This window comes from Manihot esculenta, chromosome 4, assembly GCF_001659605.2.
Source record: "Manihot esculenta cultivar AM560-2 chromosome 4, M.esculenta_v8, whole genome shotgun sequence".
Taxonomy (NCBI): domain Eukaryota; kingdom Viridiplantae; phylum Streptophyta; class Magnoliopsida; order Malpighiales; family Euphorbiaceae; genus Manihot; species Manihot esculenta.
In genome coordinates this window covers 25,401,382-25,473,066 of record NC_035164.2, presented here as the reverse complement: position 1 = coordinate 25,473,066, position 71,685 = coordinate 25,401,382, and the positions used below count along the sequence as shown (strand labels likewise).

General features: G+C 34.4%; 4 protein-coding genes and 1 long non-coding RNA gene across 9 annotated transcripts; 3 read left to right on the top strand and 2 right to left on the bottom strand.

Moving 5' to 3' along the window:
• Nucleotides 1-3,020: 3,020 nt before the first annotated feature.
• Nucleotides 3,021-8,091, top strand: LOC110613499. Its single transcript, XR_002487625.2, has 2 exons — nt 3,021-3,438; nt 6,688-8,091. It is a non-coding gene; the product is annotated as an uncharacterized LOC110613499 (long non-coding RNA).
• Nucleotides 8,092-9,501: 1,410 nt separating this feature from the next.
• LOC110613881 lies at nt 9,502-15,868 on the bottom strand. Of its 2 annotated transcripts, none has more exons than XM_021755259.2 (4): nt 15,547-15,868; nt 13,881-14,583; nt 13,691-13,774; nt 9,502-9,760 (listed from the first exon to the last, which is right to left on the bottom strand). In XM_021755259.2, exons 2-4 carry the CDS (start codon nt 14,581-14,583, stop codon nt 9,669-9,671), a joined length of 879 nt encoding a protein of 292 aa, XP_021610951.1. In that variant the 5' UTR covers nt 15,547-15,868; the 3' UTR covers nt 9,502-9,668. The 2 variants fall into 2 exon arrangements, with proteins under 2 accessions (XP_021610951.1, XP_021610950.1); XM_021755258.2 differs by having other exon boundaries at nt 13,881-14,588; nt 15,547-15,865.
• A 4,576-nt stretch (nt 15,869-20,444) lies between these two features.
• Nucleotides 20,445-32,865, top strand: LOC110613307 (probable galacturonosyltransferase 3). Of its 4 annotated transcripts, none has more exons than XM_021754362.2 (14): nt 20,445-20,860; nt 21,541-21,585; nt 21,674-21,763; nt 21,970-22,058; nt 24,862-24,924; nt 27,395-27,660; nt 27,747-27,799; nt 28,179-28,236; nt 30,004-30,054; nt 30,200-30,337; nt 30,572-30,682; nt 30,769-31,103; nt 31,188-32,133; nt 32,502-32,865. In XM_021754362.2, exons 6-14 carry the CDS (start codon nt 27,604-27,606, stop codon nt 32,775-32,777), a joined length of 2,025 nt encoding a protein of 674 aa, XP_021610054.1. In that variant the 5' UTR covers nt 20,445-20,860; nt 21,541-21,585; nt 21,674-21,763; nt 21,970-22,058; nt 24,862-24,924; nt 27,395-27,603; the 3' UTR covers nt 32,778-32,865. The 4 variants fall into 4 exon arrangements, with proteins under 4 accessions (XP_021610054.1, XP_043811765.1, XP_021610055.1 ...); XM_043955830.1 differs by having other exon boundaries at nt 21,970-23,852; nt 23,914-24,924; XM_021754363.2 differs by lacking the exon at nt 21,541-21,585.
• A 1,576-nt stretch (nt 32,866-34,441) lies between these two features.
• LOC122723462 (MAP7 domain-containing protein 1-like) lies at nt 34,442-39,422 on the top strand. Its single transcript, XM_043955613.1, has 9 exons — nt 34,442-34,647; nt 35,240-35,244; nt 36,048-36,110; nt 36,850-36,857; nt 36,981-37,083; nt 37,201-37,760; nt 37,838-38,332; nt 38,873-39,091; nt 39,399-39,422. The coding sequence occupies exons 1-9, from the start codon at nt 34,442-34,444 to the stop codon at nt 39,420-39,422; spliced, it is 1,683 nt and encodes a 560-aa protein (XP_043811548.1).
• A 9,246-nt stretch (nt 39,423-48,668) lies between these two features.
• Nucleotides 48,669-55,618, bottom strand: LOC110613953 (probable serine/threonine-protein kinase PIX13). Its single transcript, XM_021755387.2, has 6 exons — nt 55,168-55,618; nt 54,370-54,740; nt 50,387-50,522; nt 50,134-50,276; nt 49,796-49,919; nt 48,669-49,641 (listed from the first exon to the last, which is right to left on the bottom strand). Exons 1-6 carry the CDS (start codon nt 55,232-55,234, stop codon nt 49,205-49,207), a joined length of 1,278 nt encoding a protein of 425 aa, XP_021611079.1. The 5' UTR covers nt 55,235-55,618; the 3' UTR covers nt 48,669-49,204.
• Nucleotides 55,619-71,685: the final 16,067 nt, after the last annotated feature.

Genomic DNA, 71,685 nt, shown 5'->3' with positions numbered 1-71,685 from the left:
TATTAGGTTATATGGTTACCTTCCTTATTGTTAAAACTTTACATTTAAAAGAAATAGCTAAAAAATAGTAACAATATCTCTAGAGTTATAAATAATAACTTAAATTTTATTTTTATAATTGGTTAAAATTTAAAAATTTATAGTTTAATTAATAAAATTTTAAAATTTATAATGTAATTTTAAATAATTTTAAAAATTAAGATTTTTTATCATTTCTTAAAATTTATAATATTATAAAATAATTTATATTATTATTATTATAAATTTTTAATTTTATCGATAATTTAATATATCATTATTTTAATTTAATCTCAAATTAACTTATCTTATAAATTATTTTTTTAAATCCATACTGATTATTATTCTAGTTTTAAAAAAGTGCATAACTAATAATATAGTTAAAAATTTTTAAAAAAATGCTATTTAAAAAACATATTAAAAAATAGTTATAATTATTTTATCCTTTTATATTTTCAAAAATAAAATATGTAAAATATAATTTTAAATCAATTTTATATTTCAAATTATAAAATATAATTCATATATATATATATGATCTATCATACACTTTTAAAATTATAATGATAATTATTATGAATTTAAAAAAAATTAGGAGATGGATTAATTTAAAATTAAATTAAATTAAATTGATATATTAAATTATTGACAAAATTAAAAAATATATAATAATTATTATTATTATTATTTTCTAATTTTATAAATTCTAATTTTAAAAAAATGACAAAAAAATTTTAATATTTTTTAAAAAAATTGTAATTACGCTTTTAACTTTAAAATTTTATTAATTAAATTAAATTTTATTGCTTGAAGGATTTTTTGTCATTTAACTTTAAAAAAAAATAAAGAAAAACTATATACCTAACAAACTTAGTTGTGCTATCAATGTGTTTGGTTGCCCTTTTTTTTTGTTAAAATTTTTCATATTTATTTAAATATATTTATTATTAAATTAAATTTAAAAATACTGTTTGCCTGATTTTATTTATTTATTTTTTCAGAAATAGCCAAAATAAATGAAATTCTAAAGTTTAAACAGACCTAATTTCATCATTTAAATTAAATAAACCTTCAATTTTTTTAATTAAGTTTAAAGGCCAAGTAAAATATTATTTTTTATTATTAAAATATTAATTTTTTTTATATTTTTTAATATTTAATCAAAATAAAATTGATAAAAATGTAAATATTTAACAAATTTAATCCAATCTAGAATCCCCTATATATAATCTTAAAAATTTATTCTTCCCTCGTCCCATTATCATCTTTTTTCTCAATTCTTCTGCTCCTTTTTATCCTCTATCATCTTTTTCTCAAATTTTCTTCTTCTCCGGGCGGGGCAACGATGCAAACACAGGGGATCGGACACCTCACTTTTCTTAACGTGCACCATCCCAGTTCAAAGCAATATCACCATCACCTCAATTAAGCTTAATTAACATTAGCTCCAATTAAGCCAAATTTCCTTTCAAAACTGGGCAAACCTTTCCAATATTATATAAGCTGGTAATAAAAATTTCCCAAAATTAAGCATATTAATCAACTTAAATAAATCATATAATTGAACAATTATATCATTCGTTATTTAAAAAAAATATCAAATATAAAATTATAATAATTGTTATTGCAAATTTATATTAGCTACTAATAAAAATTATACTAAATATAAACTATATCGTTTGCAAATTACATAAAGTTATATATTCTGCTATAAAAATCATAATATAACACATTAACTTAAAAAATTGCAGCCGCTGCTATTAGAAAATTATTTGTTGACACTTAGACTAAAGAAAAAATTAAAAAAATAATTTATGATTTTATTAATTTTTTATTTTTATAATATATAATTTAATTGAAAATATTTAATTTAATTTTATATTTAAATAGTATTTTATAATATTGTATCACTTAAATAACGACAATTTTAAAATTTCAATTTTCATATAAAGCTTATATTAGGCGTATTGTTTTAATGTAAAATTAAATATTTTAAATAAATTATATATTTAAAATGAAAAATTAATTAAAGTGCACAATATTTTTTATAATTTTTTTAAATTAAATTATTCAATGTAGATTACATGTTTTAATATTCATTATAATACTACGAATTATATATATATACATAATTATAGTTATCTAATAATTTTATAGTCATTTTTATTTTTTAATATTATTTAATATTTAAATTTATTATTTTAATAATTTTATGCAATAAATTTAACTTTTTATTATTTATGTATAATTCAATATTTGAATTTTTGTTAATGATAAATTAACTGTTTTAAAAGTTAATTTTAATTATAAAATTATCATCCACTGATAAATTTAAATATGTATAAATTTTAAATTTGATTAACTTTTAATTAATTTAAATGGCAAAATTATTATTTATTTAAATTTAAATTATATATTTATAACTAATTAAATAAACATAGATTATATAATATATAAAATTTTTAAATGTTAACATTTATTATATTAATAAATTATTTTTAATTTATTGATAAAAAATATTTTTAATCGATATAATATAAAAAAATTTTAAATAAAAATTAAAAATATTATTTCTTTTGATTCAACCATATCATATTATTACTTTTCAGATAAAAAATTTCTTTTAATACTAAAAAAATTGAATTTTCATGTAAATTTCAATAAAATTATAAAATAAAGGAAAACCATTTATCATAAATAAAAATATTATATTTATATACATACACTTAATAATATAATTTTTTTAATAATAAAAAAATAAAATAAGTGTACAGATAAAAATAGAGAATCAATTTATCCTGTTTAATGCTTACAAACAATACTCTAAACTTACAACCTTAAAAGTTTTTAAAGAATTTATTTTAAAATTTTCATTATAACACATTGCTTTTTATAAAAATAAAAAATAATTCAATACACTTAAACTACAATTAAATTATCACTAATTACTCATTATCATAATAAATCTAAATATTTTTAAATTTAAACTATCAAAGTCCAGAATCAAAAGTCAAAGGAGAAAATAATGACGGAAGAGCTGAATAGAGAACCAGTGATTGATCGAGATGAGTTGAAAGAGCTGGATCTGGATGTCCAAAAGCTGGAAGGAGAGTCTGGAATCATTACTCGAAAATCAAAGGTGCATATTGGAGGACTAGAGGAGAGAATGGAGGAGGAAACACGGGCAGAAGGGAAAGAGGATTAGGCGGGATTATTCAAAGGAAATCGATCCTGTAACTCGAAATGCGAACTTTCCTTCATTCTGTCAACGTTGTCAGATGGGAAATGAATTGTAAAATTTAGAGTTGTAGATTTGGAACCAGAGGCTGTAAAGTGGAAGAATGCATTGATTAGTAGTGTCTACGGGTTGAGTCCCAAATTTAGAGGAATGAAGAGTTAGGCGATAAGTAAATGGAAAAGGTATGGATTGATTTATGTTCATTTTATTAAGGAGAATATATTCCTATTCAATTTTAATTTTGATGAAAGGCAAATTGAGAGTATTAGAGGAAAGGCCTTGTACTTTTAATAAAAGGTCATTAATCCCAGTTCAATGGAAGCCTAAGATGAGATTGGATTTGGATGCTATCCAAAGGTTGCTAGTTCGGATACAATTGCTAGGATTACCATAAGAGTTCTGGACTATAGAAATTTTGAGCAAAATAGGAAGTGTACTAGGGAGGCCTTTATTTTGTGATCAGTGTAATAGCAACAAAACCAAATTGGGATATGCTAGGACTTGTAGAAATGAAATTAAATGGAGAGTTTGTGGAATCTGTAACTTTGGAGGATGATGATGGATAAAAATTTAGGCAGCAGCTTATATATGAATGGCGACCTATAAAGTGCAAGCTTTGTAGTAAATATGGTCATGAAAAGAAAGCATGCTAAGGGAAGAAGATTGATTGGCGACATAAACAGAATGGAGAAGGGGAGGTTGTACATGAGATTGGAAAGGAAGAAAGTAAAGGAGAAGGGAGGGATTGATATGTAGGAGATGGTGATAGGAACTTAATTAAGAAGCTAAAGGTGAGGGGAATTAAGGAAAGTAATAATATTGATAGTCCTTGGGAGGCTATAAGCAGGGTAAAAGGGAAGGGAAAAGAGAACTTAAAGGGATAGACTAGCAGGGGAGATATAGGGAGTAAGGGGGAAATAGAAGTACCTTGATCCTCAAATAAGAAAATAGCGGTGATAGGTGATGGAAAGAGGCCAAAGAGAGTAATTAAGCCTCTTGATAGGGGCAAATAATTTGCACTTGAAATGTAAGGGGTCTTAATGACCCCAAGAAGCAATCAGATTTATCTTTGCTGATTGCCAAACAAAGAATAATGACTATGAGTATCATTGAAACTAGAGTTAGACAGGAAAGGAGTAAAAAGATGCAAGAGATACTTGAATGGTTGGCAGTTTTGCGATAATTATCAGTATGCAAGATTAGAGAGGATTTGGGTTGTGTTTGATCCATAAGTTATGTTAGCTCAAATAGAAGTATACAATGATCAATTTATCCATTATAGAGTACAGTACAGTACAGCAGGAGGAGAGGAGTTTCTTATAGGCAATAGTCTATGGTAGTAATTCCTGAATTAATAGGAGAAGTTTATGAGAATCAATAAAGGTGTTAACTAGTAATAATAATTGCCATAGATAATTCAGGGAGATTTTAATGCTATCCTTAATGTGCAGGAAGGGGTTAGAGGGATTCACGATGAGGGGTGTGTCTCAGGATTTCATGGAGTGTGTGGTGGATTGTAGCTTGGTAGAATTGAGATCTACAGAGTGCTATTTCACATGGACCAATAATCAAAGCAGTGATAGTAGAGTAGAATTTGGAGGAAGTTGGATAGGTGCTTGGTTAATATGGAATGGCTGGTAAAATTTGATTTGACCGAATATAAAGCTCTGTCTGCGGTTATTTCTGATTATTCACCGCTAATTGTATCTATTGGGAGGGATAAGGGAGAAAGAAGAGTGTCTTTCAGATTTTATAATATGTTGGGAACTCACTCGAGCTTTGAGAAAATAGTAGAGAAAGGTTGACGGAAAAACTGGGAAAGAACAAAATGTTTAAGCTTTGGCTTAAGCTACTAGGCACTAGCAGCGTGAAGTGAGTTGAAGAAGCTGAATGTTCAAAAGCATCTACAAAATGATCCTCTAAACCAATATCTATAGATGAAGAAAAAAAATAATGTAGAATTATAGAAGATTATTAGGGCAAGAAGAGGATTTCTATAGGTAAAAGTCCAGAATAAGCTGGATTAAACTAGGGGATGCTAACACTAAATACTTCCACAACTTAATGAAGGTCCAAAATTCCAGGAACAAGATCACTAGCTTATGCCTACTGGATGGAGAAACTAGTGATCAAGAGGAAATTAAAGCGGCAACAGTGGACTTCTACAAAAACTTAATTGGTTCTAATGATCAGGATAGGCACATGGCTATAACGGAGGTTATTCAAATTGGCCTTGTTATTACTAAGGAAGAAGCAGAAGAGTTATGACCTGATATTACAGATGATGTGGTTAAGGAAGCTATTTAGTATGTTAGAGTAGATAAAGCCCCGGGGGTGGATGGTTTCAACAGTTATTTTCTCAAAAGAGCTTGGAATATTATTGGAAAAGATCTGATTGATGCAGTGAAAGAATTTTTGAGACAGGAAGAATTCTAAAACAATTTAACTCTACCACTCTTACTGTGGTTCCAAAAGTACAACAGCCTACTGAATTCTCATATTTTAGAGCTATGCCTATTACACTGTTGTGTATAAGGTAATCACTAAGATTGTAGCAGCTAGATTGGGAAGAGTGCTAAGGAGAATTGTAAATAAAGCTCAATCAGCTTCATACCAGGCAAGAAAAATTGTAGATAATGTACTTATTGCACATGAACTTGTGAGGAATTATTGTAAAAGAATAGGTCTTGCTTATTGTGCTATGAAGGTGGATCTCAAGAAAGCTTATGACTCAGTGCAGTGGGATCTATTGAGGAGACGATGTTGGGTTTGGAGTTCCTTAATAGATTTGTAGGATGGGTTATGAAGTGTATTAGAACTACATGTTTTTCAATAATGGTTAATGGAAGTTTAGAGGGCTATTTTCCAAGGAAAAGAGATTTAAGGTAAGGAGACTGTGCCCCCTCCCCTGTTTGTAATTGCAATGGAGTACTTATTACCTGGAGGTGAGATTGTCAACAGGCTTTAAGTATCATAAAGGATGCAGAGGAATCAAATTAAATCATTTGTATTTTGCAGATTTTTTTTTTCTCTAATGGTGACATGAGGTCTATCTGTGTTTTAGTAGATGCAATTAGGCATTTTGAGCAAGTCTCCATGATGCAGGTAAATGAATCAAAGAGCTTAGTGTGTATTACAAGAGTCCCAACTCAGAATAAAGAACAGATACTAAGGATGCTTAATTTTAGAAAGGGCTCATTGCCTGTAACATACTTAAGTATGCTCCTGGTGTCTTCAGTTATAAATATATTTCATTACAATTACTTGATGGAGAGAATTACAGCAAGGCCTAATGGATGAGTCTCTAAGTCACTTTCATATTCTAGGAGCGTTCAATTAATCAATTCTATTCTCAAGAGTATACATGTTTATTGATGTTGTATCTTTATTCTCCCTAAGATAATAATGAATGAAATTGATCGGAAATGCAGGAACTTCCTATGGAGAGGAACTGGAGATAATAGTAAGAAGGGTCCTGTGGCTTAGGAAAAGATTTGTAGAGCAAAAAAAGAGGAAGGATAGGGATGAAAGAGATAATGCCATGGAATGCTGCTACTATTGGAAAGCAGATTGAGAATTGTTAACTGATAAAACATCCTTCTGGGCATTTGGGTAAATCAAAATAAATTAAAGTGCATGAGCTTCTAGGGGATCACCAAGTCGCTTGATGCAAGTTGAGCATGGGGCATGTTATTGGCTTGAGAGATCTATTTAAGAGGCACTATGTCTATACTGTGAGTAGGGGGAGACTTTTCATTTTAGATTGATCCTTGGATGGAAGGATTTAGTTTAGTGGAGAAGTACCTAGGTATAAGAATTAAAGACTCTGATGTATCAAAGAAAGCAAAAATTAAATACTTGTGGAAATAGGCAATGGAGTCTACCATGTCCAATAAATGCCCAAATTGAGATTGCTTGGGCAGAAGTAAGGAATTATACAGTTAGAAAGGGACATGAAGATGTAATAAAGTGGAATAATTCTGGGGTCTATACTAATAAAAGTGCCTAGGAGGCAATAATAGGGGCTATTGGCAAAGTAAGTTGATGAAACTGGTCTGGAGATGAAGCTGTGTCTCTAGATACAGCTTCATAGTTCGGATGGCAATCCATAACAAGTTAGCAGTAAAAACAAGGTTGAATAAGTGGAGTATGGTGGGGGATGCATGTATTGTTTATGTGGAAATCATGAAGAGAATGTGAAATATTTATTCTTTGATTGTATTGTATCTAGTAGGGTTTAGAGGGAGGTTTTAATCAAATCCATAATCAGAAGGCATTTCTCACTTGGAGGAGGTAAGCTAGTTCTCCAGAAAACAGGTGGAAAAACTTTGCTTGCTGCAGTAAGGAAAGTTGTATTTGCAGGAAAGGAATCAGGTTGCTTTTCACTAGATTACTGCTTGTGCTGATAGAGTTTTGAAAAAAGTAGAGACGGTTGTTAAGCTGAAATTTATGACTGAAAGGGTAATGAATGGTCCAGGAATTGATTGGAGTGTATGGAATTAAGTTGGCTTGGGTAGTGGATACCTACAGTTCTAGTTATCTGATGCAATGTTATATTTTGTTGCAGATTGTGGTATCTGCAGATATGTTCTTGGCTTTGTGATTAGGTGGGAAGGAGTGAAATGAATTTAGACTTGAGGTTGTTGGGATTTGAGTCCAAACCGTGGGTCATGCAAGTGTTTTGGTTGAGGCTAGAATGGAGGAGATGGTTGAAAGACTTTGTTTTTTAGCTATTGGGATGACCTGTATAGTTTTCTTTGTTTTACTGTTTTCTTGAGTTGTATAATGGCTCTACTTTTTGGCAATAAAAAATAATTTTTTGTTGACAAAAAAAACTATTCCTTTAAAATATTTTTAACACAATTAATTATAATTAACTAAATTTTATAATATATTTTAAAAATATTAAATATTAAAATAAATATTATATTATATAAGTAAAAATAAAATAATAAAAATATAACTCGCGCAATATATAGATAAAATAGCTAGTCTGTTCTTTAATTACCGGATTTGTAGTAGTGTTCTTGTAATGGTAGAATCTTATATTCTTGTTGATTGCTACATATATAATAGTGTTTATTGCTTTGAGATTTGAGTTATCAAATTTGGTTGAATTGTTTTTGTTGAATTTTTAGTTGTTTAATTTAATTAAAAATATTAACTTTATAAATTACAAATTAGAAAAAATAATATTTTATTATTAATAGTATATTATTTTATTAGCATCAAATTAATCTAAACTTAATTGAAAAGATTGTAGGTTTATTTGACTTAAAAATAAAATTATACTTTGAACTTTGATAAAATATTGAGGGATATATTTGAGCTTTTTTTTTTTTTTTTTTTTTTACTTTTTACTTTTGGACATATTGCTTTCCGCTGACTTTAACATAAATTTGCTTAGCCACAAGTTGTACTCTATTAACTCTTCTTCTCGTGATTTTTAGAGAAAAATTTATATACACCATATCTATATAAATGTTTAGTGTAAAAACATGAAATTTTATATAAATTTTATCCTCATTTTACACGAGTAAATATATATTCAATATAAGCAAAATTTTTTCCTAATTTCTATAGTTCAAGGGAGACCAGTCTTCCACCTCTTCTCTTGTGCCCACATCCACTCCCCACTTAGTTTAGGCTCATCTCCCTCCGCTAGTAACAACATGATGGACGTAAACCTCAAATTTTATTATGAATGGTTTTTCCTTGGTTTAGCTCCTCGGCTTTTTTCTTTGGTATGAATGAAAGGGCAACGGAATAAGGGAGGCATCGGTTATCGTGGTAAGAGATCATCGAGAGTCTATTAACTGATGATAGACCCTCACCTTTAGAAGCACTGCATGTCCCAAAGTTCTTGCCACATACAAGAGTCTCTCTAAGATTATTATGAAGGTTGATTCTTCCACAATCATTCTTTCGCGTCAAGGTCATTTTGCTTCTCTTCAGATTCAAGACATTACTTATGAATTATGATTGTATTCAGCTGATATTTTTTCTCAAAGGTCAGTTTGCAACTTCTTTACCTCGTTGAAGTTTCCCTGTTTCATTTACGAATATATATATATTCTCACTAGGCTCAACCTCTCAATTGTCGCATTTTCCTATCACAATTTTCAGTTTTTGCAATTTCTTCTACTGCCTAGTTGTATCAATCCCTTGAAATAGCATCGACTCTCAACATATTACAATGCTAAAAATTACTACGAAATTACAGATTGAACCTGCTTGAAACCCAATTAAGAAGAAAGAAAAGAAAACAACTATTCATAGAACTTCATAATAACACATCGGAGCACATAATCTGAAGCAAATACTCAAGTGGCTGTAGCAGTAGCTATAGTTACATTTCCCTCATCAGCTAAAGGACTATACAACAGTAACTTGATATTCAATCCTATCATTTCTATGGTTGGCCTTGACAAGTTGCAGATGCTTTAATGTTCTTCATGGACTTTCCCAGTACATTCAGAACCCCAACCCTTTGCATCTCTTTTGCTGCAACAATGGATAAATATCTATTAGCTTCAGGCTATCTCAAATATCGAAGTTGAGAGTTTTCAAGCAAACACAAACACCATCACAGCCAGCAATATGTACAAACTACAGGTTATCTAATTATTATTATTGTTGTCGTAGTTGTTATTTTCTAAAGAAAACCAAAGTTTCATTATTTAAATTAAGATATGATTGCAGTCTAAACAAGATTTCAATGACTCAATCAAAGAGTGGGTAGCATTCGGTTCAAACCAAAAAAACCGACCAAACCGAATTAAGTCAAAAATTCGATTTGATTTTTTATTCATTTCGGTTCAGTTTGATTCGATTTTTAATTTCAAAATTTTTGATTATTTCAGTTCGATTTTAATAAAAAAAAAATCAAATCGAACTGATTAGTGATAATAGTATATTATTTTTAATAATATAGAGAGATTAAATCATAATCAAGGTTAAAATATTTCAATTAAATTTTAAAATACTAAAAATAAAGTGTAAAAAAATAAAAAGTTTATTAAAAATCCAAACCAAATCGAATCAGACCAGTTCAATTCGATTCAGTCTAATCAAAATCAATTCGGTTCGGTCTAACCAAAATCAGTTCGATTTAATTTTCATAAATACTAAAATTTCAATTTTCAGTTTATTCGGTTCAGTTCGATTTTGAACCGAACAGACCGAATGCTCACTCCTTCTCTATATAGGTCTCTATGGCCAAACTAAAAACACCTGATGGTTGTACAACAATAATCCAATGGTTTCTCATCCAACCATACTGAACTCCCATGAAAAAGAAAGCAGAGATGATACAATCACGATGGTGTTATTGTAACTTCTTTAGCAACTGTTAAAAGATACGACTGCCAAATATGAAACATGGATGCCCCAGATTATTGTGCTCAAGTCATGCTAAACTAAAAGAAAGGCCTTATACCAGCTCAGCGAAAATCTAATCTAAAATGTGCAAAAAGGCTCCAAAGTCTGCTCAGCGTTAAACAAGAATAGAAGTTTTTTAAGTTCACAAATGCTTTGAAGCAACATATAAATCTAGGAGTACATATCAAGGACAATTAGGAGATATCATTACTTGAAGATTCTCTATCTCTCTCTCTCTCTCTCTCCTCACACACACACATTTCCAGAAAAGCACACAAACACCTGCATATGCAGAGGCAACAGCTATGCACACATCACACTGTCTACAAAGGCCAATATTGAGTACGTATAAAAAGCATTTGAAACCAACAGTGAGAAAGAAAAAGGTGAAAGGTAATATCCCATAGTTTTAAACATTCTATTTCCAGTGAGTCCTCCATCATATGGCAATGTGCATAAGCAGATACCTATATTCAAGTATATTGTCTGCTCAAAATGTTGCAGTACTGCAGCACAGAGTAGGCAAATTTTGATGTGTACCCATAATGGTTTTAAATCGCAATCGTGGCCACGTTTGTGGTCGCGGGTAATAGAAACAAGCCTGTAACGTAACGGTAATAGCCTGATGCTACGCAAATTTTTCAAAAAAATTTGTAAATTTCATAAATGAAATGATATTGATTAGATTTAATTCAGATCAATGTATACAAATGCATAATAAACATAAATATATAAAATATAGATTATTTAACTTAAGTTAAATATCATATAGTTTAAAATATAAAAAAAATCAACATAAACTATATAGATCGAGTAAACTAATAGCTCAAAGTACAATTTTAACTCAAAACTAACACTTTAATTCACAAAAACTTTAAAAAAAAAAGTGGGGGAAAATAACAATTAAAAATTAAAATAGATAAAATTTAACTAACTTTTTAGAAGAAATAAGCTTGAAAATAGAGTAGTTTATGATGGATCTAAACTTATATGAGAAATATGCAAGGAAGATTGAAATTTGAAAGAGAAAGGAAAGAGAAAGAAAAGAGAAAACTTAAAAAATATAGCCTTTGAAACTGCTGAAAGGTGTAGAAACTAATGAAAATGAGAATAGGGAGCAAAAGAGGAAGGATATAAAAGAATTTTAATTATTGGTAATGGCCGTTATGCCTGCAAATCAAAGAGGCCATTGTATAACGGGGCAACATGTAATGGCCTTACATAAGGGCCGTTATTTAAAACCATGGTACCCATTTACCCACTATAAAGAGAATGAATCATAAAAGGGCACTTAGATTTTAAATGGGTGTAATCGATCAAAATAATCCTATTATACAACGATTAGATTTGTATACTCATTCCAATTCATTAATTAAAGTTCATAAGGTATGGCCAACTCCCTACCATATGGGCTTTAGCCACCATCAATAACCACCACTATCCATCAGAACATAGACACTCCGTTGACTCCACCATCCTAACACTGAGATGAGACACAACCACTGAGCTTGCTAATTCTTAAAAAACAATAATAAACTCCCTTCTCCCTCTTATTTCCTCCATTTTTTCTTGAAAAGGGCTTTCATCAAATAACATCAATGCTCGAAATGATATATTAATTGAATTTTACAATGATCCTTAATCTCACCACCAATAAATGTTTGAATAAAAATTCTTCACGACATCATCCTATTTCGAGGACTCATAGAGATCCCCCAGGCAAGGCTTTTTTCGAATAAGCCAATTCATATGGGATCCTTCAGATCCACTCTTTTTCATATTTAAAGATCAACCCTTTGTCTCTGCGAAACAACTATTGGATAATAAATCATGTAATTTCACCATTTTTAATCTCACCCTGTACATTAGGCCAATTGGTAAGATGATTTGGAATGGTGTACTATAATAACTTCTTGCACTTGTTAATTGTTTTCCATATCAAACTATATTACAAATTGCATAGCAGGACTTAAATCTTTCCCTCTTTATTGAAGGCGTACTACACACAAAGGCCTCCTACAACCAAGTTCACCAATCTTCAGAAATTAAAATACTAACCTCTCAATTTTTTATGACAAAATAATGGATAAAAGTAACTTCTTATTACAAAAAAAAAATATATTAGCTACTTAGAGAGGGTATTTTGACCGTTAAAAACATATAACCTCTAGTTAATAGTCAACTCATGGCAACATGTACCTTTTATTCACGGGAGGACCATTTTGTTAGACAGAAATTAAACTTAGAAACTAATTTGTTACCGAAAAATTTAATGACTACCATGTGGGTTTTGTCAAATCTCAAGGACGTTCTGTAAATTAATAAATAGATAGACCAACATATAAAAATGCAAATATAAAGATAAGCATTTGAATAGACATTACATAATTATATTTGTTATTTGTAAGTAGTTATAGTTCTTACATAATTATTAGTTATCCTATCATATCCATTTTTTTAATGCATTTAACTTAATAATAGGATTAATAACTATTGAAGAGACTATTATCAAATTACATAATTGCCAAAGTTGAAATTAATATCTAAGTTTGAGGATCAAATTAAGAGCTCTGCCTAAAATTGAGAATATATGTAAAGTTTTGGATTTTTATCATATGGCCTTACATTGACAATGATAATATAGTATACATTGCGCTCAAAAAAAAAAAGTTCTCAGATATACTTGTTAGATGTATAACTATTGTAAGGAAAAAAAAATATTTGATAGGAAGAAAAATAAAGTAAAAAAAAAAAGGTAGAAATTAAAGTTGCCTTAGTCCTTAACGAGAAAAAACCTAGAACTAGAAAGAGAAGAATAATGAAGATAAGAAAAGGCATTCTAAATAAAAATAAGGAGGAATGTATGTAAAAAAGAAAAAAGTCGCACACACAAGATGCATGTGAATGCACATTCTTCAAAAACTAGTTGGTTAAAAGATAACAGTGTTAAAATTTCTGCCATGGCTTAGGTTGCATTTGATAATCTCTTCATACCTATAGCATCTTATAAGGAGGGACAAAAGAAGAGGATTCAAAGCAGAGATTTCAGGTTACCTTCTTCTAGAGACAGTTGAATGGACCTCTTCTCCAATTCAACGGCATGCCTGCTAAGCTCAACTGAGGAAAGTGAACGCAGCACTAATAGAAACAAAAATGATATGTGAATGAGTGCAATAGAAGAAAAAAATCCCAAAGTGATAAATTAGATTACTCATGGTTGCATATTTGTAACACAAGCACATACTCTGAACATAATCCTCTTGATCTGATTCATCTAATTTCTTTAGTAAAACTTGCAACTGATGATACCGCTCTTCCCATTGCAGGTTTCTCATTCCCTTCAAATTATTTGACAAAGGGACAGCAGAAGCAACATGATTATAGTTGGACTCTGTTGGTGTGAACCTCATATTAGAGCTGCCAACAGGATGAGGAACTGAAGGTTTTCCAGATGAACTTGTCAAGGAAGCCACAGGCAAAGGTGCAAATGCTGGAAAACAAGAAACCTTTGACTCCTTAATATGTGGTTTTGGTTGCATGTTCTCCTCTGCAAGGTCAAGTTGCCTTGAATTGGTGCAATCAGCATTAATACTTCTGCCATCACAAATACTACTCTTGCCTGTTTCTGCTTCAGATTTTCTACGAACATAGACAAGTTGAGCATTTGCAGCATTACTACTAGCAGATTGGTGATGTGGTGAGCTCACTGGGCTTTTAGGAGAGGGTCTCTTGATGCCAGAAACCTTAACTGCATCCATAGCTTGTCCACTATCCATGGGTAATGGAGAAGTCCCAATAGGATTGGGAATTCTATTATCATTCTGCACATCTCGCAATGCTGTTTTCTTTACTGCAACAGGAAATTGCTTATCACAACTGGATGAGTTGCTTTCAGTGTCACCACGCCTATACTCATTGAAATTTGAGTCTGCTGTTTGCTGAACCATCTGAACTATATTAAACAAAGGAGAAATACAGAAGACCTTAGCTTACACATTTTAAGTCAAAAGAACAAGTTATACTATCATAAAACAAATAGACTATAGCTTCAATGAAAGCTATTTCATATATGTTAAAGCACTGCCTTTATTTGTGCTGCTTGAAAATGCAGCAAGCTTTATACCCAAGAGGTGCAGAGGTCAAAGGAATGAAAAGCAGGTAGGTTACCTCCAAAATTTCTATATGCACCCAAGCCATTAACATCCACGCAAACTGTACCCATTACCAATAATCAGTTATTCACACCTTGCTACCCATGTCCACACCAAATCTGAATCCTTGTTACCTGCATACTACCTTAAATCTACACAAATCTCTTTATCAAATCCATTTGTTTTCTCCTTTTTTTGATGGAAATTCTAATAAAGGGGAAAGAGTTGGGTACTTGATCAGAAGAACTAGTGTGTATGCGTGTGTATCCAAGTCTAGGAAATCAAATAAATCATGAATAAATTCGAACTAACATACATAGCGTTTCTAAATTATACTTGCACTATAACTCCAAGTTCATTAAATAAATCATGTATTTTACAGAAATAAATAATACAAATAGATACCAGAGGCAAATCTCTCCTACATACAGGTATAAAACAAACCAAAACGTCTGACATGATAATATGATGGTGATTTTGGTACTAGATAGGAACTAGGTAAAAGTAGATCCATCAAACTGAAGCAGACAACAACGACTATGAACAAGTAACAGCATTATTAACTTATTGGCCTAGGACGACGCAGCGCCAATCAACAAAACGCTAGTCAGAAAATCCATTAAGGAAAGCATAATTCTAGCAGATATTCAAGCAACAGAGAAAGAATCACAATCAAAGGTTTCAATCATCTTCGCAGCATTCTACGAAATTAAAAGTATAGTCGACGAATAAATTTCAAGTTTTAATTAGAAAGCTCACCTCACTTCACTCCTCACTGAAAAGTACTGACGACGAGGGCAAGGGCCCTTACCTCCTGTGCAATTACAGCAGCCACAGTGAGGACCTGGAAGAGGTGAACGACGGAGAAGACGCCAATCAGGAAGACGACAATGCCAAGCGAAAAAGACAGATAGATTCAAAGGGAGCAAAAAACGACGCCCATTGGACGAACGGAAATGGCTATGGCGGTTTCAACGGGGTGTTGCAGCCATTGAAGGGTTAGGGTTCGCAAGAGCAATTGAGAAACAGATTTTAGGATGCTTTCTGAGAACGTTCAATTTCACCGTCTAATTAAGATAGGAAAATTACAAAAGATACACTGTTTCCCTAATTTTCAGTCGAGCACTTACCTCTATTTCTTCAAAATTTTAAATTTTGTAAGAATTAGTTTAATTAAACTTTTACTTCACAAAATTTTTATTTAAAATGAAAGGATTTAAAATTTTTTAATTTAAATTTTTTTTATTATGTATAAAGAACAAATCATGATTAAAAGTAATTTATAATAAATATCATCCCTTATATTTGATAATAAAAATATAAACGACTCACTTTTTTTAATATAAAGACCCATAAATGAATATTGGATCTAAGCCGATTATAATAAATATTGGATCTAAGCCCATTATAATAATTATATAAAATAAATAAATTATAAGTTTTAAACTCAATATATAACAAACTCTATAATCTAGAATCATTATTCACTTGAAAATTTTTGCTGCACTCCTCTTTAGAACTAACAAATACTATTATTGCTAAAATCAAAATGACAAAAAACTCTATATACAGCATTCCAAGACTTAGCCTGGTGGAAAGTGCATCATGTAGCCTTGAAAGATCTAAGGTTCGACTCCCCCAACCCCTATTTCAAAAAAAAAAAAAAAAAAACTCTATATACAAATATTGAGCATACTATGAAAGTAAAAATTGAAGCATATGGAAGATATAACTAATCTAAGCAGTCCCGATGACCTAAATTTAAGAGAGATAAAGTTAAAAAAACGCCTTAAAAAATACATGCAATCTTAAATTAGAACAAATATAGTGAAAGACCATCAAAAGCCAAAACTAAATATATACATCTCCACTATCAATCACCGGAAAGAGAGATTTTCTCTTCATTTAAAGAGATAGAGAAAAGCTTCCAAATCGAGACATAGAAAATCGGCTACTCTAAAAAAGAAAAGAGGCAAACTCTCTAGAGAAAAACTCTCTTTGAAAAAAGAGAGTAAGAGAAAGTTACTTAAGTTGTGCATTGTAAAAATATTTTTTATATATATAATTTATAAATATAAGAATGTACAAGAATGATATTATAAGTATATATAAAGTCTAAACAAATAAATTGTTCTAAATATTAAATAAATTATTCTTGTATTTATGCACTAAAAGATTATTCATACCTTTATTGTGGTATATGTATTAATTCTTTTCTTCCTTCATTTTATTTTGTATATAATTAGAGAAAATAATCCACATAAAAGTATAATAATAGAAAAGAACAAAATGGAGGACTTTTAAACACACATTATACTTGAGATTTTGTGTTTATGGATTCTATCTAGCCCAAAGTCAAAGTCTCACCAGTTTCTTGCACTTCAACTAATATAATGTCATTTTGAAAAGCAAAAAATAGGGTATGTAACATTGCAAGTCTATCTGAAGGAACACGTGCCAATATGTCCCACGAGGGCTTTGAAGAAGATGACATCATTTTAATAAGAGATCTATGCTACTATGATCAAATATCTCAACTACACACATATCAAAGATGAGTGGGGAAAATAGGACCAATCTAGTACTTTTGACAATATAGTAGGGCACCCAAAAAGATTAACATAAAGAGCAATACCCCAACACATTTGAAGGGCAAGAGCATATGACATCATTTGATAAACGATCTCAGCTAGTATAAATAAGAACCTTGGGTAGAAGTGTGATGTAAATTGAACATCGAGTCCACTCATTTCCTTCCTGCAACACAACAAAACACTCAAAAGGCAATGGGGCAATGCATCTAAAAAGTATCTTGGAACATACAATGCCATTTTGGTTAAAGATTCCCGTTGGTATGAATAACAAGCTTGGGTAGACGCGTGATGTAAATAGCATGCATTTTATTTTATTCACATGTAGATAGCTATATAACATGTAGAAAAAAAAGGCACATTTATAGAAATATATTTTATCAAATGTTATCTAAATTTACTAACATTACATCAAGTAATACTAAAAAATATTTAGAAAATAAGTTTTTAACAATTAAAAATTGAGGTTTCTTTTTCACCTCGTCCTCCCTCTCTATTCACCTTCATCTCCACCTTTTTCCATATGGTGAAATATGTGAGATGTAACTAGATCATTAATCAATTGAGAGTCACATGCATATATTATAGTTGTTAGAGGAAAGTATTATAATATGATTCTTGTATACAGAGTATATACTTAAATAGGTATAGTTTACTTTCTTTCTAATATTTGCCTCTTTTTCTTTATTATATATTAACTTATATAAACAAACAAGAAGAATAAATAAAATCATATTAATTGAAATCTTGTCAGTTTTTACATTTTAAATATGGGAACAAAGCTAGACCAATTTTAACCATAAATTAACAAACTCTTGTGTTTCATTTGAGGTCTAAAGCCGGAAAAGAAAATATAACAAGAAATGGCTCCTCCAAGAAATATCCTTATTGAAACAAAAGCGAAAGCAACAGAGCTCTTAGTCTTCTGCCAGGATTGAGCATGTTAAAATTTATCTCTTCTTTTAGTTTTTGTTTGTCTGTGTGGGAGCATGCATTTTTCTGCTCTTTATGATAAACAACTCCTTATATTGTAGATTTAACCAACTCTTTATGATAAACAACTCCTTATATTGTAGGTTTAACCACGCGCTTAAGTTCTTTTGTCTTTATGTAATTATTGCATATAACATAATAACAATAACAATGATAATGGTAATAATAATAATACTCTTCATATAATGAATCAATTCATTTAAAGAATATAGTCGAATATGACATACTATGTGCAATGTTTTCAAGGTGAGAGGCAACACTAAGGCGATAAGATCCCCTATCGTCTTAGGCAAGAGACGAGAGGCGACAAAGTTAAAAATCTTAAATATATTAAATATATATACAAACACATCAATGAGCACCCATATTCATAGGAAAATATTATAAGTCATTATACACTTCAAACAGTCATGATTTTAAATATAAAGCTATTCAAATCATCATCATTAATATTAAGATTGCACAATTCATCATTTTCATTCTTAATAATAGTTATCATAAATTTTTCTTCTCCAAGTTTAATTAGAGTTGATGTTGCACATTTTTTGCTCTTCAAAGAAAATAAATTAATTGAACCAAACTAATCAATATATATATATATCTAAATGTGTGTTTATGTGCGAAGAAAAGTGTCACAAATATTGCCTTTGGTTTAATAATAATAGCCCCTTATAAAACATAAAAACCCTCTTGTTAATATCGAGCTAGTCCTTTAATCTTCCATCTTATTTCTTTTTTCCCTTGATTTGCTGAATAATATTGCCTACTATCTCTTAAATTTGAAAATCTAATAGCCAACACTAAATTCACCTTCTCATCCCTTCTTTTTCACTTTTTTTTTAAGTTTTATATTTATTGTTTCTCCAACTCCTGCTCAAGTTTGATTGCTGATAAGCTGAGATCCAATAGAGAGTAGGATTAGGGTATGTGTGTGAGCTTGGTCTCGTTTGCTTCCTCTTCTCCCCTTTATCCCTTTCCTTTTTTGTCTTTTTATGACACATAACTGTTATCCTATACTTCTACAACCTTTTATTTCCGTGCAAGGCAGTATGTACGGACATACTGTCCTTCCTTTTCCATCGCCAGATAACCATTTAATACCCTTCAGCATTACGCAGATACGATTTCGGACGTTCAAGGGTCCGTTGCTTCGCATATCCATCACCCATAGTGGGATGACCCTCTTTCTCATGGGCCTATTCCTTGTTGAGTTCGACCTACCCGAATCAAACCTAAGCTGCATACTAGTAGTCCGGCCTGCACATTGGACTTGGATGGGTTATGACTTGGCCTTTTATTGTGGGCCTGACTGCAGTCCAGATATGAGAGTCCAACGGTTATCAAATGCAATTAGAAGACAAAACATTGATGCAACACATTAAAGAAGTTTGCTTACAATTGAATGTCGTCCACCTCCAAACATCACTTAATGTAAAAAAAACCTTCACCTCCAACTATTGGCCCTTTCTAGTTCAAAATCAACACAATGTTCCACTCCTCATTGCTTTTGTAGGGTATAATAATTTATGATATTAAATTTTGGGGCTTCTCTAATTTATAATTTCAATATGTAGTTTGATTTTATTTGAGTATTTTTTTAGACCGAAAGTAGTTGTAATAATAAGTTTAAAATCAAAATTTTCTATTCAATTTAATTTACTTTACTTATTAAATCAGTTCATTTTAATCCTTAAAAGTTTTTATTTCAATTCAAAATTAAACTTTGCATATCTCTAGTTACAATTAAATATTTTTAGGAATTAAATTTTAATATCGACAAAGTGCATGTTGCTATTTATCATGATACATAATCTTTAACGTTTTAAAAAATCAACACATAATTAATATACTGCATTTGTAATGTTAATATTAAAATTTGTTTATTAATTATTCATAATTAACGACTAATTATTATTTTATCATTATTATATATATTTATAATGATCATCATAAAATTTTATCGTTAAAAATCAAAATAATGGTAGTTAAATATAAATTTTTATTTTTTTATATTTTTAAAATTTTATTATTTATTTTACTTATTAAAAAACTATTTTGTTAGGAATTTCTTTTCCCTCTCGCGGCAGATTTGCTTATTTAGGGTTATCTATTTAATATCTTTCCCATTCTTGAGAGTTATAGCCTTCGATCATCAACGGCATACCAAGAACTAATAAATCTATTGAGAAGCGTGAACCTGCTGAACATCCAGGATTGAGCTCCATTACGGCGCGCTTTGGGTTTCGTGATTCGGATTCAATTACCAAATTGTTGCTATCGATTAACGACATGATCTGTATCCAACTTGCTGCTATTGTGACTGGAGTTCAAGCCATTGCTGCCAAGATTGACAGTGTGCCGAGATTGCAATCTTAATTGTTGCCGAAATTGGAAGATTGAACCAGCTGTTGGGATTGGCAGCCTCCATTACTGTCGAGACTGAAAGTTCCAATTAACTTTGAGATTGAAAGCCTCAGTTGCAATCTGTTGTAAGTGAAACTTAATTAGTTAAAACAAATAAAATCTTAATATCCTTGATTACTCTCAATTACACAGTGATTGTTGTTTTAATTGTGTTGATGATAGACGAGGACTGGCCATTATGTCTTGGTTGTGGGTTATTTTGGTAAATAGTTGGGGTGTTACTGTGTAAAGCATTGGTTTGTTGGTGCTGTTGAGAGATGAGGATGGATTTTGTTCTGGCTGTGGGTTGTGGGACTGGCGGAAGCGTTGGATTTATTCACCTTGTGTTTGCTAGCTCTCTGTGTTCATGATATGGGTTTGAATTTGGGTTTGGTAGTTCATTTTAGCAATTTACTATATTCAAGTATGATAGTCAACCAGGTGCCTGCTGGTGGCGCAAAGCAGCAGTAGCAGGGGCTTCTTTTGCAGCAGAAGCAGCCTGCTGCTGCTGCTTGCAGCAGCAGCACATGCTGGTGGTGCAAAATGCAGGGGGCTACTGCTGCAAAATTGCAATTTTGATCTCAAGATTGAGTTTCAATCTACATAACACATTAGAAAAATGAATTTTATTGAAATTAATTGAAAATAAAAAGAGCTTTTACCTCCTATGGCATTACCATCCTTTTTGTTACGTGTTCAATATCTCTTCTTGAATCTATCACATATTGGCATTTTATTTTAATAGCCCAATTTGTGATGCTTTTAGGTGGGATACAGAGTTGTGATTGTAGGCCGATGATACATAGGGAAGGTGGGTTAATGTTCAATGCATCAAGCCCTGATAATATTTCTATCATTATTGCAGTCTTATATATTATGTATATGTAATTTTGTTTTAGGTGCATGGATTCTCTTTTAATGTTAATTCAGGGGTTGTGGAATTGCTTGAGCTTAATTCATTCAGGATTTCTATCAGTCCATCTAGATTGGTTGGTACACTAATCTTTTGTCTCTTTGATAGAATATTGCAGTTATGTATATATATATATGTATGTATGTATGTATGTATGTTTTTTTACCTTTTAATTATATAATACTTGCGACAAAGTTGGTCTGCTATAGATATATGACTAAGAATTTTTTTTTTTCAAAAGGGTCTACCAACTCAAAATTTATCTCTTTTTCTTAAATTCAGTTGAGTACCTATGCTTTATGCACTGAAGATTCCTTGAAGTTTTATCAGACGGTTATTTTGCATGAAGCAGCAGCCTCACAGATATAAAGGTACCTTTTGGTGAAAAATAAAGATGTTAATTATGCATTTTGGATTGACTTTACAGGTTTTTTGGTTGCTAAAACATCTCATTTTTCATGTAAGTACATCTTTTAATGTTATTTTATCATGCTGGACATTTATGGGTTAATTCAAGTGGTGAAAATATTCTAGGCAGACTGCCATTTTTAAGATGTGATCCAAAACGTGCATGAGCACACACATGCACAGGAAGACTGCACTATAAAAGCACATGAGTAGATTATTTACTAAGAGACTTCTACATATAAAATTCATGGCCATGGTACCCATTCTTTACTAATTTGGGATTAAGGCTTCATTGTTGTTTAAAGACTTAAAAAGTTATAAATATGGCTATTACAGGGCTGGAGGATGATTCTTTGGATTCTCATTGATTTTTTCAGCAACTTAGGTTTTATTTGCTTGAGTTTTCGGATTGCTGATGCAAGCATTGGTGTTCTCATATTTTTCTTTTATCAATTTCATTTTAAAGTTTTCCTTATGTTCTATTTTCTGGTTTTGAATGATGAATGTGTCCACTACTTAGTTTTTGAAGATGCAAAGTTGATAAAACATTTCTATTGTTTGCTATGTTTTTATGGTAGTTTCTTTGATTATGTTATATTTTCTGCTATCAATTGCATCATAAAGAAGTGTGTACTTGAGTTAGTTCAAATGATTTCAGATTAGGATAATTTTCTAATAGCAAGTTTTATTCTACTGATTAGAAATAAAATCTGCCAAAATTATAGACGTTTAATATGGGAGCTCAAAAAATTGCACCACAGCAGCAGCATACCTTCTGCTCTGGTGCATAGCTCCTATGCTTCGTAGCTGTTATGGTGCACAGCAGCTATGGTCCATAGTTGCTGTGGTGCACAGCAGTAGCAGGTCTGCTGCTGTGGTAGCAGCAGACACCACAACAGTAGCAGGTCTGCTGCTGTGGAAGCAGCAGGCACCACAACAGTAGCAAGTCTGCTACTGTAAGAAGCAGGTGCTTGCTGTGTTAGCATCAGGCACCTGCTGCTGTGCAGCACTTGCTGTTGTGGTGCACGGCAGCAGGCACTTGCTGCTGTTTGTGGCTGTGCACCACAGCAGCAGGTCTGCCTTTGGATTGATAACCTATCAAACTTGTGCTTTTGGATTGTTGCAATAGGCACCTTTTGCCTTTGGATTGTTGCTGCTGTGGTACAAAATTGATTGATAACATATTAAACTTCTGCCTTTGGATGAACAAAATAAATTAGCTAAAAGAATCTTTCAAAAATCAGTGCATGAAACAAAGTTTACACCATCAAGTTATAGGATAGTAGAAGGGAGAATGAAATGATTCAAAGGCCTAAACCAATTTCTATTGAGATCCTATTGAATTTCTGCTTTTGGATTAACAAAATAAATTTGGTGAAGGAATCATTGAAGACAAACAGCTGGACATGTTTAACAAATATTTCACTCAATATTGCAGAACAAGCAATGGGGTTTCACATAAAAAGAATAATCCGAGTGACCATATTTATCTCATATTTCGAAGGATAAATTTTAATTTAGTATCTATGTTTATTCTTATTTCATGACTTTCATATAATCTTATACATGAGTTTAAATGTAGTTTAGAGCAGTATGATGGAATCTATCCTCAGTATTCAATTTTGATCCATTACTACAATTCTTATATAATTAGTAATTTTATATTTTTTATTAATAGTAAACAAAATAAATTTATTTGAATTTCAATATATAAGTTTCTTTTTCTAATTTTAATTAAAAATATCTTGTACAAGCAGGTGCGTGGTTCACCTGCTGGTGTGCACCTGCTGGTGCACACCAGCAGGTGCACACCAGCAGGTGCAGCAGAAGTGCACTAGCAGGTGCACCTGCTGGTGCACTTTTGGAATTACAAATACTCTCAAGCTTTTACAAATACTTCATTAGCCTATTTGTTTATTTAATTCCTAAGGATCTTGTTGACAGTGCATCTATTTGTTTATTTAATTCCTAAGTTTTTACAAATACTCTTAAGCTTTTACAAATACTTCGTTAGTCTATTTGCACCTATTTGTTTATTTAATTCCTATGCTAATGTCTTGTAGAAGCTCAATCTTTTATGTCTTCTCTCTTTGCAAATAAAAGATGATTTCGCACTAACTCTTTCTGGTTTTCTTTTACTAATTTTTTTTTATGTCTCCTATAGAGAGAGCTGAGAGTTATTTTGAGTAACTCACTAAGCACACAACATAGATTTGAAAAGGTCTACTATAGTTGTCGTGCCAAATATTGCTATTTAATTTGTTTTATATTTGATCTTAATGATTCTATATGAAAGAAAGCAAAATTGTTGATTTTTAAAGGGTCCATTTACATTTACTAAATTTAATTAGATTAGTTACAAGTAACAAGTGAAATTATCCCATTAATATCTGCACCACCCTTATTTTGGATTAGCAGTTTATGGTTGAGGTGGTAAATGTTTTGTTTTTTATGAAGTTTAAAGCCACTTATCATTTTTTTAGCTTGTTGTTGAACCATTCATGTATTATTAAAAATGCCTGACTGGAAGACCCTATTTCTCTGTATATCTTATTTGTCTGACTTTTTGTATTCTCAATACAACAGTATCTCACTAGAGTAGAGTGGCTTATAAGGAATCAAGATCTATTTAGTTTCTTCAGGATTTTGACTACTAGCGCGAATGCAGATAATAAAGTATTGGATAGATAATAAACTATTGGATATTGTTACGATGTCATGTGCCCACTAGAAGATTTCTAATTCCTCTGCTAACATTCATGTCAGGTTTATGCCTCTACTGTACAAGTACACAACTATCCTGTGACTGCTTTCCAATGGCATCCAGAGGTTAGCCACCACCTAACTATGATCTTTTGAAGTATAGATACTTGATAGTAGTGACTTTTATGATTTTTTCAATAAATATTTAATTTCACACTCATTCATACTTAAAAGCTATTTTTTTGTTAAAATAAAATTATTTTCTCCGTTTGAGATGTTATAAACTTTAGGGAAAAAGTACAAAATAGTGCTTTGTGGTTTCAGGTATTTACATTTGATAGTGTAATTTAATTTGTGTCAAAATAGTATATGTGGTATTGTGCCGTTTTCGACACCGTCAAGAAATGCTAGTCAAGAAATGCTAATTTGGAAAGTAAAATATAATTGTTAATTAAAGAGTGAAAATAAAAAAAGTACCATGTAGTTTTACTCATTTTCATTTTAAATCTATGGTTCAATTTGTGTTAAATTCGTATATTATGATATGATTTTTAATTTCAACATTCTTGACGGCGTCTAAAATTTACCACTATTCGCTACCAGCGCGATATCATAGGTACTATTTTGCCACAAATTAAACTATAGACCTTAAAATGAAAAATCAAAAATTTTACATGTACTTTTTTATACTTTTTCTTGAACTTTATGTGTCATTGTTTATTATAGATGTAAAAATAAAGTCAATTACTCATATATTAACTATTCATTTTGGATATAAAGTTCATGTACGACTTTTTTATAATAAACTTTACCTAAATTGCTTTTAGATATAATTAAATATCTATTACATTTTGTTTTATCTAGAGGTTAACATTACATTTTGTAATTTTGTATGGGTTGATTAATAAATATTGTTGAACAATTATTTTGTATATATCTATGAAAATACTTTTATTGTGCTCCATATTTTTTTTTATTTTTTGCTTTATATTATATTCAATTAATAATAATATATTTGAAATTTGTGAATAATCAGGTTTAAATAAATCTAGTATATGTTAAGCTTGTTATTTAATAAAAAAAAAGTGACCAAAATAATAGTCATAAAAGTATAAGTTATTTATTTATAACGATGGGATTTTCTGATCATAATTAATTAAAATATAACTTTGTATTTATAATTGTGAAAATATTTCTGGTTACCATTACCTTCAAAAAGCCATCAGTATATAAATTCATAATTTTTAATTGTGAAGGTATTTCTAATTGTAATTAATTTTTTTGCGACCAACCATTCATACTTTCCTTCTTTAAAATGTATTTAGTGCTAAGTCATTTTTATAGGTCAATAGGGTGATCATTCGGTTGATTTGATTTAAAATTAAATCGAATCGAATAAATTGAAAATTAAAATTTTAATATTTATGAAAATTAAATCGATTTGATTTTATTTAGAAACTGAATCGAATTGAATCAGTTTGATTTGATTTGATTTAATTTAGTTTGATCGGTTTCGATTTTTAATAAATTTTTTATTTTTTACACTTTATTTTTAATATTTTAAAATTTAATTAAAATATTTTAATTTTAATATGATTTAATTTTTTTATATTATTAAAAATAATATATTATTATCACTAATCGGTTTAATTTGATTTTTTTGATTTTTTTTTCTGATCAAAATTGAATCGAATTAAAATAATTAAAATTTTTGAAATTAAAAATTAAATTGAATTGAATTAAATAAAAAATTGAATTAAAATTTTAAATTAATTCGATTTGATTGATTTTTTCAATTTAAATCGAATACTATTCGCTTAACGGAGAACCTTGAGTTTGGTGAGAGTTTCTTTAGCAGAAAAAAATGTTTTCCTTATAGTGCAAGCATATTCAAGAGCCCGACCCGGAAGCTAAGCTATTTACGAATAAATTTTTGAGACTTAACAAATTAAATATCTGTAAAATTTGAGTTTATTCATTTAATTATTATATTTAATTTTAATTGAGTTAAATTGAATTTTTATCTAATCGAATTTTGAATAATTCGGAATTAACTTAATTTGTTTTACAATCAAATTTACAATTATTAATTTCTTTTTCAAAAATTTTGTATTTGAGTCCTAATTTATTTTATAAAATAAAAATACATCTAGTAAACATCTTATAATACATAAAAACTAATATGCTTAAATTTTTAAAACTTTCAAATTGAATTAAAATAAAAATAAAACTATATCAAACCGTTTTGTCTTTAAACCGCTTCAAACTGAAACTATTTTTAAATTTGAATTATTTTAACTTGAAAATTAATCATAATTCTCTTAAATTGAAGGTCCCTCTATTAAAATAATATAATTTTTTTGTTTAGTAAAGTTACAATATATGTACTAAATATTTTTGAGAAATTTATAGACATAAATATTAGTTGGATATGATTCAATAATTAAATAATATTATATATTTAAAGTTATTTTGATCATTTTAAAAATAATTAACGAAAAATTAGACTAAACACCTTCAATTTGATAGAATTAAAATACAAGGCTATTAGATTTTAAAAATGTAAAACATATTTATTAATTTTGACATATTTCAGGGATATAAACGTAATTTTACCTATTTCAATCGTTGAGGATGGCCTGTGCTGATTTTAGCAGTGTGAACGCTGAAGAACGGCCATGGAAAGATCACAAAACAGACCAAACCAAACCAAACTAAACTAAACCCGATTCCTCTCATACAAATGTAAAAGCTTTGCCTTTCGGTTCTCCTCCTGTTTCTATCTCTTTCTCCTTGTCCGTTTCTATGGAATCTCCTACTTTTTCATTCTGGACCTCGGCTTCTCTGCTGCCCTTCTCACTGGTACGTATTCTTCTCATCTTCCTTCTAATCGCTTGTATTTTTCAAAATTTTTTTTCATATTCTTTGTTCTAATTTCTTGAATACAGGTTCTTTTTCATGTTGTTCTGATCGGTGCAGAGTCTTCAGTTAATCCTCCCGTGTAAGATCTCTCTGTAAATGTTCATGTTTCTGTTTCCTAATCTTTGATATCTGAAATTGGGTAAAATAATGATTGAAACTGGATTTTCAATCTTTAACGGTTCATGGGATTGGGGAATTCTACCCAACAAAAAAAAAAGGAAATTGGAGTAATGATACTAGACCAATACTTTTATACCAACTACTTGATCCACTTGTGCCGTCAAAATGTGGCTTGGATCGTCTGAAGGAATGAGTGGACCAATAAAATTCTGTATCATTGCAGGAGTTTCAAGTGGCTGATACACTAGTCTTGGTTCAAGAACGATTTATCTGTTAATTGCAAACTAATTTCTTAGTGTTGACTCCATTGCCTATACTTTTATTTTCCTTTATTGCAGTCAAGTAGAGCCAAAAGCATATCAGCCATTGTTTGATTGTGAAGGACATGATGGAAAGGTTTGAATTTTAACTTTGTTTTCTTATCATTACTAAAGATGCCTTTTGGCTTTCAATTGTAATATTCTATTTGTTAGATTTTATGGCTTTCTTGCTTGGAACTACAATTGTAGTCTTTAATAAGGTAAAATAATATACGGGCCAAAAAGCTTAAAGTAGGATTTTTTTTATTTGTTTTTCCTTTGCTGTTGAATTTTCAGTTTTGGTCTCTGCATAACACACCTTGGCTATAATTCCAATATAATTTTCCCTTGATGTAGATGATGTGCTTGTAATTACCTCTTCTTTTCCTTTATCAGGGCTTTGGTTCAAGTGTATGTGTTATTATTTTTAGAAGGTGCACGGCTTATAAGGGTTGGATATAAGCACTTTATTAAAGTTTATAATTGGTGCATTGTGTTGTATGCGTAGTGAGTCTCACCCTCACTTGTTTTTACATTGTGAGGCAGAGTCTCATATTTGGTCCATTTGCGTAGAATTGGGTTTGTTTACAGTCGTTGGAGACTGTCTTAGGTGTAAAATAGAGAGGTTTTAGTGGATAAATTGATGTTGAAGTGCTCTGGGATTTACTTTTTTATTTGGTGGTTTTATGGAGTATTTGGGTGGAGAGGTGTGCAAACATTTAAGCCAGAACTTTTTCTTCAATCTATTATGGGGTAAGGCTGTTTTATTGGCCTCATTGCAGGCTTCTGTTTCTGAGTCCCTTTTTAACTTTTTATGGCACAGCAGAGTAGAATATTAAAAGAGCTCTGTAAAAAAGGTCACAGTTCTCCTTTTTCTGTAATCCCATTCATTCCATGAAGTCAGTCTGAAATTCGAAACTGTGCTTCAAGGGTTTTCAATGTAATGTCTTTAAGTAATTCAACTTGAACGTTCTTTTGTTTTCCTGTGTTGGATAGGTTGGAGAATGCATTATCATCTACATTTTCATGTCTATGCATGACATTTTTATGGTTTTATTTAGTAGTAGCAGTAGCAGCAGCAGCAGCCAGGTTATTAGTTGTGATAATGAACTTAATTGAACTAAACTTTAATCCAAACTAGTTACCTTCATTCGACTCAGTTTGGAGCTACATCTATATAAATACCTAAGCTGTTGAATCCTTTCTCACTACTTGCCCCATGTCATCCTATGTTTTTTCACTTGCTTTCTCATGTCAAAAAACTTCAATGTGGTAATTATATGGGCGCATCTTTTGCTACACAGAGACTTTATTGAAGCTTAATGCACCACACAAGTGATGTCAGATACTGATGTCTGTCCATTAAAACTCTGAAACTTGATAAAATAGATTTTCATGCCAAGATTATGAAAACTTGAATTTCATTTGAAGTAGAGCTGAAAACTGGACACATACTGCAGGAACTATATATGTACTGGCATGTTCCATATTCTTGAAAATGTTCCACAGAAAATGTAAAATGTAATCTTATGAATGTGTGTTTGATAAAAACATTTTTTTGCCATCAATTAACTAAGCTAGAACAATTATTTATTTATTGATTGTATGAGAGTTTACATTTGGTGATAAATGATTAAAGCCAACTGATTTAGCCAAATTTATCTCCTAATGAGTGCAGTAGCAAAATAATTTTTTTGTGGCTGGATCCATGAGTTGGTAAATTTCAATAATTATCCATTGGTTTGATCCTTATTACTTGTTATCCATCTACTGTCTTTTGGGCGATGTCATTATTACTTTAGGATACACATGTGATGTGAAAATTTTGTGTTTACTTATCATGTATCTTAATTCTGGTGAACAGGATCAGGATACATTTTCTGGTGCTAGACTTGGAAATCCTCTGGATGAAAAGGTAATTAATACCATTGACAGTTCGGTTGACACCTGTTAATTTTGATGCTTATTTATGTACATTTCATCCAGAAAAGGTAATTAATGCCATCTTTCTGTTCAGTTGACACCTGTTTTTGATGCTTATACGTGTACATTCCATCCAGGACATTGACATAATTGCAACATATAGTGGCACTTCTGGCGATATTCAGATTAGGAGGGTGAAAATGAAGGACTTGTCTGCTTCCTGGGTTTTGGAAAATCCCATAGATAAAGGCCATAATCAGCCAAAGGCTTCCTCGGTAACAGTAACACCAACTGGTTCTGGTGTTGAGTTTTCAATGGAAACAATTGCTGCAAAATAAATAACAAGTTTACTGAAAAACAATTTCCACAAAGTAATTGGATGAATGAAAGAACAATATAATGTTACACCAACAGTATTTCCTTTTGAAATTTAGTTCATGGATAATGGCACTCGAGTTTCCACGTTACTGAATTTGACAGGAATTTTTCCTTATAACTTCCTTTCACAGACATCAAAGGACTCATTTCAATCTGTTCCCAAACTTCAAGATAATGTTGAGCATTCTGGGAATCAACAACTTCCTAATTTAGCAACAAGTCCAGTGAGGCTGCAGCGTCGGGTGAACTCACAGTAGCCTTTACTTTTGTTTACAATGTGTGTCCAGTGCAGTTAATTTGGTTTTAATGACGGTTATTTGCACTTTAGCTATTGAGGCAAAGAAGGAGGGATCTTCGAACTGCATTGCTAGTTCGGGAAGATGAAGAAGCGGACAACCAGACAAGAGCAGCAGCAATAAAACAATCTGAAAGCTTGGACACCACTGTCAAGGGAAAGTACAGTATATGGAGAAGAGACTATGAGAATACACATTCTGATGCTGTGTTGAAACTAATGCGGGATCAGATTATTATGGCTAAAGCATATGCAAATATAGCCAAATCTAATAATGAAACCAGCCTTTATGACTTGCTTATGAAACATTCTAGAGAAAGTCGACATGCTATTGGAGAGGCTACATCAGATGCTGAGCTCCACCCTAGGTATAGCTATTTTGTTCTTCAATTTTTGTTTTACCAGTTTCCAGTTCTTGGTTCTCATGCAGAAATATTCTTTTACTTTACCAGTGCACTTGCTCAAGCTAAAGCAATGGGTCATGTGCTCTCTATAGCAAAGGATAGATTGTATGACTGTCCTACTATGTTGCGGAAGTTACGTGCTATGCTTCAGTCAAGTGAAGAGAATGTAAATGCTGTGAAGAAGAAGAGTGCCTTCTTGATTCAACTAGCTGCAAAAACAATTACAAAACCATTGCATTGTCTTCCTTTGCGGCTTGCTGCTGACTATTTCTTGCTCGGTTATCAAAATAGAGAGTATCCAAACAAAGAAAAGCTTGAGGATCCCTCTCTTTATCACTATGCCATCTTTTCTGATAATGTACTAGCAACATCTGTGGTGGTTAATTCCACAGTGCTTCATGCAATAGATCCCGGAAAACACGTTTTCCATATAGTCACAGATAAATTGAACTTTGCAGCAATGAAAATGTGGTTTCTTGTCAACCCCCCTGCAAAAGCAACAGTACATGTTCAGAATATTGATGATTTTAAGTGGTTGAATTCCTCGTACTGTTCTGTTCTACGTCAGCTTGAATCTGCCAGGGTTAAAGAATACTACTTCAAGGCGAATCATCCTTCCTCCCTCACTGCTGGGTCTGATAATCTCAAATACAGGAATCCAAAATATTTGTCTATGCTGAATCATCTTAGATTCTACCTCCCTGAAGTTTATCCAAAGCTAGATAAGATCCTTTTTTTGGATGACGATATTGTGGTTCAGAAGGATTTGACGCCGCTTTGGTCTGTTGATCTGAAGGGGATGGTGAATGGTGCAGTGGAGACTTGTAAGGAGAGCTTTCATAGATTTGATAAGTATCTCAATTTCTCTAATCCAAAGATATTTGAGAATTTCAGTCCAAATGCTTGTGGTTGGGCATTTGGAATGAACATTTTTGACTTGAAGGAGTGGAGAAGACAAAATATCACTGGAATATATCATCATTGGCAAGATCTGGTAAAATCTTCAATAATTTCTTTTCTCCCCAGTGCATAACCTGTTTTCCATATGCATATTTATATCATGTTAGTGTCTTGGAGTATGTTTGAAATATAGACTACACTGAATGGTATCAATCTTTCATGAGAATCTACAATGCATAACCTCACTGGGACTGGAATTGCACCTTTTCATTCTTTTGATGATGACGTCCGAAAATTACTTGTGCTTATATTCTACACTTCATTGGCCTTGCATACAGCTGGTGACATATGAATGTTCTGATCTGTGTTCTGATTCTGGATAGTTCGCCTTAAATGTGAAACAGCAAATTCTACTTACAGAATTTTGTCGAAAAAACAATTAATAGATGAATTATTTTGCAGAATGAGGATAGAACTCTTTGGAAGTTGGGAACATTGCCTCCTGGATTGATCACTTTCTATAATCTAACCTGTCCGTTGGATCGTCGCTGGCATGCCCTGGGACTTGGTTATGACCCAGCCCTTAACCAAACTGAGATTGAAGATGCAGCTGTAGTTCATTACAATGGAAATTACAAGCCTTGGTTGGATTTGGCTATCACCAAGTACAAGTCTTACTGGTCTAAATATGTAAAGTATGATAACCCTTATCTCCAACTTTGCAACATTAGCGAATGATAGTTTCTTGAGGAAAATTTTTGTCAAGTGCCTTGTAGAAATATTTTTATTCTTTATAAACATAGTTCATTCAATTTGTCATTTCCAATTTCCATGTGAAGAAGCCCTTCCATATTGTTATTATAGTTATTATTTTTGCTTTACCCGAAAAAACATCGACATACATTTGAAAGGTTCCATTACACAGCTGAACTATATATGTCGGTGCATATGTAGGCATACTATTTGTACTAATTACGATGTTATTTTAACTACATTTTTGGATAGTTCAACGTTGTCTTAGGATGAGTCATAAGGTGTTTTTGATAAAATTTAGGGACTACATGAAATGAAGAATTGAATCTCTTCTATATATCTAAGTGACGCATCTAAATTCGTGTATTTGTACTGAGTGGCAGTTACTGTATTTTATTTTTATTTTTGAGTTATATTTTCACATATAAGATACTAAAATCTAATAAGTTGAGAGATTAATTTATAAATATAAAAACTTATTAGTAATTATAATTGATGATCTGAGATCCAATAGAGTAGGGTTTTACAAGAGTTTATGTATTAAAAGATAAAACTTAAACTTTCTGGGGGTTTCCCCTTTTATCCATTTCGCTATGCTTGCTGATGACGTGTAAAGGCCTTTCCATGATTGGGACACGCGTCTCTGACATACAGATTCGGATGTACGAGGGTATCAGCAGCCTGCTTCATGCGTAACGGCCTCTGATTCTCCTCGTGCGTACGTTCGAGCGGATCTGCTAGGCTGTCTGGGTATGGCTCTGGATACTGGGCTGGGCCAAGAGTCGGGCCGGACGCTGAGTCTGAGAGGAGAGGGCCTGCTGGTCGCGGACTGGGCCGATTTGGGTGAAGAAGCTTGGTTGAGCCCGGCCTTGAAGGTTGAATGAGCTAGGCTTGTTGTGCATATCAGGTGCGTGGGCCTTTCCAAGATGGGCTTTTGGCTATGATCCAGGCCCGGGCCAGGATGGAGAAATCCAGCGGTCATCAATTGCCCCTTCACCTTCTCGGTAGTTATTGCCTCTACTGCCGAGGGGGTGAATATCAAGAACCATTATGACCGCGCCTGTTCGTGGTCAGGTGCCTTAATAACATCCTTTCATCTTTCTGTCGTTGTGCAGTTTCCGAGTCCTATCTGCTCTTTCCCTTTTCTGGCTTTTCTTCATTCTTCGTGTTCTTTGCTGTCTTTGTTTTCCTGTCATCATTATCTGGACATGTCCTTTCTTTCCTTTTCCATGACTATCTTTTAAAATTCTGACACCGTTAGCTTAGAGCATAGCTCTGCTCCGTGCTAAGGTCTCAAGCTCTGGATGTATATCAACGCTAGCTTTTCTTCATTCTCAAATCTTCTGCTGGAACAAGAGGTTCTTCCTTTCCGTTTCTCTGCAAAGGATCCATTTGACGCCTTCTTCAAACGGAATGAGGTGAGCTTGAGTTTGCATTGCTTTGTTGCCCCAAAGGTTAATCTTGCTTTTATCATCTTGATGGAAAATTGTTTCTGACTTGTCTCTGTTTTGAAACTTTTTGCAGTACCTGAGATAAGAATGGGTCAGTTCAAAATTCTTGAAAATTTGATGTTACCTCTAAGGAGTCTGGACGGTGCTTCGGAAATCCTGCTGGTAGGACGGCCGATGTATGGGATTATTCGGCAAGCTATGGAAACTGTTTTACCCAGGTTGTCTGGCCGACCTTCTCCTCAGTTTGCTGTCCGAGCTCCAAAGAGGTTCTGGGCCGATGAAAGGTCTGCTCCTTCTTCCGAGAAGAAAAAGGAAATTTCCTTAATGCCCCCGTCGCCTTCTTTTGATATAAATGGAAGTGGGGAGAATGATCAACTTATTGTTCCCTTTGATGTGAAGTACCAGTATTATGCAAGACTTTGGTGTGAAGTACCAGTATTATGCAGGACTGAGATCTGCTGCGTTCAGTCAAGCTTCTGGCGATACCTTCGAATGTATGCTCAGCGATCTCCTTGGAGCCGTAACTTGAAAGCTCGTGTTTTCATGGTACATACGGACAAGCTCAGATATTATATCCTGTCCGTATGCATCGTGAATCACATCTGGGCAATCAGGATGTCGACCTATTATAGGGGAACAGTGAGAAATACTTATGGGAATCAACTTGTTCAATTCCCCTATGATAGCGAGACAGATCTTGGCCTTTCTGCCAAACTCACATTCCGAGCTGCGAGAGTTCTTCCGAGCTGAAGATTAGAATAGTAGGATAGGTGGTGAAATATCCGGACATGTAAATCCCTTAAGGATAGTCTTCCATTCTGTAATGTAGGCCCGGACATGTAAATCCTTTAAGGATAGTCTTCCATTCTGTAATGTGGGCCCGGACATGTAAATCCTTTAAGGATAGTCTTCCATTCTGTAATGTACTTTTCCTTTAATGAAATTCTTGTTTTCCGTTCATACTTGAGCTTATTCTTTTCTTTGTTGTGGATGAAGTACTGGTACTGTTCTCTTCGTAGTTTTAACCAACTAAACTTTGTTTCGTTTCGTCCGAGCTGAACTGACCGTACTTATGAACTCTCGCTTTTAATCAATGAGCCGAGCTTTGGACCTACTTAGCCAACTGGGAGGTCAGTTTGCTTTTCCGAGCTGAACCAACCGACCTGTAAGCTCGGCCCTTATTTGATGGATTGAGCTCTGAACCTCCTTAGCCGGCTGAGCTCTCAAGTTTCGTTTTCCGGACTGGACTGGCCGACCTGTGAGCTCTATTTCGGTTTGCTTTTTCCAAGCTAGAATACCGACTTGTGAGCTCTATAAGTTGAACTCAGAGCCCTTAGCTCTGTATGATTTCGAGGTGCCCTTATTGCCTCCGATCTCGCAGTATTTGTTCAATAACAATCGAGTCAGAACTTATAACTTTTTAAATAGTAAGCAGGTCTGACCTTTATCATACTTCCATCTGTGGGCTAAGTTGCTCTGATTGCCGAGTTGGGCTTGTGGACAGCAAATGGGCTCTTGAGTGATGGGCTGTTATCACGAATTTGGCCTTTAACGGATGTGGAGGAGTCTAGTGATTATCTCTTTGCCCCTTTACCTTCTCACCAGTTATTTATCTAACCGTTGAGAGGGTAAACTTCGAGAGTAATTAATGATCGCGCCGCTCCAAGACAAAACCGTTCAGATCAACGTTCCGTCTCATTATTGCCTTTCATTTCGAATTCCTTCTGTCTTCTGAAGAAACAAGTTCTTTTCTGCTCTCTGTCTCCCTGCAACTCCTGCTTTTTTCACCTTATTGCATTTTCAGGTACGCTTCCTTATTCTTCCATGACCCTTTCAGAGCTTCCTGATGTTGTTAACATTGAATCACGTATTACTCCTTCCAACATAACTAAGTACATTTCTCGGAGGCTCTTAGATACTCCTCTGTATCTGATTCGAGCCCCCCTTTCAAACGAAAGGATAGTCCTTCCTTATCCTCCCCCTCCGGGTTTGGTGGATCCCCAAGAGAATCGTAGTATAGTGTTTTTCTTGAAGCAGAGAGAATTCGGTTTATCGCTTCCTTTTACCCCTTTCTTTGTTGAGGTTTTTGAATACTTCGGGGTGACTCCTCGGATGTTATCCCCAAACTCTATTTTGTTCATGTCCTGTTTCGAGTCCATCTGCCTGAGTTGGGGTTTTACACCCACAGCATGTCTGTTTGTTACTTTTTTCCGTTTGGTTAAGGCGGTTCAAAACTTCTATTACTTTTCCCCCCGTAGGGGGTTATCTCTTCTCACGGGCTACAAGGATTCTATAAAGGGATGGGTAGAGAATTTCCTTGTGGCGGAGCTGAAATTAGGGTCCACTCGGACGTGGGAGGTAGATCTAAGTTGGGGAGAGATTTATCCGGGTTGCAACGACCTGCCCCAATTGAGTCTTATTGAGCAAGTGGGGTTGCTTCGACTGACTTCCGGTGAAAGGAAGTATGATGTCGAGAAGTGTTTGTTCGTGTCCAATCGTAGGGACGTCCGGGCCATGGGTATAGCACTTTGTCCAGTTATTCTGTTTTCTCTTTGCCCGTAATATCAGAAAGTATGCTGACTCTTCATAATTTTGTATTTTTGCAGCTTCCGAAGTAAGAATGGACGACATAAAGTTTCCCAAGAACTTTGTCCTCTCTCGGGACAATATGCATGCAATTTTTGATGCCTTCGGGGATGGGCGTTCGGTAACTGAGATTGCTGCGGAGTTGGTTCAGGCTGCTTCCTCCAAGGAGGTTAGCCGACCTCCCGCCAAAGCTTCTTCTCAAGCTTCAAAGCCGAGCTCCCGCAGCACCAAGTCGTCTCGGCCATCTAGCCGTGGTGGGTCGAGCTCAGCTCTTAGGCCTGTTGAAGGGTCTAGGTCTGCTCCAGCCTCCTCAGAGGGCGTGAGGGAAGCTTCCCTGGCTATTGCGGAGTAGACCTCCATTGTTGAACAAGTGGAGCGGGGTACTGCCCATTCTTCTGGAGAGGGATCGGGGGGAAAATCTAAGTCCCCTATTGAAGACAAAGAGGCCTCAGGGAAAGGGCTGGAGATCGTCCTTATAGAGGACTCAGCTCCAGAGGTTCCTACCCAAGATGCCCCTGCCCCTGCGAGGACTGAACTTGAGGGTTCTGAGGGCGTTCCATCTAAGACCGGGGACAAGCGCCCAGCCCCTTCTGGAACAGCTGCCCCATCTCCTGCTCGGAAGAAGTCCAGGGCTGCTGCAGGGTCTTCTCCGGCTCTTCCTTCCATTGGGAAAGGAAAAAGTGTGGCTGCCGAGCCTCCGTTGTTTTCTTCTGACAATTCTCTGAAAGCATCGGACATTACCTCCGAGTCTCCGGCCAGTGCTGTTGCTGACTTTCTCAAAGAGCAAATGTTTGGTGGAGTTACAGAGGCTTCGGACCCTCGCCTTCTTGCCCTGACTGGTCTCTTAGCCAGTTCTACTAAGGAGCAAACATCCTTCCAGTCTCGCTCTCGTGAGGAGCTCGGATCCTCGATTAGGGAAATGCTTCTGATGGTAAATCATTTTGCCCCCCCCTTTTTTTTTTCAGTTTGTTCTTTTTCCTTTTCCTGACAGTTGTTCTCCTGTACTAGGTGACGGGCCTCCTTATGGAGGTGGATATCCGTGATCGTTCCCTCCGGGAGTCTGTAGACCGCCGGATTGAAGAGGCGCGTCTGGAGGAAAACATATCTGCAACCAATGACGCGAGGGGGAATCTGGTAGCCGCTCGGGAGCAGATCCAGTCCCTCCAAGTGGAATTGCACTCTGCACTGGAAGCCCTAAAAAAAGCTGAGGAAAAAGCAGCTGAGACAGCAAAGCATACCTCGTCCTTAGAAGCAGAGCTGTCTCGGACTCGTGGGGTCCTCAAAGTGTCTGATGAGAGGGCAGCTGCCTTGGAGGTTCGCTGCAAAGGAGTTTCGGAACAGCTGTCCTCTATGGCAGATGCTCTTCAAGAGAGGAATGAGGCTTTGAGCCAAAAGGCTGAGGTCCAGCGCCAGTATGATGCCTTAAAGGCAGATCTTGAAGGACTTCAGACTCGTCTGAATGAAGTGGAAACTCAAAGAGAGATGGCCCTAGCTCGGGTACAGGTACTTGAGCAGGAGTTGAGCACGAGCTCTGACCGTATCAGAGACCTGACTTCATCGGCTGAAGAGTCCAACCTTCGCCATCAACAGCTCAATCACGAAGTCAGGACCTTGGAGCGCAAGTGCTCAGCCCTGCTTGAGGTAGTAAAGCATTCTGAAGATAAGGCTCGGCTAGTGCGCGAGCAATGCATAGCGGAGTATCAGGAGTCTGATGAGCTGAAAAGGAAGATCGAGCAGGCCTGTGAGGCTCATCTGCAGGACTACAAAGACTCTTCTGAGTTTAAGGAATTTGTGGCTGAGGCCTGCAAAGCACATATTAATGAGTATAAAGCCTCTGGTGAAATGGGAGCGGCTATTCTTAAGAAAGCCTTCCGCATGTATGTGACCGGCTATAATCGTGGTTTAAGAGAAGCCAGACACGCTCCTGATACTCCTTTGGCCGAGCTTCGCAAGTACGAAGCGGACTCAGATGGCGAGCCAGTGTTGTATGGGGAAGATGATTTCCCTATGCCTCGAGGAGATTGCCGGAGGAATATATGCCAGTCAGCTGAGATTTCTTCGGAAGAGTCCGAGCTAGAAGGAGAGGACGTGGAAGTCCTTGGGTCGAAGGATGATGACCCTGTTTCTGAGGGGGAGAACCCTAACCTTGGGTCAGAGGTTGCTCCTGCTGTTAATATTGAGAGCTCTGATCCAAGGGATACCGAGCTTCCTGCAGATATGACTGCCAATAGAGATAATGTAGGCGAGGAGGTTTTAACTAATGTAAGTCCTTTAAGGACTATATATCCCCCCACCTCGTCAGAGAGATAAACTGTAATAATTATTTCTAATGAAATATCAATTTTTCTTTTTTCTCAAACTTTTCTTGTTCTACGTATATCTTGGAATTTAACTCTACTTTTAATGTATGCCACGTATGCACAAACTTTGAATTGATCTTAAGTTACGGGCTCAGCTCTTAGCTAATAGTCTGAGAAATCAAATTTCATACCTTTTAATGGCGATTAGCATGTCTGCCTTTTGCTTTTAGCCCTTTCTTCTTGGTTGTGAATTTGGATGTTTGTTCCAGATAAACAAATTTCTTCGTTTATGAACCTTTTGAGAGAGGGAGCTCGGCCTTTTGTTTTGGCTTTCATGCCTTGGGTTTTTGATGATGCAAGTCTATCCGAGCTGGGAGCTCGGCCTTTTGCTCGATAGCCAAACTTTTAGCGTTAGCATCTGTTTTGAGGTCGGCGCTTCTTTAACCATTGTGCCCCGAACCTCTTCATGAGGTCGGAACCTGCTTTGGTCTTGGTAGCTCTGGGCTCCTTTCGTTTTTGAGGTCGGAACTGTGTTTTTATGAGTTTGTCCCTGCATGGAAAATTTTCATTTCGAGAGGCTTTTAAGCCCTTCACCGACCATTTTTGTTTTCAGGGGATCTTACGAGATCCTGGCTGTTGTTGTTCTGGGGTGACCTCAAGGCCCTTCCCGCGGTTTTTTGTTTTCCCGGGAGTTCTGGGGGATCCCGGTCTTCTTTGTTTATCCGGGAGTTCTTGGGGATCCCGGTCTTCATGCTCCGGGAGGCATCTTTATGATCCTCACCGGCCGTTCCGAGGTGACCTCGGGGCCCCGCCGGCTGTTTTTTTGTTTTGTTTTCCCGGGAGTTCTGGGGGATCCCGGTCTTCTTTGTTTACCCGGGAGTTCTAGGGGATCCCGGTCTTCATGCTCCGGGAGGCATCTTTATGATCCTCACCGGCCGTTCCGGGGTGACCTCGGGGCCCCGCCGGCTGTTTTTTTATTTTGTTTTCCCGGGAGTTCTGGGGGATCCCGGTCTTCTTTGTTTACCCGGGAGTTCTAGGGGATCCCGGTCTTCATGCTCCGGGAGGCATCTTTATGATCCTCACCGGCCGTTCCGGGGTGACCTCGGGGCCCCGCCGGCTGTTTTTTTTTGTTTTGTTTTCCCGGGAGTTCTGGGGGATCCCGGTCTTCTTTGTTTACCCGGGAGTTCTAGGGGATCCCGGTCTTCATGCTCCGGGAGGCATCTTTATGATCCTCACCGGCCGTTCCGGGGTGACCTCGGGGCCCCGCCGGCTGTTTTTTGTACCTTTTTGAGGTTTTGCGCAAGATTCAGGCTCATTGGCCTTATTGTCGCTTCGTCATCTCAGCTGGTTTTGGACCTAACTGAGGTCTTGTTTTTTCAAGGGATCTTTCTAAGCCCTGTTCTTTTCTTTTTTATGGAAGAATATTATTCATAGAGACAATCATGTTGAATAAACAATTTTATTTACTCATATTCATCAAAATACAATGTTTTTCTTTACAATTACTTCAAGGAAAATACCTCTTTAGGTGCTGGATGTTCTAAGCGTGGGGCTCGGGGTTTCCTTGCATATCTTCGATTCGGTATACCCCTGGCTTGACCACTTTTGTCACCTTGAAAGGACCTTCCCAGGTCGGTGCTAACTTGCCCGCGGCCACTCTTTTTCTTGTAGCTTCCAGGTTTCTTAGGGTCAGGTCTCCCACTTTTAAGCTTCTTTCTCTGACTTTTTGGTTGTAATATCTTGTTGCGCGTTGTTGATAAGCGGCAGTTCGGACTTGGGCTTCTTCCCTGACTTCCTCAAGAGCATCCAGGTTGCTTCTTAACTTATCCTCATTGGTATTCTCATCAGCAAATTGGACTCGATGAGTGGGGATCTGCAGTTCAACTGGGACTACGGCTTCTGTGCCATAAGCAAGTGCAAACGGTGTTTCTTTAGTGGGCGCTCTGGGAGTGGTTCGGAGTGCCCATAGTATGCTATTGAGTTCTTCTGCCCAATTCTCCTTTGCGCCATCCAGCCGTTTCTTTAATCCTTGAAGGATAGCTCTGTTAGTGACTTCTGTTTGGCCATTAGTCTGAGGGTGAGCCACGGAGGAGAACTTATGCCAGATGCCTATGTTCGTCGTGAAGGCTCTGAAAACGCTGCAGTCAAATTGTCTGCCGTTGTCTGAGATAAGTACTCTAGGTATGCCAAATCTGCAGATGATATGCCCCATACGAAATCTATCATTTTGCGAGCTGTGATTGTGGCTATTGCTTCTGCCTCTGGCCATTTCGAGAAGTACTCCACAGCCACCACTACAAATTTCCTTTGCCCCGTAGTCTTGGGGAAAGGTCCCAGGATGTCGATTCCCCATTGTGAGAAAGGCCATGGACTGGATATGCTTGCTTGAGGAGTGGCGGGGGTTCTGATGGCATTAGCAAATCGCTGACATACGTCGCACCTCCGGACAAACTCTTCTGCTTCTTTTTTAACAGTGGGCCAGTAGTACCCTTGCCTGAATATTTTGTTGGCTAATGTCCCTGCTCCCTCGTGAGCCCCACATAGGCCTCTATGTATTTCCTCCATTACCTTTGCAGCTTCTTCCGGACTCACACACCGGAGCCATGGGCTGGACTTCCCTTTTCTGTATAGGGTTCCCCTTATTGCTTGGTAGTTGGCAGCACAAGCTGCTATCTTTCTGGCTTCATTTTTATCTTCGGGGAGCTTGCCCTTCTCCAAGTATCTCAGGTATGGGGTCATCCAAGTTGGGCTCTGTTCTACCTGTAGTACCGTGTTTGTCTTTTTAAAAGCAGGTGTGCGGACATGCTGTATATATACTTCATCGGGAAGCTGTTCTAACTCCTCTTTGGTCAATCGACTAAGCAGGTCTGCTTCGTCATTTTCATCCCGAGGTATTCTTTGAAATCTGACGATAACTCCCCGACCCGTGAGCTCGGCTTCTAAAGTTTTTACTTTATCGAGATAATTCTGCATGATGGGGTCTCTAGCCTGATATACTCCCTTCACCTGGTTGATCACCAACTGAGAGTCGCTATTCACCTCGAGGTCTGTTACCCCGACCTCCGAAGCTACCAACATTCCATTTACCAGGGCTTCATATTCGGCCATATTGTTAGAAGCCGTGAATTCTAGACGCAAGGCATAACATACTTTAAAACCTTCTGGCCCCTTAAGCATTATCCCAGCGCCACTACCCTCAGCGCCTGATGCTCCGTCTACATACAGCTTCCAGCTAAATTCTTGGGGGGGCTCTCTCTCTTCCTCCGTTCTTGATAACTCTGAGGATGATCCTCCTTTCTCCTCATTGAATGCGCATTCTGCTATGAAGTCAGCCAGAGCTTGGGATTTTATAGCTGTTCGAGGTCGGTACTCTAGACAGTAAGGGCTAATCTCTACAAACCATGCCAACATCCGCCCTGAGGTTTCCGGCCTATGTAGAATTTTCTTTAAGGGTTGGTCTGTCATCACGACTCCTTGGTGGCCTTCTAGATAAACTCTGAATTTCCGGACTGCTAACAATAAGGCGTAAGCCAATTTTTCAATGTTCGAATATCTGACCTCAGTGTCTCTGAGTACCTTGCTAACGTAGAAAACATGCTTCTGTTCTTCTTCTTCCACCCTTACTAGCACTGCGCTGATTGCTTGTTCTGAGGCCGCCAGGTATATCAGAAGTTCTTCTCCTTTTATGGGACTGCTGAGCACGTGAGGCGAGCTGAGATATTTTTTAAGCTCTACGAAGGCCTTTTGGCAATCTTCTGTCCATTCGAAATTCGGCACTTTTCTCAACTTTTTGAAGAATGGCAAGCATTTCTCTGCCGACCTCGACATGAATCGGTTAAGCGGTACTACTCTCCCGGTTAGTCTCTGAACATCTCTTACACATGTCGGTTCTGGCATATTCAGTATGGCTTCCACTTTCTCCGGATTAGGCTCGATGCCTTTACCGCTCACCATGTATCCCAAAAATTTTCCTCCCCTAATGAAAAAGACACATTTTGCCGGGTTCAACTTCATTCTGTACTGATCTAACACCCCGAATACCTCCCTCAGATCTGCTATGTGTTGTTGGAAAGTGGAACTTTTGACCACCATATCGTCTACATACACTTCCAGATTTCTACCGATCTGATTTTTGAAGATTTTATTCATCAACCTCTGATACGTTGCCCCTGCATTTCTCAATCCAAAGGGCATAGCCCTATAACAATAAGTTCCATCTTCAGTTATGAATGAGGTCTTTTCCTCATCCGACCTTTCCATTGGGATTTGATGATAACCCGACATAGCATCCAAAGAAGACATATAATCAAAACCGGCCGTTGAGTCGACCATTTTATTAATATCGGGTAAGGGATAACAATCTTTAGGGCAGACCTTATTTAGGTCGGTAAAATCTATACACATCCTGTATTTTCCATTGGCTTTCTTGACTAACACAGGATTTGCCAACCACTGTGGGTACATAACTTCCCTAATAAAGCCTGCCTCTTCTAGCTTCTGCACTTCTTCCCGGGTGGCCTGCTGCTTCTCTCTTCCCACTACTCTCTTCTTCTGCTTTTACTGGTCTGGTCTCGGGGAGAACATTCAATCGGTGTGTCATCACTTTGGGGTCAATTCCCGGCATGTCTGAAGGCTTCCATGTGAAGGTCGGCGCGTGACTTCGGATCAGGGCCATGACTTCACCTTTTTGTTCTTTGGTGAGGCTGGCATTAAGACTGAAGACCTTGTTTGCATCTGCTTCTGACAAGGGGAAGGTCTCCAATTCTCCAACTGGCTCTGTCCGGGCTTCTTTTGTTTCATCCCTGACCTCCAGAACTTCCGAGTCGAGTGCTTCTTCAGTTGAGCTCGGCTCTGTTACTGTGGCCAAGTATACTGCCCGTGCTTCATCCTGGCTACCTCGAACCATTCCCACTCCTTCCTCTGTTGGGAACTTGAGTGCTAAATATCTGATGCTGGTGACAACTTCAAAGTTGAACAGCGCAGGCCTCCCCAAAATCACATTGTAGCTCAGTGGGAGTTTGACCACCAAAAACACCTCATGATGGGTGCGATCTCTGGGTGCTTCTCCCAAGGTAAGAGCCAGCTTTACTTTTCCCTCTACAAGAACCGGTGCTCCTCCGATCCCCTTGATTGATGACTGGTCCCGAACCAGCTGTTCCTGTGGAATTCCCATCTGCTGAAACACTCGGTATGGTAGCAAGTTGACTTTACTCCCATCATCCACTAAGACCTTCTTTACCCGATAATTATGAATGACAGCTTCAATGACAAGCGCATCATCATGGGGCATCTGAATACCCTGAGCATCTTCTGGGGAGAAGGTGATGATCATGGGAGAGTGGTTAACGATTTGCATGACTTCACTACTGCTAGTCTCTCCTTCCCGGTTTCTCTTCTTTCCTCGGCGGCTCATCCGTCCTCCCGTTCCTCCAACAATCATGTGGATGGTCCCACTGGACCCATCATTCACTGGTCTAGGTCCTATTCTTCTAGGCGTCTGAGTTGTCGGACCAGACTGAGGCCTCTGTCCCTCTGGTTTTTTCACAAAATTTTTGAGGTGTCCCCTTTTTATTAGCCTCTCAATCTCCGCGATTAACTGAAAACAGTTATTCGTATCGTGCCCATGGCTCCGGTGGTACTGACAATACTTGTCAGGATTTCTTTGATCTGCTTCCGACTTCATGGGTTTGGGCCACTGGAGGAACTCCTTATCTTGGACTGCCATGAGCACTTCGGCTCTGGAAGCGTTGAGGGGGGTTGGCTTCTCGGGAACCCAAGGAGGGAGCACTCTTGGTTCAAGAGCCCGAGGAGGAGGTGGAGGCCTTTGATCCCTTTTCTCCCAAGCCTGTTTGTACGGCTCAGGCCTCTTTCCATGTTTCTTCTCGTGTCTCTCCGGCCTTCTCTCCTCCGGGGCTTTTTCTTTTCCGGCCATCCCTTTAGCAAATCTACTCGTCACCAAGGCGTCATCCTGCCTTATATACTTCTCCGCCCTCTTCATCAACTCAGCCAGTGAGGTCGGAGGTTTTCTGCTCAAAGAACCAAAGAACTCGGCAGAGGTTGTTCCCTTTTGCATGGCCTCCACCGCTCTTCCTTCATCCAGCTCGGGAATCTGCAGGGCCTCCGTATTGAAGCGGGCAACATACTCTCTGAGTGATTCACCTTCTTTCTGTTTCACTGTTTCTAGATAGCTCGTCTTCCTATCAGCTGGCACCCCGGCTATGAACCGGCTGATGAAGCGGGTGGCAAGATCTCCAAAACTTCTAATGCTTTCGGCCTCCAGGCTGTTGAACCACGCCCGCGCCGGTCCCGAGAGTGTTGTTGGGAACACCTTACACATTAAGGCATCTGACAGGGTTTGCAACTCCATAAAGGTCTTATAGTTCATGACATGCTCTCTCGGGTTACCAGCTCCATTATAGGCCGCCATTGGCGGCATCATAAACTTCTTGGGAACGATCTCCTGCTGCACTATCTTTGAGAAAGGAGAAGAGGTGGGCAAAGAGGTTTGGCTCTGATCTTTCTTACCTAGCTCGGCTAAGAGCTGCTCTTTCAACCTTTTCAGCTTTTGGTTCATTTTCTCGTCTTCCGGGCTGGATCCTTTGCCCCAGCTGTATTCCTCCTCCTCTGTTTCAGTTCTCGTTTCCCTGGTTGTTCCGGCAGAATAGTTGTCCGCCTCCTCATTTTCTATCAACTCTCTTGCCCTTCTCCCATGGATTCGGGCCTCCGGTTCTTCCTCTTCCCGGGCATCGTGGCTGTTAGTTTGGAGGCGGTCAAAGGTAGGTCGGGGTTCATTGGTTCTGGGTTCTTCCACTACTGGGAGTGCATTTACTGGGGTGCTAAGGCCCCTCTGTTGCATTATCTGCCCCAACCAGTGAGCAGTAGTCTGTAGCTGGAGGGCCATAGTTTGAATGTCCTGGTTAGACAGAGTCATGGTGGGAGTATTCCCTGCCAAGCTTGGCGAGGGATTAAGAGGAATAGGCGTTTGGTTATTCAACGTGGTAGGGCTAGAGAAGGAGAACTGCTGCCCATCTTGGGCAGAGCTCAGGTCATTTGGAATGTTAAGGTTACTTTCTTGGTGGTTTGCCATCGTGGATCTCAATGGGTTTTGAAAGTGAAAACTCCGGTGATGAAAAGATCTCCTTCGTTTCCCACAGACGGCGCCAATTGATGATCTGAGATCCAATAGAGTAGGGTTTTACAAGGGTTTATGTATTAAAAGATAAAACTTAAACTTTCTGGGGGGTTCCCCCTTTTATCCATTTCGCTATGCTTGCTGATGACGTGTAAAGGCCTTTCCATGATTGGGACACGCGTCTCTGACATACAGATTCGGATGTACGAGGGTATCAGCAGCCTGCTTCATGCGTAACGGCCTCTGATTCTCCTCGTGCGTACGTTCGAGCGGATCTGCTAGGCTGTCTGGGTATGGCTCTGGATACTGGGTTGGGCCAAGAGTCGGGCCGGACGCTGAGTCTGAGAGGAGAGGGCCTGCTGGTCGCGGACTGGGCCGATTTGGGTGAAGAAGCTTGGTTGAGCCCGGCCTTGAAGGTTGAATGAGCCAGGCTTGTTGTGCATATCAGGTGCGTGGGCCTTTCCAAGATGGGCTTTTGGCTATGATCCAGGCCCGGGCCAGGATGGAGAAATCCAGCGGTCATCAATAATATTTAGAGACCCATCTATAAAAATATAAGGATTTTTTTTATAAGAATTAATTTTAAATATTAGAAAGTAAATTATTATTTATTAGTGATATTTAATATTGTTAGAAGAAAAATATCACTCTACTAACAACGTGAAAATATAAAGCTTTTTTTATTATAAATTAAAGTATTAGACTTTATATGAAAATGTATTAAATCACAGGATAATTTTTTTTTTATAATTATCACTATTATGTATTTTAGATTTTGCTTTTTTTTTTCATGAAAAATAGTTTTTAAGAAAATATTTTACATATTTTTTAATATTTGAGATACTAAAAAAATTAATTAATAGAAAATATTTTTTTAATAAAAAAAAATTAAATTAATTTTTTGCACTCAGAGAATCTTATTAATATTACTATATATAAATTTATTAATATTTTTTTATTTTTAAATTAAAACTAATAAATACAAAATAAACTATTTTATTGAGAAAGATTTTCTAAAAAAAATTTTTCTTGAAAATGCTTTTCAAATATAAATTATTATCCGTAAATAAACGGTATTTTTGACAAATTTTTAGAAATATCTTTATTTTTTAGTAAAAAATTGAGACTCCATGTATAACTACTACATAAGCTTCTTCTTCTGCATACTCAGTCTCATCATTTTAATATAGTTAACACAATCACATCCATCAAATTCTGTTTATAACTTTTCTCATTCTTCCTTAAGATTTTCATAGGACATTTATCCTACGAAAAAAGAAAAAAAAACTTTTGACCTCTTAATTGAATACAAGTGAATGCCATTGTTTCTTTTGTTAGTGTTTCTTCATGAGTTTTAATTGTCGGAATGTATATTCTATTCTCTAATTTTTATATAAAATAATTATTTTACATTGAATTTTATGACGACTCTATTTGTCTTTTAAATTTATAAATTTTAAAATAACTTAATCGAGTGAATTATATATTAAACTACGTCCTGCATTCCTACCATGAGAATCAATTAAAAGAGAGATAAATTGGCAAATTTTTTACCATCGCAATTTTTCTAAATTCAGCATTTTTAATGAGTTTCACCAATTTAAATAAAATAACATAAACTTTTAGAGTAAAATAATTTTTTGTAAAAAGAAAAGGAGGCAAAATATACAAGCCATTTTTATTTGAGCCATAGTTGAATCTATCCCTAATGGAAGGAGGATCATCACCAACTTTCACTAATCCAACATGAAAAATGGCTCAAAGAAGAATGGTTGTAAGAATATAAATAAAATTTTAAGGAAAAAAAAAACTTTTATCGTCTTTTGAGATATATCAAAATTCATATATATATATTCTTCTTTTCTTAAAACTCAACATTTTAGTCCTTAAATTTTGATTTTTTCAAACTCAAGATCACTTTGTGAAATTTTATGTTTTTTTTTTTTCAGTTTCATAAGTTAAAATATAGGAATTAAATTATTTGTTTTTAGAAATCCAAGTGATAAAAATATTAATTTTAACATAATCAATTATTAAAAAATACCATTTTAATCGTTTCAAAGATAATTAACGAAAAATTTAACGGAATGACATCCAGTTCAATATAATCAAAGTACATGGACTAAATTGTTAAATTTTAAAAATAGAGAAAGATATGTGTTATTTTCGACATACCTCAAGGATGCAAAAGTAATTTATCCAAATTATGAACTTGTCATGTCATCCTTTTTCTTTATCATGGAAAAGTTGGGTGCTGGAGTCATGTTTGGTCCTCCTGGCATTTCAACTTTCAATAAGAATGCAAGCACAGTTTCTTCATTAACCGCTTTTGACATACTAGTCAAGTAGAACAGAACAGTTTTTCTCTGGCAGAAAAAAAAAAAAAAAAGTAGAACAGAACAGAACAGAAGAACTGGAGAAGCTATTTTGTCATTTCTATTTATGAAAATTATGCTAATAAACACAAATACCAGTGTTGAGCTGGGGATCACAATTTTCTTGAGCCATTTAGATCTAAGAAAACAGCAACTACTGCTTCAGTTCAATGCAAGAGAAAATCAATATGGTAAATGAAGCTTGGTGTAGAAAAGAATGCAACTGTAATGAATTTCTTTAATAGTTGGCACCACCAATAAAATCCCAATCCATATTTGTCTACAACTCTCTGAAATTGACATCATGGAGATGAATTCCCCTCTTACGAAAGACCAAGTAATCTACATACATTTACTCTGCATATGGCCTACATCTATCTGAAAACTCCTCTATGTTCTGAATAAAATGATTACAGGTTCACCACCAAAGTACTTGTTCTCCGTACAAGTCATGATTCAACAATAACTCGCTATAAATTTACATGAATAAAGATATGACAAACTATATGACAGATAAACCACCATAAACTCGAGGATTTGCGCTTACTTGGAAGTAGTTGTAACCCAGTTACCGCACTCGTGGAGGTTGTTGATGTGTTCTAGTTCCATCCTGCCTTGGATGCAGCGGAGAACGATACTGCAGTGGTTGGTGGCTGTTTTGGTAGTTAGAACGAACTTTACGCTCTCTTGGCCTTTCATCACTTGCTTCAATCCTCTCCAATGTCTCCACAACTTCTTTCATAGATGGTCGGTTCTTAGGTTCAGTTTCAATACAATTTAAAGCAAGCTGAGCTATTCGGAATGCTGCTTTTGATGGATATTTCCCCTCTAACCGAGAGTCCATAATGCTCTTCAGCTTTCTTTTATCATGTAAATATGGTTTGATCCAGTCCACCAAAGTATGTTTCCCACTTGGACGGTTCGTATCAAGTGCTCGCAAGGCAGTCAAAATCTCGACCAGGACAACCCCAAAACCGTACACATCACTTTTTACATACAAATGCCCTGTGTTATTATCAAAATGCTAACATTAGAACAAGGTTCCAAAATATCTTTTAGCTCAAGCAGTTTTAAAGCTCGAGTAATCATTAATCTAGTTAAAATTTTTTAGCCAGAATAACGATTTTTAGAGTATCTGAAACTGAAGATTCAGCATTACCTGTTGCGACATACTCTGGAGCAGCATAACCATATGTACCCATCACCCTTGTTGTCACATGAGATTGACTAGCCGAAGGCCCCAATTTCGCCAAACCAAAATCTGATATCTTGGCTGTGTAAGACTGCAATAAGGCATGAATGTTTGAGCAAGTTAAAATGAGCTTTTCTTCCTCCTACATCTTCCAAATGAAATGCATCTTATGTCACCAATAATTTTAACCATTAAAAGAGAAAGAAGATGGAGTTGTAAACAATAAATTGGAATATCAATTGTCAATCTTATATGATGGCATAAATATGAAAAATGATATGGTTGCTCTAAGTGGTGAACCCTACCCCATCAAGCAATATGTTTGAGGCCTTAAAATCTCTATAAATCACTTGCTTCTCTGATGTGTGCAAGAAAGCAAGTCCTCGGGCTGCTCCTATGGCAATTTTGAGCCGTATGTCCCATGAAAGTGGTTGAACAGTTGAACCCCCTGCAACAATTAATATTATAAAATGTCTAATGAGATTGAAACTCACAACAATTAATCTACTTGCGAAGATGCAGTTAATAATTCAATCAAAAGTATTTATAGACTCTTACTTCCAAATAAATGATTTTCCAGGCTTCCCTTTTGCATGAATTCATAAACTAGGAGAAGCTCCTTATCTTCCCAACAGTATCCTATCAGCCTTACAAGGTTAGGATGAGAGAGCCTTCCCAAGAAATGTATCTCTGACTGCAACAACAAGTTGACACATTCAAAACTAAACAATTTTTTACAAACATCTAAATGACAATAAAGTTTCGGCTAATTGTGAAAAAAGGAAACATCAATACTACTACAAGTGTGCATGTGCCTATAGTTATCTATGTGCACAAGCATGCGTGTCTCAATGTTGATCAACGTAGAGAATCCCTATAATTATGTTTGATTATACGGATTTTATTTTCTACTTTATTGTAAATATTCATATAGGTGTGTTGTAAATTATCCTAATTAGGTTGATTTTTTGTGTATAAATAGCCAAACCTTGTAAAGATCAATTAAAATTGAAATAAACACATAAAATTTCTTCCAAAATTCTCCATGGTATCAGAGCCCTACATCTGATTTTAGGGTTTCAATTTGAAGAACTTCAATCTTAGGGTTTCAAGAACCCTAACCCTTAAAATTGGTACTATTATACCTAGGAGCCTCCTTTCTTCTCACTGCCGGTACCAGCAGCGTCATTGCACTGTCGGCTAGTCCTCACGTTCTGGCAGCCGTCCTCCAAGCGCGTAGCCCTCACGCACCACCTGTGTTGGCATATCCCCTTCTGTCTCGACAAATTTGACTTGTTCAGATGCCGGCGACCTCCTCCTCGGCTTATTTCCAGCACTTTCTCCTGATTCTTGGTTGTCTTGGTGTTAGATTAGGTCTTTTTGGTGTTTGCACTTCTATTGGATTTTTTTACAGGTCTTTCATTTGGGCAGTCTCCTTTTCTACTTAGATTTGTTGTTTTATTCCAAGTCTGAGCATAGTAGACATGAAAGCGACTAATGAGAGTAATTAATTGCTTCTCATAATGCTTTGTCTCTTGGTAATGCTCCATGGATTATTGATTCTGGTGTAAATAGGCACATGACGGACTCTTCTAAAGGCTTCTCTAATTACCTTCCATGTCTAAACAAGGATAGTGTCAAAATAGCATAGTTCTTCCACTCCTATCTCTGGAATCGATTCTGTTAGTTGTACTCCAAATATTATGTTAGTTGTACTCCAAATATTAAGTTATCTTCTATTCTCCATATTTCTCATTTTTCTTTTAATATTTTATCAGTTAATGCTCTTACCAATGTCCTTAACTGCGAAATTGAGTTTTTTTCCTAATTATTGTGCTATTCAGGATTTTCAAATCGAAAAGAGGATTAACAATGGTAGACTGTACGATGGGTTTCATATATTGGAAGGGAACCTGAGTTCTAGTTCATCTCAGGCCTTTTTTAGAGATAATACGGATGTCAACTAAGAAATCATACAGTGACATAGACGATTAGAGCATCCATCCTTTTATGTTTTACAAAAATTTTATCTTGATTTATTTTCCAAAACTCAGTTTAGTTTTTTATTCTGTGATGCTTGCGAGTATGCTAAGCATACAAAAACCTCTTATCCCTCAAGTAACAATAGGAATCCGATTTCTTCTGTGACTATCCATTCTAATGTTTGGGGACCTACTCATACTGTCTCACTGTCTGGTAGTCGTTGGTTATTACTTTTATTGATTGTTGCATTCGCATGACTTAGGTTTATTTGATAAAAATGAAAAGTGAAGTGTTTTTTTGTTTTCAATCTTTTCATAAAATGGTTTGTACTCAATTTGATGCTAAGATAAAAGTTTTGAGAACTAATAATGGGACAGAGTATATGAATATTCATTTTTCTATCTATTTGGAGTCTAATGGGATATTATATCAAATTAGTTGTCCTTACACTGATGCTCAAAATAGTGTTGCTCAAAGAAAAATAAGCATATGTTGGAAGTAGCCAGATCTCTTCTTTTCACCATGAATCTTTCAAAAACCTATAAGAAATATACAATCTTAGCCGCAGTTTATCTCATTAATAGAATGCCTCTAAAAAATCTTACCTTTAAAAGTCCTTTAAAGGTGCTATAAGGAAAAAATGCTTATACTATTCTACCAAAGGTATTTGGGTGCATATGTTTTGTTCATACTAGGACAGGTAGAAAGATAAATCCAAGAGATCTTAAATGCATGTTTGTTAAGTACCCTCCCACACAGAAGGGTTACAAGTGTTACTCCTTCATTTAGAAAATACCTTGTTAGTATGGATGTTATGTTTAGAGAGACTGAACCTTACTTCAATACTACCCCATCACCTCTTTGGGGGAAGATTAATGAGAAAGAAGGATGATTCTTAGTCCTATAACTCTAGAGCAATTTACTCAGGAGGAGACTACTATACAGGGGGAGACTATTGGTGATCAGATTGAGCGTTTAGATAAATCAGATTTAAAGAGATACTCAAGAAGAAACAAAATAGAAGCAAAAAAAGCGATTGTACAGCCTACTAAGTGTCATGAATCTTCCTCTTCTCCATCTCGTGAGTCATCCCTAAACCTTGTGCCCATTGATAATCTAAATAAACCAATTGTTCAAAGAAAAGAGTTAGATCTTGCACAAAGCACTCTATTTCTAATTTTTTTTCTCTTGTGATTTTTTGTCTCCAACGTGATCCTAACATACAAGTTATTTTTCGTATTTTGCAATACTTGAAGTCTGCTCCTGGAAAAGGTCTCCTAGTCTCTAAATATAGTCATCTTTGCATACACGCATTTACATATGCAGATTAAGTTGGATTCCTTGATTATAGGAGGTTGACTACTGGTTATTGCACACTTATGGGAGGAAATCTTGTCACTTAGAGAAACAAGAAGCAAAGTGTTGTTGCTCGATTGAGTGCTGAAATTGAGTATAGAGCAATGACACAAAGTGTGTGTGAACTTTTATAGTTGCAAAGATTGTTGGAGGAATTGAAACTATTGAAAAGGGACAAACTGCTCTTATACTGCAACAATAAAGTTGCTATTAGTATAGCTCACAATCCGGTTCAATATGACCGAACGAAGTACATAGAGATCGATCGGCACTTTATTAGAGAGAAGCAAACAAACAGTGTCTTGAGATTAGATCACATCACTTTCGAGAGACAAGCTAGCTGTTGTATTTACCAAAAGTCTCAACATGGTTTGTAAGTTAAGCATGTGTGACGTCTATGCACTAACTTGGGAGGAAGGATTGACCAATGTAGAGGATCTCTATAATTATGTTTGATTATACGGATTTTATTTTTTACCTTTATTATAAATATTCCTAATTAGTGTGTTGTAAATATTTGTAATTAGATTTATTCTTTGTATATAAATAGCCAAACCTTGTAAAGGTCAATTAAAATTGAAATAAATACACTAAATTCCTCCCAAAATTTTCCACTCAATTTGTTAACGTGTGCATGAAAGAGAGACTAATGCAGTAACACTTTATATTGACACCACCACAAGGGCAGAAAATTGATGAAGTGACTATGCTTCAATTGTTGTCAATTGATCTACACCTCAGTCAGGCTCACAAGGTATACAATTTATGAGTGTTCTCTTTGTTATTTGTTTCTTCAATAATAATTGATACCAAAAAAATTACGGACTAAAGAGCATAGAGTTTGCTGGCCTTCAACATTGTGTTGAAAAGAGCCTGACCACAACCCAGGAAATTAAAATTCAATGAAAGACAACTATGCAGAAAACTTTGAGAAAAAGGGAGCTCCTTCAATATCTCTGACCTCTTCAGTTAAGAATGCTTAAAAGTGGAAAATGAAGATGGGGTTTAAACATATCTTTTGAACTGATTTAGCTCCAACTTTACAATTCATGTATAATTAGTTAAACCAGTTACTGAACGCGACAAATCCCCTACTCTCCCATTTAAGTAAAAAGATAAAAAATGCAATCTAAGATGAGTTGAAATGCACAGGAATTCAAAATGCAGAACACTTTATCCTTTCTCCACTTAAGTTGAATTACCTGCCATTCTTCTAACCCTTGCAAGCTCTCAGAATTCAACTTTTTGACTGCAACTATATTTCCACTTCCACTTTTCCCTGTTGCCTTCTCATCAAGCCAACCTTTGAAGACTTTACCAAATCCTCCCTCTCCAAGAACAGTGTCAGGTCTAAAATTCTTGGTGACAGCCCTTAGTTCTGCAAAAGAGAATATTCTCAAGTTGGGGGTGGGCAAGATCTGCCCATTTGGAAAAGCCTCATCGCTGCTTCTCCCAGAATATCCGCTATTCCCAGAGACATTGCTGCCCAGAGAAGACGCTGTATTGGTGCTTCGAGAAGTTGTGTTGCTATCCCGAGTAGAAGTTGTATTGGTAGTTGTCTGAGATATCCCCGCTGTAATCACGGAATTGATTTGAGACAATCCCATATTGATTAACCAATAGAAATAAATCTTTTGTCATTTAGATTAAATGAATTAGAAGGATTTAACATAATTCAAACAAGAAGTTGAAGAGCATAACCATATTCCTTCTTCAATAAGCAATCAATATGGCTCAGAAGCAAAAGCTATCAAATGAAATACTTGGAGCAGAGCAATAAAAATGAAGAATTCGAGAAATCCCATATGAAATATCGTTTGGATTATACAAATTGATTATGAAGTTATGAAAATTCTGAACAACCCTTTTATGATTAGAACCAGTAGAACAAAACCCAGATAAGGAACTTTCACAAATTACATGAAAGAAACAATAACAGAAGCAAGAACCAATACAAACACATGATATAGGATTATGGGTCAGCAAAGTTAAAGGGTTACCTGAACTGAGATGACCAGTGGTGGTAGGTGTAGGAATAGTAGCTGGAGAACCCCAGCAAATCCCCATCAGAAAAAGACCAGTTGGATCGTACAGAGACAAAAATAAGAGAAGCTTAATGTTGTTGGTGCCGCGTCCAGCACTCAAGGATTCAAAGAACGAAAGAACAGAAATGGGGAGTTGTTTAAGGAGAATTTTCAACTGGGATAAAGTGGGTGCTCTCTTTGACAATCCTTGCTGGAATCAAAGGAAACGGAGTGTCTGCGTCTCTAAGCGGATAGTGTGCAAGCAAACTAGACTTTTGAAAGGAAAAAGAAAGAGAAGAAGAAGACAAGAAGATGATGATGACTGAGTCTTGGTTTTGGAGGTTATTGTTAGGAAGAAGAGGCCAAGAGGTGTGAGGTTTCGCGGGTATTCAACAGCTTGAAGGTGGGGCGTTATTCTAAGTCAATTGCCGCGTTCGTGGAAACTGAAAGAGCTCTCTCTCTCTCTTTTCAGTCAGTCAATGTGAGAGAATTCAATTTCCTTTACAAATATTTTAAAAATTTACTATTTAATAAAAAAATTTATTAATTAATCCCTTTAATTTTTAAAAATATATTTAAATATCTTTATATTTTAAAAATTTATTAATTAATCTTTTTATTATTTTAATCATTAAATATTTTATTTTTTAATTTAAAAAATTTATTAATTAATTCCTAATTTTATAAAAAAATTATTAATTTATTTATTTATATTCAGAATATTTAAATTTTTTATAATATTTAACTATTAAATTAATAAAAAATTAATCAATAAATTTTTAAAAATTTGAAATATATTTTAACATATTTTTAAAATTAAAAATACTAACTAATAATTTTATAGAACTAAATAATAAATTTCCATTGGTTTCCTCTAATTCAACGTCAGTGACTACGATTTTAATTTTAAATATTTTAATTAATAATTTTAATAAAAAAAATTTTCAAATGAGTGTACAAATAAATTTGAGAGGTTGATTTTATTCCCATCTCCAATCTCCAATTCCATTTTTAAAAAAAAATTAATATTAAAGTACATTAATTTCAATTTCTTTTTAATCATTACATATAATTCAATTAAAATTAATAATTATTTTTATCTCATAATAACTGTCATTTTTAAAAATTATTTTTATTTCACTTTATTTATCACCTTAAAATTTTAAGGTAAGTTTAATTTTTATTTTTAATATATATTTTTATTAGTTTTTAAATCATTTAATATTAATGTATAAAATAAATAAATTTCATTATAGTTATTATACAAAAGAAAATTAGGAACGCAGATGTAAATAGAAATAGAAAAATTGTTAGTTAGTCCATGTATTATGCCAAAATTATTAATTCAGTCCTTATATTTTTTAAAAGTATCTTAATAGCCTCTAAATTTTAATTCTGTTACATATTTTGATTTGCTTTAATTTTTTTTTAAATTATGCCATTAATAATAAATATTTTCATTTCTGAATTTTTTACTATTATAAATTTTTTTCCTCGGATTTTATCATACTAATACTTTTAGCCTTTATTGGTCATCTGCTACAATCATTAATTAATGATTAAATTGTTAAATATGAATAGAAGAAAAAATAGCTCACGGGACTTACATATAATAGACTAATATATATATATAAATATTTAAATTTTAATAATTTAATCCTATATTTTTATTTAATTTTTTATTAATTATTTTTTAAATAATTAATTTTTTAAAAAATAATATTCTTTAATAATTGTATTATATTAAGATTAACACTTATAAATTCTTGAATTTATAAAAAATAAATAACTTAGCCTAATTTTTTATAAATTTAGTCTGATCAATAAACCTTTCAAAAGGAAAGGATTGAGAGTTTAAAATTGAACGGTGATTCAAAATTGGGATTTGACAGATGTATTATTAAATAAATATTTTAAAATTAGTAACAATATTTTTATTATAATTAATGATTTTATATATATATCTATATAAATAATTATTTAAAAATTTACTTAAATTTTAAGATGTAAATATTTTTAGAAAATAATTTAAAACTTTAAATAATAATATTCCATTACATGTTATAGAGGAAAACTTAAAATTATAATTTTATAATAACAATTACAAATAAATATTATTATTTTTATACAATAAACATAAAAATTTATGTATTTTTTCTTTATAAAAATAATAAAATAAAGTAAAATAATAATTTAATTTAATTTCTAAACTAAATTATTAATAATATTAATTATTTAAATTCTAAATTTTATTTTTTCATGTTATATGTTAGTTTTTAATAATTATTTTATTTTAATGTAATTTAAGAAATATAATTTTTTTTAACTGAAAATTGAAGATTGAAAGAATAAAATATAAAATTTTTTAAATTTATTTCGATATATTTATTATCAGATTAAATTTATAAGTGTATTTAAAAAATATATTTAATATATATATTAAGTGAAGAGAAATAAAATATTGACCTTTATAAAATATTGAAATTAAATTATTAAATTTTAAAAATAAAAAGAAATTGTGTTAATTTTGATTTATTCCAAAAATATTTAAATAATTTTTTTTATTTCACTAGTCCATTCAGTTTTTATAGCGTGGTAGTTTTAAATGGGTTAATTATTGATTTAATTATGATTAACAATTTTCTAAAGAAAAATCAATATTTTAATTTAGTTTTTAATGTGATGTTTTCTTCTTTTCACAATTTAATATTTTTATGATGTGATGTTTTTCCACTTAAACTTTATTTCAACAATTAAAAAAAAGGAATAAACGTTAATTTCATAAAAAAGAAAAAAAAAACAAAGTCACCTCACAGTCGCTATCAACTTTTTCTCCATTTTCTTTTTCTTTCGTAAGGCACAGAAATGTTTTTTTTGACGATTTTTACAACTGTTCCTGCTTTTACTGGACAGAGACCGCCTTTCGTCTTTATCCAAATGTATTTTCCTCCTCCACGAGAGAGATTGTAGAGTGTTTATCAGGCTAGGCCGATCATTCGATCTATTTAGTTTAAAATTAAATTAAATTAAATAAATTAAAGATTAAAAGTTTAATATTTATAAAAATTAAATTAAATTAATTTTAATTAAAAATCAAATCAAATTGAATTGATTTATTTTAATTTTTAATAAATTTTTTATTTTTTATATTTTAATTTTAATATTTTAAAATTTAATTAAAATATTTTAATTTAATTTCTCTATATTATTGAAAAAATATATTATTATCACTAATTGATTCGATTTAATTTTTTTATTTTTTTTTATTAAAATCAAATCGAATCGAAATAACTGAAATTTCTGAAATTAACTGAATCCAACTGAAATGTATAAAAAATCGAACTAAATTTTTAAATTTATTCAATTTGATTAATTTTTTCGATTTGAACCGAATATTGCTCGCTCTAATGTTTCTAGCGTTTAAGTATTTTATTACTTTTGAAAAAAAACGGTTAAAATTAAAGTATATATCTCTTTATTTTTAATATTTTAGTTATATAGTTTATTATCTTTAAATTAAAATTTTCTCTATTAAAATAATTTTTTTATTTTTATAAAATAAAAATAAAAATATTAAATTATTTACTTTTAAAAAATATAGACATAAATGATAATTTTGACATTATTTAATAACTATATAATATTATATATTTATAAATACTTTGATTATTTTAATAAAATATTAAATAGCAAGACTTTTAGTTTGACAGCATTAAAATATAAAATCAATTGACTAATTCAATATTAAGAAGAATAAATAATAATAATAATAAATTTTCATGTGATATGAAAGGGGATATTTGCATGGTTCTCTTCAATTTCGGAGATATTTGCTTTATTTGACTAATTCAACATCATGGAAGACAGAATTTAAAAAGAAAAAAAAAAAAAAGAAATCAATTCTAATTTGTGTCAACGAAAATCTCACTTTCAATGTGAAATGAAGAATTTTGTAAAGAATTTTTTCGTAAATTTTTTTATTTGAAAATGAAATGATTTTATATTTTTTAATTTAAAAAATTTATTTTAAAAAAAGTGAAATTATGTATAATTCTTATAAAATTTATTTATTTTTTTATAAAATAAATTATTTCAAATGAAGTTAAAAATTTTCACATATGTGCAACAGACATTTCTAATAATTAGTTAAATTTTTATAAAAAAAATTATTATCTTAATACTATTAAGATAACAATTAAATTATTAAAAAAATTTTAATTTTTTAATATATATATATAATAAATTTCCATAAATGATTTGATTTACTATTAATAAAATTATAATTTTCAGAATTCTTTATTTATTAAAAAAGATAAATTTAAAATAAATAAAGAGATTTCAGCTGCGGTGGCTGTCCTTCTTCCACTATTTTTGGATATTTTATGAGGAGATCAAATAAAGAAAAAAATAAATAAAGAAAAATAAACTTCATTTTCTTTCTTTCCTTTACTTTTCTATTTTTCTTTCCCAATACTTTTCTCCTGTCCAAACAAGAGATTGGAGCAGCCCTATATTCATTGCTCTAGAGTTTTCAAGAAAAAGGCTGCTAGATCTTATGGATACATTAATATATGCTTGCTATCTAACTAAATGCATCTTACAGTAATTTGTATAGTTAGAAAATTATAAAATCATGAAATTACTCTTTTTTTATTATTAAATATATTTAAAAATTATTATTATTATTTAATTTTATTTTAATTTTTGTTAATAATTTTATAAGAATAATAATAATAATTTATTTTAATTTTATTTTTACTAAAACCATTATCAACCGATTTTTTTTAAATTTATTTAATAAATTTATTATTTAGTATTACTTTTAAAACTATCGTTAGTAAAATGATGTTATTAAATATATTAATTATGAAATATTAAAAAATAATTTAAAATAATAATTAATATCATTCAGTTTGAAAATATTAAAAATAATGAAATAATTTTTTAGATTTTTTTAATTATTCATTTAATTCTCAAGTATATTATTAATTCATCACTTTTTTAAATTATATTAATGTTTTTAATAAATTTTAAGAAAATTAATAAATAAATAATTATTAAAAAATTCTATATTTTTAATTTTATTGTAATTCCATCATAAATTTTTAAATTATTATTAATTTTACTTTGAAATTTACTAATTTATGAGTCACATGACAATTCTGTCAGTTTTTAACGACATAATATAATTGGAACAACTTTAAAAAATTAAGTAAAAAGTATAATTACAATAAAATTAAAATTATAAACTTTTTTTAAAAAATAATTTTATTATATATATTAGTTATGAAATATTAAAAAATAATTTAAAATAATATTTAATATGATTTATTTGAAAATATTAAAAATAATAAAATAATTTTTTAAAATTTATTTTAAATTATTCTTTTAACCCTTTAAGTATAATATAAATCCACTATTTTTATTTAAATTATAATAATATTTAGAGTGGATTTTTAAAAAATTAATAAAATAAATAATTATAAAAAAATTTATACTTTTAATTTTGTTATAATTCTACTATAAACTTTTAAATTATTATCAATTTTATTTTAAAATTTAATGAATGACGTGATAATTTTATTAATTTTTAACCGTATAGCATAGTAGTAGGGTATAATTAAAAAATTAAATCTTAAATAATAAAAACAAATTACAGAATATAATTACAATAAAATTAGATTTTTTGTGCCCTTTAACTCTATTATTATTATTATTATTAAGATTTTATCTTTGAAAACATGCTATTATAAACTTCTTCTTTTTCTTTTACTTAATGAAAAGTCAAGAAATTAAAAATTGAATTAATTAGTGGATGTCACTTTCCTTTTAATTAACTTTCTACCTTGACAAAACTACATCCTAATTAATAATTATAGTAAGTCTTACCAATCTGCTTTCAGAAGAAAAAGAAAAAAAGTTCTACCATTATGCTCAGTCTAATTAGATAATAAAGGAAGCCATCATGTTAAATCATTGCCAAGTGGAAATAATAAAACAAAAAATGTTGATATCCAGACTGATGCCATAATTTTCTATGATCATTTAAAAAAATTCATAATAAAAAAAATATAAATAAAAATTATGAAATCCCTAATCTAATCTAAATTCAACAAGACCCATCAATCTAAATTCTGCTTAATATATCTAATGAATCACTAATAAGTTATTATTTTTTTAAAAAAATAGAGATTAGAGACCAAAATAATAGAATTGAGATTTCTCAGATTTATACAGATATATTTATCATCGAATTAAATTAAATGTCACTAATAAATTATTGTTTTCATGTCTTATTCTTTGTTTGTTTGTGTGATGAACTCTATTTTCAGTCCTATTGTTTTCTAACATGTATATATATATAGTGGGAATGAAAGTGGACTTACTTTTTTTTAGGATTATGTTTCCCTTTTAAGTAATAATTGGTGCCTTTGAACATGTGATGTCCTCACTCAGATCCTCATTTTCATGTATAAAACAAGTGCCACACCAGTACTTTCTTTCCATGTCTCTGCCTCTCATTTGCCATCTTTCACTTCCTCCCTCTTTTTTTTTTCATCTTTCGTTACTGGCCATATGCCTCCTTTTCTTTAGCTATTTGTCCTTTTCTTAAAGAAAACTATACAATTCATTACTGAGAGTCATATCACTCTCTGTCATGTTAGGCAAGCGAAAAATTACAAATTTTATGTTATTTTAATTATTTAAAAAATAATTAATGTAAATAAAATACAGAGACATCCAATTTGATAAAATTAAAATATATAGACTAAATTATTAAATTTGAAAAAATAAAAAAATATGTGTTATTTTTAATTAAAGATATAATCAAATTAAACCAAATTAAATTTTAAAAAAATTTAAATTTAATTCGTGAAATCTGATCTCTAATATTAAAACTTAACCTCGATTTAATTAAATTTTATTTCATTTAAAATTAATTGGAGATCGATTCATTAAAAATTTAATAAATTTATTAAAAAATTTGAATTTGAGCTTCAATTCAATAATATAAATCTTGATCTCGGGTTTAGGCGTTATTATAATATATTTTCATTCTCACAGAGTTATTAGTTATTAATAAGATAAACAACACAGAAAATAAAAATAATTTATATTATATTAAAAAAATTAAAAATTCCAATTATAAGAATATAAAGTAAATAATATAAATAATTACATTAAATAATATAAAACAACTAAATTTAAAAACAAGTTGAATTATTAATTATCAATACATTAATATGTTATTATTTAATTTTAATTTAAATATATTATTTATATTAAATTATTATATATGATAAAAAAATTACTGCATATAAAATAAAAGGATAACTATAAAAGATTATCATGTACTTTAACGTACATTAAATAAGACCATATACTTTATTACTAAATATTTAGTGAAAATTATATTTTAATTACTGTATTTCGAAATTAGTCCTTCCATATTTATTTGATTAATAAAGTAATTTCTTAATTTAAATTTTATATTTTTAATTAAAATTAATTTTATATTTTTTATAAATTGATCCACGAACGTTGTCATTACTATTAAATTTTTATATTTATAAATTAATCTTTATGCATATTGTGTTAAAATTTTTGATTTAATTTTTATTTTATTAATTTATTATTAAATATAAGATATTATTAAATTTAATAAACGTACAAGATTAATTTATAAAATTATAAATACTTATGTGTAAGAAATTTAAATATTTAAGGACCAATTTTTAAGAATGTAAGAATGAATTATAATTAAAGAAAATATTTTATTATAGAAAAAACTTTATAACTAAATTTAGAAATATATGAATTAAATTATATATTTTACAAAATTTTAAGTATTAACATATAATTTATCCTTGTGTTAAAAAAAAATTATTTTACTAAACAATTATTTTACTAAACAATTATTTTTAATTACTTTTTAAAATATCGCGTCAACAGCGCTATTAAAAAATTCACATTCGGCTAATGGAGTAAAATCATATAGTTGTTTTTATCATAAATTAAATCACAATATTCTACTTGAAAAAGTAATAAATTACAAGATAAATTTTTTTTTATCCCTAATATAAATGCAAAATATTTAAGTAAATTGATATGGTTAATATATTATAATCAACTTAATTATATATATATATATACGTGTATATACATCGTTTATAAACTTTATCGATTTTATTATATTAATTTATATTTAAATTATAAAAACACTTCAATTTACGAAATTAATTAGACACTTTAAATGTAAAATAATTATAAAAGCACATATATAAATATATGAAAATAGCTAGTGACAATTGAAGTAAGAAAAAGATATTTAAGAAAAACATTTTTAAAGATAAAGAGTGTGTACTTGAAAGAGATATAATGTGGGAGAGAAATATATAAATAAATATTAAAGTTAATAAAAAAATAAATACATAAATTAATCATATATATATATAGTGATCCGGCCGAAAATGTGATTGACTAAATTTGCAATAAAGAAAACGTGAGGTGGTGGGTGTTCACGACAACCACTCCAACGTTCAAGTCAGTAAACTGGAGAAAATGGTGAAGGAAGAACTTGAGAGTAGTTGTGCAAGAGAATTGCATACCTTTGTCTCTGTAATCACTTGCTTTTATACTATAAGAGGTGGTTAATTATAGCATTTCTTGATAATCTGATAATAATGTGGCCGGCTAATTGATGAGGGGTCTGGCCGGCTAATTAATGAGGGGTCTGGCCGACTAATTGATGAGGGGTTTTGCCGTCTAATCGGCCGAATATCCCGCGATTATAGTGTAATGAGAATCTGTTAGATTACCTCTAACGATAATTTAATGTGAAGACTCGGCCTCCTCTGAAATGGGCGAGTTTTGATGAAGAGCCGGCACCTTGTCGTTCGAGCTTTCCGTTCTTCGGATGGGACCATGTATTAGTTTATGCCACATGACTCTGTCTTATGATGACAGCTCATTGCCTATTTTGGGCGATTGCTGTGTAACATCAGAGGTCCCCTGTTGGTCTTCAATTCTTTAGATTCGAAGGTGACAGTTGTCTTCGTGATCTGGGCACGTGGCTTGTTTAAATTGACATTCTATACTCGCATTGCTTTACCTGCTCCTGCCCATAAATGATCATTGTCTTATGGCTATAAATAATAAACAGAGCTTAACACTCGGTCATGACTTGGGAATACTATTATTTCAGACTGACACCCGATCGTTATCCTGGCGTGTACCCTCCTAGTGGCCTGGTCGCAAAATGTGTCACGGTCCTGAAGTGTAAATCATACCAGTTGTCCTGAGTGGAATCGTGCGTCCTCAGTTCAATTCGTAGAACTAGGTCAGCTTTTATCCGGGTTGGGCATGTGCTATCCTTGCTTTCTTCTTACTCGCCCTACCGACCAGCCCGGTCCAAGATCTTGTCCAACGCTTTGGTCAGAGTTGATCCGAGTGATATAGCGACACCTTGGCGACTTTCCAGGCTTTCTCTTATCCTGATGGCTCTGGCAATCTTTCGGGCATTCTCTAGCCATGCTGAGCTTCTAGGTATTCTCTAGCATTGTCGAGCTTTCAAGCATTTTCTTGCCTTGTCGAGTTTTCGTGCATTCTCTAGTCCTAACTAGCTTCCGAGCATTTTCTCATCCTTGACAAGCTTTCGAGCATTTTCTCAGTCTTGACAAGCTTTCAAGCATCCTCTAGCCCTTGTGAGCTCCCTGCCCTTTTACAGCCCTAACGGTCTTCCGTGTATTTTTCCAGCCTTGATGAGCTTCCATGCATTTTTTCCGCCCTAACGAGCTTCTGAGTATTTTCTTAGCCTTGACGAACTTTCAAGTATCCTCTAGCCCTTGCGAACTCCCTTACCTTTTTCAGCCCTAGCGAGTTTCCGTGCATTTTTTCAGTACTAACGAGCTTCCGAGCATTTTCTTAACCCTGACAAGCTCTTTGGTCTGGGCATGAAATGCCTTAGAAACATCTTACAGAGTGAGGCTAAAACCCAATTGATCAGTCTAGCATGTCCTCGCCTTGAAGCCGGGCATGTAGAAACATCTTGTGAAGTGGGGCTAACACATGGTCAGTCGGCCTGGCGTATTCTCGCCTTGTGGCCTGGCATGAAATGCCTTATAAACATCTTGTGAAGTAGAGCTAACACCCGGTCGATCGGCTTGACGTATTCATGCCTTGTGGCCTGGCATCAAATGCCTTATAAATATCTTGTGAAGCGGGGCTAACACCTGGTCGGTCGGTTTGTAACGACCCGAAAATCGGACCGCTACCGGCGCTAGGATCCAAATCGGCTTAAGGCCGCCGGGACCCGTAGCAAGCCAAACATTCATCCTGTATACCTGTTTAATCCCATACATGATCAACAATTACATGGAAATTTAAAACTTTCTCATTTAATCATTCATTCATTCATTCATTCTTTCATTCACCAAGCTTAACCTGTGCATGCACAAACCATAAAACAAATCCTTGCACTGGAGTCCTCATCAAATACTCCAATGGGGTAACATAACATACATTAAGCTTGGTTTACAATAATCATCATTAAACATTTAAGATTATGTACTAGAAAGGGATTAACAACATACTATGGTCAAGCACAACTCTAAACTTCCATAAACATCAATACATTACATTTCTATACTATACTTTTACATTACATCATATTCATGTCCACATCTAGCTATTACATAAAACATGACTCTACTCCTGCTGACCTCCTGGTCTACCCTGTACCTGCAAATCTGGGGGTTAAGGGAGAGGGGTGAGCTATAAAACCCAGTGAGCAGAATAAATAAACATTCAATTTAAATTTCATGCTTTCATGAAATGCAACACATCACAAACAAATCACATCAAGGATGGACTTGTCACCAATAGTCCTCTACATAGTCCAATCGTGCCAGGGGCGTAGAATGGGCCTCACTGGTCTTTCTCTTAACATAGTGCCAGGGGCGTAGAATGGGCCTCACTGGTCTTCCATACCGTATCATCATCATAACATATCATACAAGGACTAAAGGATCATCCAACATCCATCCACATCAACATCAAATAATGCAATGCAACATATTCGTGAATTCTAATGCAAACAACCTAGTATATCTCATGGCATACGTGATACATGTATCATGCTCAAAATTTATTTATTTGCTTTGAAACGTAATGAGTTATTCCACTCACCTCTGGCTGAAGCTCTAATGACTCTGAAGCAGCTATCTCACTGCTGAGGTCCTCGGTTCCTCGGGTCCAAACCTACACAGGTGGACTCAAATGAGGGACCAAACATCCATGATCATGACTCTAAAATACTCCCCAAAAACCCCCTAAAACACCTTAAAACAATCACATAAATCATGCAAAGAAAGGCTGAACAGGGCACTTTCAGCGGCAGGTTCGGCGGCCGAAAGTCCCTCCAGAGCCGAAAGTCATGCACCTTCGGCGGCACTTTCGGCGGCCGAAGGTTCCCTCCAAAGACGAAACTCATGCATGTTCGGCGGCACCTTCGGCGGCCGAAACTCCCTTCCAGAGTCGAAAGTCCACTTTCGGGGGCAGGGTTTGGCAGCCGAAAGTTGGCCTCCACAGGCAGGTTCGGCGGCCGAAAGTTCCTTCGGCTGCCGAACCTGAGTTCTTCCAAAGGGCAGAACTCAGCCTCTTTCATGCACAAATGCCTCCCAATCCATTCCATCATGCATTTACCTAGTCTACAACATGCAAACTCAAGCCAACAAGCACATAGGGGTCTCAAACTAACTTAAACCCCAACCAAAACACATCAAACAACCCACATTGCTAAAAAACATAGCATAAACCCATAAACTCAACAATAACCCTAACATGCATCTCTACCCCATAGATCTTCATAAAACTTGTTTAAAACATACAAGGAAGGTTGGATCTAAGCTTACCTCTTGAAGATCGAGAGGAAAGACGATCTTAGCTTGGAGATGGAGAGAAATCACCTCTTAGGTCTCCAAGCTTCAAAACTTGCTCTTTTGCTCAAATATCTTCAAACCAAGTGAAAACTCATAAGAAAATCATGAAGATTCGAAGGAAGAAGCTCAAAATCGATGAGGGACGGCGGAGAACTCACCTTGGCCGAAAACGGGGAGAAAAGCTCACCCGTTCGGATATGGGGACCCCTTTATAGGTGGCTGGCCAGGCCACTTTCGGGGGCCTAACATGCCTCCGCATGCATGCCATGTTCGGCGGCCGAACATAAGGTTCGACGGCCGAACCTGGACTTCCCTCACTTATGCCTTCGGGGGCCTAAAGCACTCCCGAAGCTCATGCATGTTCGGCAGCCGAACTTGAGTTTCGGCGGCCGAACCTGGGTCTTCTTCCAAGGTTATTTTCATACAAAACTCATTTCCTTTCTTGCTTAAAACCATAAAATACATTAAAACATTTTATGAAAACATGATTTTACCCTTCTAGAGGTTTCCGACATCCGAGATTCCACCGGACGGTAGGAATTCCGATACCGGAGTCTAGCCGGGTATTACATTCTTCCCCCCTTAAGAACATTCGTCCCCGAATGTTCACCAATAACACATGTAAAGCATAGAACATGAACATTCACATAAAACACATAACACTTACTTTAAAAGAGATGAGGATATTACTGGAGCATGGACTCCCGTGTCTCCCAGGTATACTCTTCGATGTTGTGGTGATTCCAAAGGACTTTCACCATCGCGATTTCCTTGTTTCTTAACTTTCTGATCTGAGTGTCCAGAATCCGCACTGGCTGCTCAACATAAGTGAGATCCTCTTGGATCTCCACATCAGGCTCACTAAGAACCTTGCTCGGATCTGACACGAATTTTCTTAACATGGAAACATGGAAAACCGGATGAACTCTCTCCATAGAAGCAGGTAAGTCCAACTTATACGATACATTCCCGATCTTTTGCAAGATTTCAAAGGGTCCGATGTACCGTGGAGCTAGCTTATCTTTCTTCCCGAACTGAATCACCCCTTTCATTGGAGACACCTTGAGCAATACCAAATCCCCCTCCTGAAACTCTACTTGCCTTCTGCGGATGTCTGCATAACTCTTTTGCCTGCTCACAGCAGTCTTGATCCTTTCTCTGATTATGGGCACCACTCTGCTGGTGATCTCTACTAGCTCAAGACCTGCCAAGGCCCTTTCTCCAACTTCTTCTCAACAGACAGGCGACCTGCACTTCCTTCCATACAAAACTTCATATGGAGTCATCCCTATGCTAGCATGATGGCTGTTATTGTAGGCAAACTCCACCAAAGGTAGATGCTGCCTCCAAGAACCGCCAAAATCCAGCACACACATTCTGAGCATATCTCCTATTGTCTGGATGGTCCTCTCTGACTGTCCGTCCGTCTGAGGATGGAAAGCAGTGCTAAAATCCAACCTGGTAGCCATAGTGTTCTGCAGACTCCGCCAAAACCTGGAGGTGAACTGGGGCCCTCTATCAGACACTATTGAAACAGGAACCCCATGCAGCCTGATGATCTCATCAACATACACCTGCGCCAACTTGTCCACAGAATAGCCACTCCTGACAGGGATGAAGTGAGCAGATTTGGTCAGTCTGTCCACCATCACCCATATGGAGTCCAATCTATTGGACGCCGCCGGTAGCCCCACCACGAAATCCATAGCTATATTCTCCCATTTCCACTCTGGAATAGGTAGTGGGTTAAGCATTCCAGCCGGCTTCTGATGTTCCAGCTTCACCCTCTGACATATTTCACAGGCTGACACAAACTGTGCCACTTCTCTCTTCATAGCTGGCCACCAATACACTCTCTTCAGATCTTGATACATTTTGGTGGCTCCAGGGTGAACACTGTACCTGGCATTATGAGCTTCCCTCATAATGTCTCCCTTCAGTTCCACGTCATCTGGTACATACAATCTATCCCCATAGCGGAGGATCCCCTTGCTGTCAAATCTGAACTCTTCATTCTTGCCTGACTGAACAGTCCTGGCAATCTTCACTAACTCTGGATCCTCATGCTGTTTCTGAGCCACCTGCTCCAGAAACACAGGTGTTACTCTCATCTGGGCTATCAAAGCACCTGTACTGTAACGACCCAAAAATCGGACCGCTACCGGCGCTAGGATCCAGGTCGGCTTAAGGCCGCCGGGACCCGTAGCAAGCCTGACATGCAACCTGTAACCTGTTTAATCCAATACATGATCAACAACATACATAAAAATTTAAAACTTGTCTTTCATTCATACACCAAACTCAACCTGTGCACGCACTGTACATAAACATAACCATAATCATGACCCCTCTGTGGGATCTCATCAATGCCCCAATGGGCAATACAACATATGTTGAGTTGGTTTACATAATCAGCATAAAACATCTAAGATCATGTATTAAAAGGGATACCTTATACATAAAGTCAAGCACAACCTCTAATCCTCAATATCATTACATGACTAAAACTGTACTTTTACATAACATTTATACATTTATCATGTCCACACTATCTATTACATAAACACATGACTTCATTACTCTTGCGGACCTCCTGGTCTACCCTGTACCTGCAAACCTGGGGAATTTGGGAGAGGGGTGAGCTACTAGAGCCTAGTGAGCAGAATAATAAAACATTCAAAACATATGATAACATGGAATGCATCACATCACAGCTAATCACATCAAGGATGAACTTGTCAACAATAGCCCTCTACATAGTCCAACTGTGCCAGAACGTAGAATGGGTCCTGGTCTTTCTCTTACATAACATAGCATAACATAATAGTCCAACTGTGCCAGAACGTAGAATAGGTCCTGGTCTTTCTCTTACATAGTGCCAGCGAACGTAGAATGGGTCCCACTGGTCTTACATTCCGTACCGTACATATCACATCGTCACATCATAGATCGAGGGCTATGGATCATCCAACGTTCATCCACATCAATCAACAATAAAGTATGCAATGCAACATATTCGTGAATTCTAATGCAAACAACCTAAATCATCACATGGCATTCATGATGCATGAACATGCTCAAAACTTTAAAATCGATTTACTTTAAAACGTAAAGATTTATTCTACTCACCTTTGGATAGCTCTGACCAGACACTGGGGCAACAGACTCACTGCTGGGGTCCTCGGTTCCTCGGGTCCAAACCTACACAGGTGGACTCAAATGAGGGACCAAACAACTAGAACATAACTCTAAAAACATCCCCCAAAAACCCCCTAAAACACCTCAAAACATCCATGCAAAGACATGCAAAAGAAGGCTGGACAGGGCACTTTCGGCGGCAGGTTCGGCAGCCGAAAGTCCCTCCAGAGCCGAAAGTCAGGCAGGTTCGGCGGCACCTTCGGCGGCCGAAACTCCCAGACAGAGGCGAAACTCATGCATGTTCGGCGGCACTTTCGGCGGCCGAAACTCCCAGACAGAGACGAAAGTCCTCTTTCGGGGGCAAGCTTCGGCAGCCGAAGGCTGCCTCCACAAGCACGTTCGGCGGCCGAAAGTTCCTTCGGCTGCCGAACCTGGTTTCTCCCATAGTGGCAGAAACTCAGCTCTTCTATGCACATTTGCCTCCAAAACTTTCCAATCATGCATAAACCTACTCTACAACATACATACACAAGCATACAAGCTCCTAGGGGCTTCAAACTATCTAAAACCCCATCTACAACACATCAAACATCCACATTGCTCAAAAACACATATAAAACCCATAAACCTAACCATAAGCTAAACATGCATTCTACCCCATAGATCTACTTAAAACTTACTTAAAACATGCAATGAGCTTAAGATCGGCTCTTACCTCGTGGAGATCAAGAGAGAGACGACCTAAACTCGGAGATGGGAGGGGTTGAGTTTCCTTGAACCTCAAAGCTCCAAAACTTGCTCAAAACTTGAAAATCTTCAAAACAAAGCAAAAACTCGTGAAAATCTTGAAAGATCTGAAGGAAGAAGTCCTGAGGAGCCCGAAGGGCCGGGCACCATGTTATGTTACAGTCAGAGGGAGTTTTGGTGGTCATGTCCATCCGTTATGTGAAATGTTTGTACTGTGACGCATTTCATGAAAGCATGTAATTAATGAACTGTTTTCTTTGTTTCTACTCACTGGGCTTTTTAGCTCACCCCTCTCCCCTAACCCCAGTGTTGCAGGTATGAGGTCGATCGGAAAGTCTCAAGAGTTAAGGTTTTGCTTATGTAATAGATTAGTGTTAGTGTAGACATGTATTATAAATTGATATAATGGATTGTAAGATAATGAAATGTAATGCAAGTATAGTATAGTTGTGTTTATGTATTAGTACTGTGCTTGGCCCTAAGACTTGGTTAGTCCCTTTTTAGTACATGATGTATGTATTGGTTTAATGTTGAGTTGCGTTTGAACTAATCTTGTGGCATGTGTTGTTTACCACGCTAGAGTTTGATGAGGACTCTAGTGGAGGTCTTATGTTCGTGGTTTGATGCATGCACAGGTTAGGTTCTAGTTCTTTGGATGTGACTCTGGCTT

What these genes read in the sequence shown, in the direction of transcription:
- LOC110613881 (XM_021755259.2), bottom strand. Translation starts at nt 14,583, where the DNA reads ATGGTTCAGCAAACAGCAGACTCAAATTTCAATGAGTATAGGCGTGGT. An exon ending in TCAAGAGGATTATGTTCAGA is followed by an intron (nt 13,775 to 13,880) that starts GTATGTGCTTGT and finishes TGTTTCTATTAG; the next exon opens with TGCTGCGTTCACTTTCCTCA. An exon ending in TCAACTGTCTCTAGAAGAAG is followed by an intron (nt 9,761 to 13,690) that starts GTAACCTGAAAT and finishes CCATTGTTGCAG; the next exon opens with CAAAAGAGATGCAAAGGGTT.
- LOC110613307 (XM_021754364.2), top strand. Translation starts at nt 27,604, where the DNA reads ATGGAATCTCCTACTTTTTCATTCTGGACCTCGGCTTCTCTGCTGCCC. An exon ending in GTGAAGGACATGATGGAAAG is followed by an intron (nt 28,237 to 30,003) that starts GTTTGAATTTTA and finishes TCTGGTGAACAG; the next exon opens with GATCAGGATACATTTTCTGG. An exon ending in GATGCTGAGCTCCACCCTAG is followed by an intron (nt 31,104 to 31,187) that starts GTATAGCTATTT and finishes TTACTTTACCAG; the next exon opens with TGCACTTGCTCAAGCTAAAG.
- LOC122723462 (XM_043955613.1), top strand. Translation starts at nt 34,442, where the DNA reads ATGGAAACTGTTTTACCCAGGTTGTCTGGCCGACCTTCTCCTCAGTTT. An exon ending in GTCTCGGCCATCTAGCCGTG is followed by an intron (nt 37,084 to 37,200) that starts GTGGGTCGAGCT and finishes TTGTTGAACAAG; the next exon opens with TGGAGCGGGGTACTGCCCAT. An exon ending in GCGAGGAGGTTTTAACTAAT is followed by an intron (nt 39,092 to 39,398) that starts GTAAGTCCTTTA and finishes TGTTTGTTCCAG; the next exon opens with ATAAACAAATTTCTTCGTTT.
- LOC110613953 (XM_021755387.2), bottom strand. Translation starts at nt 55,234, where the DNA reads ATGGGGATTTGCTGGGGTTCTCCAGCTACTATTCCTACACCTACCACC. An exon ending in CACTGGTCATCTCAGTTCAG is followed by an intron (nt 54,741 to 55,167) that starts GTAACCCTTTAA and finishes CCGTGATTACAG; the next exon opens with CGGGGATATCTCAGACAACT. An exon ending in GGAAAATCATTTATTTGGAA is followed by an intron (nt 50,277 to 50,386) that starts GTAAGAGTCTAT and finishes TAATTGTTGCAG; the next exon opens with GGGGTTCAACTGTTCAACCA.